General features: G+C 44.9%; 5 protein-coding genes across 6 annotated transcripts in view; 1 reads left to right on the top strand and 4 right to left on the bottom strand.

Moving 5' to 3' along the window:
* Positions 1-11007, bottom strand: part of pnpla7a (patatin-like phospholipase domain containing 7a) — a 24233-nt gene extending 13226 nt beyond the window's left edge. Inside the window, exons 1-19 of the mRNA XM_070850063.1 lie at positions 10930-11007; positions 10465-10519; positions 10283-10354; positions 9561-9648; positions 9319-9401; positions 8724-8821; positions 8473-8613; positions 8231-8390; positions 7096-7176; positions 6323-6451; positions 6107-6187; positions 5430-5562; positions 5266-5337; positions 5024-5100; positions 4769-4924; positions 4471-4548; positions 2873-3078; positions 2121-2252; positions 1833-1956 (exon numbers count right to left, since the gene is read on the bottom strand). Of these exons, the coding sequence (XP_070706164.1) occupies positions 1833-1956; positions 2121-2252; positions 2873-3078; positions 4471-4548; positions 4769-4924; positions 5024-5100; positions 5266-5337; positions 5430-5562; positions 6107-6187; positions 6323-6451; positions 7096-7176; positions 8231-8390; positions 8473-8613; positions 8724-8821; positions 9319-9401; positions 9561-9648; positions 10283-10354; positions 10465-10518 (1965 nt within the window). The 5' untranslated portion in view covers position 10519; positions 10930-11007. The remainder of the gene's footprint in view (positions 1-1832; positions 1957-2120; positions 2253-2872; positions 3079-4470; positions 4549-4768; positions 4925-5023; positions 5101-5265; positions 5338-5429; positions 5563-6106; positions 6188-6322; positions 6452-7095; positions 7177-8230; positions 8391-8472; positions 8614-8723; positions 8822-9318; positions 9402-9560; positions 9649-10282; positions 10355-10464; positions 10520-10929) is intronic.
* A 789-nt stretch (positions 11008-11796) lies between these two features.
* clic3 (chloride intracellular channel 3) lies at positions 11797-14957 on the bottom strand. The gene is made up of 6 exons (XM_070850064.1): positions 14858-14957; positions 13891-14000; positions 13265-13390; positions 13046-13152; positions 12761-12936; positions 11797-12673 (listed from the first exon to the last, which is right to left on the bottom strand). The coding sequence occupies exons 1-6, from the start codon at positions 14891-14893 to the stop codon at positions 12509-12511; spliced, it is 720 nt and encodes a 239-aa protein (XP_070706165.1). The 5' UTR covers positions 14894-14957; the 3' UTR covers positions 11797-12508.
* Positions 14958-28100: 13143 nt separating this feature from the next.
* Positions 28101-41450, top strand: fut7 (fucosyltransferase 7 (alpha (1,3) fucosyltransferase)). Its single transcript, XM_070850709.1, has 3 exons — positions 28101-28140; positions 29280-29354; positions 40046-41450. The coding sequence occupies exons 2-3, from the start codon at positions 29352-29354 to the stop codon at positions 41138-41140; spliced, it is 1098 nt and encodes a 365-aa protein (XP_070706810.1). The 5' UTR covers positions 28101-28140; positions 29280-29351; the 3' UTR covers positions 41141-41450.
* Positions 41451-44038: 2588 nt separating this feature from the next.
* On the bottom strand, positions 44039-46386 carry pou5f3 (POU domain, class 5, transcription factor 3). The gene is made up of 5 exons (XM_070850695.1): positions 45625-46386; positions 45341-45452; positions 44962-45092; positions 44524-44688; positions 44039-44434 (listed from the first exon to the last, which is right to left on the bottom strand). The coding sequence occupies exons 1-5, from the start codon at positions 46384-46386 to the stop codon at positions 44177-44179; spliced, it is 1428 nt and encodes a 475-aa protein (XP_070706796.1). The 3' UTR covers positions 44039-44176.
* A 6331-nt stretch (positions 46387-52717) lies between these two features.
* On the bottom strand, positions 52718-69919 carry npdc1a (neural proliferation, differentiation and control, 1a). 2 transcript variants are annotated; one of them, XM_070850564.1, is made up of 9 exons: positions 69581-69919; positions 60518-60667; positions 54571-54684; positions 54202-54450; positions 53989-54055; positions 53442-53532; positions 53248-53327; positions 53022-53121; positions 52718-52887 (listed from the first exon to the last, which is right to left on the bottom strand). In XM_070850564.1, exons 1-9 carry the CDS (start codon positions 69696-69698, stop codon positions 52816-52818), a joined length of 1041 nt encoding a protein of 346 aa, XP_070706665.1. In that variant the 5' UTR covers positions 69699-69919; the 3' UTR covers positions 52718-52815. The 2 variants fall into 2 exon arrangements, with proteins under 2 accessions (XP_070706665.1, XP_070706666.1); XM_070850565.1 differs by having other exon boundaries at positions 54202-54435.
* Between the last annotated feature and the right edge of the window lie 371 nt (positions 69920-70290).

Genomic DNA, 70290 nt, shown 5'->3' with positions numbered 1-70290 from the left:
AACCCACGAGGGACAACAGTGGGAAACGTATGTTAACACATTTTATATTTTCGGTACATGTGCTGATATGCTGGATAGTTTAACAGGCACTGGTCTGATTTAATCTGAGAAAGAATACGTTTATATTCAAACAGGATGAGCGACTAAAATAGCACAGTGTGCTCGCTGGACACTTCATTATGGAATAATGAGGGACACCTTGCCAGCACCCCCGTGTCTGAGAGGACACAAATCAAGCCGGGAGCCTGGGAGCCCCCCCCCCCTCACATGAGACTGAGCATCAGACACTTAACTTCCTGCATTCTGGTGAATTTTTAATGCATTAGTCCGCTGCTACTGTGGACATGAATGTAAAGGAAATAAAGAGTCCATAAGAGGGAAGCACAGCTGCATCAGTTATGTTAAGGATTCCAACATCAGATCATAGACGTGGGGCCAGTTTTATGGGTCTAGTTCAGGGGTAGTTTGGTCTGTCAAACAATATTTGGTATATTTGGGAGAAGCAAGAGCCCATTAATAAACTCTGGAACAGCAAATAACGGCTTTGGTCGATGGCTGAACAATACACTGATTTATGGAAATAAATTCCATGTGACCAACGACTCTCCTGAATGTAGGAAGTGAAATAAAGATCAACCTGCTCCAGAGGAAGGGAAACTAAATTATATATATAAGTCCACATAAGCATAACCTAGATAAACGATCAATTATTTAACCTTCAGTCCAGCACCTTTCAGGAAGGATGGGACAGCATTTCCACCAAGTGGGTTATTGGTTGAATTTCTGTCCCTCCCTTTCCCTCTCTCTCTCACACACACACACACACACACTGTACAATCTCCTTGTCCCCATTCCCACTCAGGACCGACCCACTCCTGGTCCGTCTGTCACTCACATCTTTTCATGGGCGGACTTCTGAAGGTATTCGCTAAAAACTGATGACACTGAACGACACACAACTTGCCTGTTGCTCTGATTTAAAATGTCACCACAGTGTCTCATGAAACTCTTTTGGTTTTATGCTTTTTCACGTCAGTCCTAGCATTTGGGAACACAATGCATGCATTAGAGTTTGGTGTGCACAGAAATATTGATTCAGTGAGAGACCGTGTGTTTTACTTTTCATTTTATAGGACAGGTGGCAGCCCAAGCACACACACACACACACTTAAAACAGGCAGACCTGCCAGTCACACTAGTGCACTGAGTGTTCTTTACATGAATTTAAGTCTGTGCAAACTGTAACAATTAAGGTTAAATGAATAGATTTAATTGTCTGAGTGCGAGCTTGTTATCACCTTTTATTTTCCACTTAGACACAAGTACAGTAAGGATAAAAAAGATGAAGTGTTATCTTGATTATTTCTGTTTACATTCAGATTCAGCTGGCTTGCAGCTACAGTGTAGTTAGTTTAGAGTACTGCAGTTAGATCCCCCCTAATTATTCATAAGATGTGTTTGGCCTCAAATTATTCATAGGATATACTTGGTTGAGTTTTTATTTACCAACAGTGATAGCATTCCTCTGGTGATGCTTTTAAAGAGCATATTAGCGGCCCCTGCTTTATGTACCAGCAGTAAATATGCTATGAATGTGATGATTAATTACTGTTAAAAACAAATTAGTTTCCTCATGTTCATTTAAATTTTGCAAATGTTTTGACAGACTTTGAAGAAAAACTGAGAACTGTTGATCCTGACATACAGTCATTAATATTTATGAGGACACTCGAAGTGAGAAGAATCTTAATATGGTGCACACATGGCAGATAGCAGCTGCAACACCATGAATATCTACTATCCGTCTTCCCCCACACCATCGTGGTCCTTACCACTCCTATCAGGTCGCCTCGTCCGTACTCTCCTATCAGCTCCTTCTTGCCATCGTCCTTCATGATTACAGAACGCAGTCGACCACTCAGCACTATGAAAGTACTGTCCGATTTCTCTCCCTGCCTGAAAAGTATACAGATAACTTTAATTCACTGCAAACAAGCTTGTGAATCAAAACACAATGTGAGAATGTAGTTGCCTCTATTGTGGACATGAATGCAATAACGTCAACACAGTTGACCTTGATTTTTTTGACGACCATCTTTCAAAGGTTATCAGCAGAATACCTGTAGACAGCCCTGCCAGCCTCCACAGCCATCCAGTCAAGAGCGAAGTCAATCTGTCTGACAAACGATGACATCCTCCTCACCACCGTGTGAGCAACGTTCAGCACGACCTTTGGCTCCACTCGCATTATCCTGAGGAATAGACAGAAACCAACAGAAAAAAAGAAGTGAAATAAAACAAAAATGCGTATAACAGCAATGAGAATGGTTTAAATTTAAGTAACTACATATTTGGTCAAAATCTGACTTTCTGAAGTCTTTCTTTACCATAAAAAAACAATATACCATAGAAATGTGTCATTTGTGTTTTAAAATCAAGTTTGATCCTATAGCATCTTAGTTAAATGTATTTCTTAGACCACATAAATGAGCATCGCTAAATAAAATGATATGGGATTAAAAGCTAACCAGCCTAGTTTAGCAGAGTAGACTCTTTCATGTGGTTGACGTATATTTAAATAACATATTTTTAATGCATTTGACCGATGATTCATTTATTAAACTAGCCCCTTATTACGGACAAAGACAGTCCCCACAGACTGCAGATTATCCAGATGTTGGATTTTATGTTGGGTCTGTGCCAGTTACTAATAATCACCATAGAAAGGCATCAAATTAAGGTTTTACTATAACCTGTGTATCTGTCATTCAGTCCTTCAAGCCTCGCTGTATCCGTAGCTACAGCTCTTTAAGACTGCACATCTTAACTACACATTTCTGCATGGATGAGTGTGTGCGTCCACGTGACTGACTCATAGAAGTGGGTTTTGGAGATGGAGAGGAAGCTGCAGTCCCGCTGGGCTCGAACGGTAAATATGAGGGGCTCTCCGGTCAGGACAGCGAGCTGACCGACGAGCTCTCCGGGGTGCGTCACAAACAGGCGCGTCTCCTCTTCACGGTCAATCATCCGCTGGTAAACATGGAGGAGGCCAGAGATCACGAACTGGATGCTCACCTCCTGGAGCAGAGAAGAGCACAAAGTCTGATGGTGAATGTCGAGATTCAGGTGTGTTAATGGGACCGTTTATCTCTTGTCAAATCAAAAAAATCATCACCATGAATTGTACTTGTGCATTTAAAACAATCTGGTGACGAGATAACCTCCTGTTTATCTGGAGTTAAATAGGTGTGTGTGCATTTTTACATTTTCTTAGATATTCAGTGTTTAACTTTTAACTTTTGTGCTATTTTTCAATTAAAAACTTGAAACATCACAGTGGAATTATATGAATACGAAAAATTATCATTTGAGCATGAAAGTCAGGATGACAATCATTTTTGAGGCAACAGTTTTAAATGTCTGCAAATGTCACAAAGTCTTGCATGACTTTACAAGTTAAGCTAAAATTGAGAGCAGCTGAACGAACAAAACTTAAAATTTATAGAAAATGCTGCCATAAAAGTATAAAAAAAGGTGAAGGACAGGAGCTGCACTCCAACAAAACTTATATTTTTAAAATAGTGTGCTGAAAAACATAAATTAATGAAATTAAAAGTTCCTTATTGATGGAAGCCTCCACAGTCGAACTATAGTGGATAGTAATAAAAAAACGGACTCTACTTTTACAGTGTTGGAATGTATCTGTGTACAATCCTGAGTTACTTGTACTTTGAGTATTTCCACTGCATGATACTTTATACTTCTACTCTTCAATATTATACTTTTCACTAAACCACATTTTATGACAGCTTTAGTTACTTCAGCTTCAGCTAATCGTTAATACAAATTATAAATCACCTAATAAATGATGAGGCTTTACGACAGATTCCAGACACCCAGCAGTATGTGAAGTCATGAGAAAGAGCTCCATCTTATCAAGATGCACATCAGTCACAATGATGCACAGTGGCCCATATCAGAATCATATATATGATGCTGTTGGATTATGAGCACTTTTACTTTTGGTACTTAAAATATATTGTGAACACTTTTGTACTTTTACTTGTAACAAAATGTTTTTGCACAGTGGTGTTACCATTTTTACTTACAAAAGTAAAAACCAAGTGATGCCTCTTGCAACTAATAAACAAGCTCAACTAAGCTCCACCAACAGTCCTCTCCATCATCTGGCTCCCAAGGATGGACGGGAAGTTTGCTGCTGAATTTACAGAGTGGATGATGAAGTTGTTGGAGGGCAAATCTACAAGAAAGTGATTTTTTGGCTCATTGCCAGTGGCTGGTGAGCTAACAGCTAACAGACTGGCTTCTTCCTCCCTCCACGCAAAATGGTGATGTATGTCCCTGTGTGACCGCGGGAGGCTGATTAGTCAGTCAAGAGTCCACATTAAATCCTCAGCGTCAGCAAAAAGACATGAAGTTGTAACTGTGTTTGTGGGTTGTTGATCTAACCTGGTCTCCCTGACGAGCCACCACAGAGCCAGCTTTGACTTGGTGAAGGGTCACTCTGCCCTCCAGTAGATTGGGATCCTGAGACAGGAAAAAAAAGAAATGTTCAAAATAGCGTCTTATCCATATCATCACAGATGACGCTCCAAACAAATCGGCCCTGCCACCTTAATCGACCCAGAAACAGGGATCACAGCTTTCCCATAAAATGAGTCACACTGCACAAAATGCACGGAAAATTTGTATTAGTTTTGAAAAACGATCAGCCCTAAACTATTTACACAATTTTCTGTAATCTCACCTGCAGCTGGATGATCCCCAGCAGATCCCTCTTAGCAGCCTGGAAGATTGTGTTGCTCTTACTGAGGTGGACGGCATCAGAGTGCCCCCCACAGTCTGTGTAGTGAAATACTTCAGAGGGTGTGTGCTGCATTGTCACACTCTTCTTCAGACTGGACTACAAAGACAAGCAGTGGCAGAAGACACAGTGGATGCTGGGATACGATGCTGCATCTACACAGTCAAACTCTGCTTCAACATGGGAAGAGAGTCTTACTTTGTGAGTGACGGGACTGGACGGAGCCTCATCTATAGTGACCCGAGCTCGTTCACAAGCCATGTTCAGGTCATTACCTGCAAATCAGGACCCAGGAGGACGATTATTGCTTTAGATACGTCTGTGTCTGTCTGGATGTGTGTGTCCTTGCTTTCAGATCAGTGGCTGTGATAACTCTGTGCAGGGAATAAGTACAGACATATGCTATTTGGTGACTGCTTACGTTTGAGACAGTGACCTACCTGTGCAGTCGGTGGGCATCGGGATGGGTCGCTGCTTCCTGTTGCTGTTTGAAGGGCTGTCCTTTACACCATCTGTTTATTGTAAAGTGAAGCGCCAGCACCGGATCAGTCTCAGCACAACACAGAGCACAATTGTGTGTGTTTATGATTCATGTGTGCGTGACCTGTCTCTGTAGGGATCTCCGTGGTCCCAGCGGGTAACTCGTCCTGGAAGTGCAAACGACGAGTTGTCTTCAAAGAGTTCACCTCTCCCATCATCACGCTGTTTATGTTGGACAAGGGCACCGCCTGGCTGTCCTGGTAAAAAAAACATTTTAAAAATACTAATAAGGGATGATAGTAACGTAAAATGTCCGCAAAAAATTAAAAACTGACAATATAGACATTTGATTTGAGCCATTTGGTGATCAGTTTCTTTTTGATATTCAATACTGCTTTTATGCGGGGATGTTTGGAGACTCACGACTACAAAAAAAATAAATAAATCAATAAAAATATGTTTTTAATCACCTTAAGGAATTAGCAAGTAGTATTAGTTTGATATAAAGTTGGAGGCAGGCCAGGTTTAAAGGTCCCTGCCCTCCCTGTTTTACTGTGGAGGGGTTATAATCACTTTCTATTATTTTCACTGAGCTTTATGAAGGACTGAGTTATGATACGGTGCTTAATGTTGTGTGAAATTAGCTTGCATGTGTGTGACTGGGAGTGTACGAGCCTTTCTGTGCTAGTTTATGTGTAAATTCATAACCAGTGGTGCTTAGGCACTCATCGTGAGCCTCTCTGCATGACTGCGTGTGTCTACAGTGGAATATGTGTGTGCCCTAATTAATTTCCCTCCTACCGGATTGAAGAGCTCAGTTGTTAGGCCCAGATAGTTATGCAACGCCAAGAAGGTGACTCTTTGGAGGCGCACCATGATTATCTGCAACACAGAATCAAACACGGAGGTAAACACACCAGAGCATATTCTACACCCAAATTAGATCACAAGGATTGTGTTTTATTTCATAATGAGCCGTTCCAGAGGGAGGAAAGTTTGTGTTATATTTACTGTTACCTGAATGACACGAACAAGTGTCTCTGGGTATTTCTTAAACACAGACTCAAAGGCTGATGCAGGTAAACGTAAGATGGTGGAGCGAGTTGCAGCACGTGCCAGTACAGTCTTATATGGAGCTGGATAACCCTGGCAAAGGCAGGACAAAACAGTTTAAGCAAAGGATTAAGCAAAGACAGAGGGGACGGTCACTAAAACCTCATAGACGTCTTTCACTTCATGGTTGATAGCCACAGAATCCAAGCTTATTGGACCAAGAGCATTTATCATCTCTAAATTTAGTATATTAATGTCTACTTAAAAGCTGTAAACATAAATTTAAAAGTATCATACAGCCTTAAAACGTTTGGTAATAGTGGTAAAAGTCACAAGTTTCCATTTCTGACTTTAATGTTAATTAGTTAGTGTTAATTACAATCTGTTCTGAACACGAGTGTCTCAAAAAGATTCAAATCTGGACTAATCAAATACACAGTCACACCTAAAAGATGCTTTAAGCTTTAAGTAAAGAGGCTTCACCTGAATGGATGAACAAAACAGAGCATGACAACAAAACAGAAGCATGCCACGGGCCAAAATACTTAAAATACTTACTTGGGGGGGGTAATGGATAAACAAGTTGAGTTGAGGAGAAAGTACAAAGAAAGTTGTTTCCATATGAGAGAAGTACGAGTGGAAATGTGAACAATGGAGAGGAGACACAAATAAGTGAGAGGGAAAGGAGGGGCAGAAACAAAGGAGTTGGTCTGATGGAGGAGAAACAAGGAGCTCACAGTGATGATGTCCAGAATACTGAGAAGGCTGTGGACGCTGTCTCCTGGGTGCACGTCCTTCACCACAGGTTCTGTCCCATCCTAACAACAGGAAAACACAAATACAAGAAATGACACAAACAACAAAGTCAAAGTTGCACCTTTAAAACGAGGAGGTAAGTAACTACACCACAGAATGGGGTTTTTACATGTTGACAAGAGCCAGCAGCAGGAAGGAAAACACATTTAAATACAGACAGAGGTGTGCCGCACTGATAGTTTTCTCTACTTCCTGTGTTTCATTACTGTCCTCTGATGTTAATATGATATCATGATCTATGCACATGGGTACTAGAGGGTAGAGGAGCTCTCATTACACAACCAAAAGTGTGCATATGCCCTCATGTTGCCTTTAGTTTATCCAGAAACAGCCGTTATTGTGTGACTTGGATGATTTAAAAGGGTAGTTGCTGATATAACAAAATCTTAGTGTTACACACAATAACACCAATAAACTAACCAATCAAGCCAGCAGTAGACCAGCCACTCCTGTGCTCCGCAAGGTAAAATTAATGCTTATGTCAATGGAGTCTGGTTTGTGGATCTGAATAGCACGATTCAACTGTTGTTTCTCTGTAGGGATCCTTTCCATAATGTTGTCAGACACTTAGAACAACAATCTGAGACCATCAGTGACTAAAACAAGCACTTTTAGCAGATGTATTTAGATCTAGCACTCCTGCCCCAAAGGATTACCTTACAGTCATTAATGTCTGTTTGTTGTCCATTGTTGACTGCCGGTGGAGGTGATCGACTGGACCAAAACCAAAAGTTTTTGTACCTACAAGTCTTTTTGTGGTAAGTAAAAATAGGGCCCAGGTTTAAAAATACCAGAGTTTAGCCTTCAACGATTACAGACACCACTGCTGCTCACTTGTCCCAGGTGTCCCATGTTTATTACATCTCCTACATTTCAGTTGATTTGTCATTCTTCAGATACATTTTTAAAGCATCTGTATTTGATATTTCTGTATATTAACAGTGGATCAAATGGCTGTGAGTAACATGATAAGTGAAAATGTGAATATGCACAGGAACTACTACATGACAAATAGAGAAAAGAGTTTAAGTGAACATCAAAATTCTATCTACGTACATTATCCTGGATGCAGAGCTCGAGTCGTCCATCCTGGACCACGTAGATGCTATCGTCATCGTCTCCTGGCTTGAACAGACCTTCACCCTCCTGCAGCTCGATAAACACCATGTGGCGACACAGTTCTAGGAACAGGGGCTTCTCAAAATGACCCAGGACCCTACAACAGGTTGCAGCACACCCACATTATGAGAACAGATAGGAGAGCTTAAATCTGTAAGTGAAGTTGTATATTTGTATACCTGACATTCTTCAGCATATACAGGACCTCTGAGGGCAGGTTTGAGCTCTGCACATCAAACTCTGTGAGGTCAGCCTCCAGCAGGGAGGGAGGAGGCTCCTTGGGCTGCAGGGTGGGAGGATCTTTACGGATTCTCAGGATTCTGGTGACAGTCAAAAAACAATTATGTAATTAGCTCCAATAATCAGTCTGCTCAACAAGGCTCAGAATAGATCTGAGGAATAAAAAAGAAAGTGTATTAATGGGGCATACTTGCGAGCTATGCTCAGAACTTTGGTTCTTTTCCGTATGCGCTGTGGTTGCTTTGATACTGAGGTAGAGGTGGGAGGAATGGAAGACAGCGTCTGGACCTATTTGAGATTTAAAAGGTTGTTCATGTTTACTGCAGAGAAAAAGAAATCATCTGTTTTGTGCATAGACACATGTGTGGACCTAATTAATAGATAGAGGTGGAGAAATAATTTAAAAATTGCTTGATTAAATGTAGGGAGTTACTATTATCACGAGAACCTGTAGACATTACTCAGCTAAATGCATGGAAGTAATTTTCAGTCTCACTATATCGGAGTGCATTATGGTAATAAGTGGCTGGAACCTCAGAGGATATATTGCCAGTGGAGTAGGTTTCATACAGTGGTGCAACGAGATTAAAACACCCAGTCTTCAGGAAAAGGATTACATTTAGTTTGATGCAGGGAAAATGTAAAAATTACAAATGTACACAGTATAGATTTGCCCTAAATACTTAAAAAAAAAAGCCTATTTAACTCATTAATAGTGTTGAGTTGAATCTACCCAACAGTAAATGTTTGTGTACGAGTGTGAGACAGAAACAGAAAGAGAAAACCTTTCGCATTATCTTCCTCCCATAGAAGAGCACTTTATCTCGTTTTCTGAAGCGATACTGAGGCACACCAGGCTTCTGTTCACCTTCAAATCCAGAAATAAAAAGCAAATAAAGCCATGTTAAGACCACATTCTGCAGGATGAAAAATGAAGAGCCTTACTGTTAGGAGGCACAACATATAAAACATGGATATCATAGCATCACAATAAGGATCCAGGTCAGAAAGAGGTTGGACGACTCACGAGCAAGCTTGAATCTCCTGTAAAGGAAGAGCACCACAATCCCAATCAGCGAGATGGCGAATGCAGCCCCAATCAGAACACCTGTGAGCTAGAAGACACACAAGAGCATTACAATGGAAGTACCTTCACCCAAAGCACATTTTAGCTGCTGGCTAATAAACATTATCTATGGCTGTGTCCCAGGTAAACACCACATGGCAATTCTACGCAGGTTTTAAATATGAAGTGTGTTCACACTGGAGAAGAGACTAAATAAAATCACAGTGTGCATACTAAGCACATTAAATTTGAGTTTGTTGTTAATGTACAATATTGTCCCATAATGGAATACCCTACAGGATTTAAGGTGCTGGACATAACTGTGGATGGTGAAATATTTTGCACAAGTTCCTTGGTGTACTGACAAATGCAAACACAGCAGTGTTGCCAGATTTAACTCAGTTAAAAGTCTTCACTTATATGAACAGACGTGAGCATTTACAAGTATTCCATCTCACATTTATGACAGACTAATCATCTGAATTGGAGGGGAAAGCTTAAACATAAATGTAATAATTGGAGGATATGATTATTTTCATTGATGGAAACAAACAAAATGGTACAAAAAGTAGCTCAAACGTTCACAACCCACCCAACATTACTTTCTCCTTCCTAATCTAATAAAAAAGTAGCCCAGAAAACAAAATCTTGACCCGGACAGTCCTTGAAGTGTCATTTCATACCATGGTGGTCTGCATCCTCTCCTCCACAAACTGTTGCACTCGTGCTCTGATGTCATTTTTGTTTGTCAGCACCTGAGAGCAGAAAAGTTAGCAGAGTTTCTTTAACCCATTGTAATAGTAAATAGTAAATGCAGCAGTAACAGATATCAGCTTGAGGTATGGTTTAAAACAGTGGTGCTTACTAAACTGGCCCACTTGCACAGGTCTCCATCATAGTCATCTCCATGGCACTCCATGCTGCAGAGAGCACAATGCTTTTAATCACAAACCAAGTGGTGAAACTTGTGTGCACCGCAAAGAGGCAGGATGGGTTTAATGTGAGGAGGTGGGGAGTCACGAGTTGTTGGGGGAGAAAAGGGGAAACGGTGTCGAGAGGAATGCAGGTTTATGAATCAGCTGCAAGCAACCCATCATCTGTTTTCGTGTTGACACTACAAGCTAACTCGAGCTAGCACAATTAGCCAGCAAGTAGCGGCTAATTTATTTCAATCTCGACGTTAGCAATAGCTTGACGTTAGCTAAAATAGCATTAGCTAGCAGCTGGCTGTCTGAGGTTTACCCGTCTTGCCAGTATTTATAAAAAACAAAGTCAACTTCACATCGAAGCGTTATGAAATTCTCAGCCGATATAAAAGCACTATGCTTACTTTCTGGGGATTTCTTTTTGAGGAGCGGTGCTTCAGGCCGGAGACATTTCCAAACTGACGATGGAGCAAAGTTAGCAAGAAGCTAACAAAGTTTTCTGAAAGCTGTCACTTGCTTAGCCCCGCCCATATTCTACGTCCACCAATCGCGTGTTTTGATGTCCGCTGTTGCCTTGGTACCGCTCAGAGCTTTTGTCCAATCAGGAGCGAACCTGGCACTTCCTGGTCTTCCTGTTTACAACATTAAAGGAAGATGTCTCCTGCATCTCTGCCTGTTCACACACACACACACACACACACACACAGTTTTAACCGAAGGAGTAACGCCTTAATCTGTCATATTATATCATTACAATCAAATGTCATGAGAATTATCATCTGGCATACTGTAAATACACCCACATACCTTGTTTTAGACTTTGATTTATTATTTATTTATCTTTATCTTATACATATATATACATATATATACACACACACACATACACATATATATATATATATATATATATTTCTATTTTATTTGCTTCAGTCTGGAACAGGCACTAAGAAAAGTTCACTGCACATTATACTGTGTATAACTGTATATGTGACAAATAAAGAATTTGAATCTTGAAATATATAATGGTACAATTACTCAAGTCCATTTTATTCTACTTTTTACCTCGACTCCATCACATTTCAGGAAAATATTATATATATATATACCCATATAATATATAATATACCCATGATGTATTGCTATACAGTCAGATTAGATACCTTAGAGTATATAAGGAAGATAAAATGAACGACCAGTTACATTTGAATGCTGCTCACATGTTAATGATACTCGTCATCGCTCAGCCAATATTCATACAGTCAACACCGTTTCAACTTTTTCACAACATCTTTAATATCAATCATATCTGTTAAATTACATTTATGTTAAAGTGAAACAGAAGTGAGTCACTACAGAGATACAAGAAGTAATTCACAAAAACAAAAAATCATTAAGAGGACGAACCGTTAGACGTGACGTAAGATGGTATTTACTATTAATTTCATTAACAGAAATTAGTTTAAAGATTTACTATTAAAAGAGACTTTAATAGCAGAGAACAGCTTTGCAGTCTGCCTTATGTACAGCCAACGGCATTTGTTTTTTAATGTGTACACCAGTTCTCTGAACATGTAAAATCATGTTTGATTTAAAGTTGCATGTGATTTCATGTCAAAATCTAATTACTTAATTGCAATCAACAATTATACATATGCTCAGACACAATAGATGCACGCACAGTGAGACAGGACAGAAATATTCTGTGGGATTTACAGTGCAGTACAGTACAGGGAAGTCTGGGCATCTCTGCTAGGCTGAAAATGGATGGATGGATGGATGGATGGATTTACAGTGCTTTCTCTCTATTAGAAATCCACAACAGCAGCTGGAGCGTGCAGTAATACATACAGTAAATACAACTACATCATTCAAGCAACTTTGACAGTTTGCAATTTCAAAAATCTTGGAACCCAATTCATGAAAGCATCAATCAATCTATTCTTTGTTCTCACTTCTACTGCTTTGTCTCTCCCTCTTGATCTATCTGTTCAGGTATTTTGCCACAGAGTAGTAGGCACCAAGGATCTCTGAATCATTTGGGCAGGTGTAACGAAACTCATCTTGTTTGTAGGAATTTTCCAGGTAACGTGTCAAACCTTTCAGCTCTCTGGGGATATCAAAGTCGCGGTACTTCTTACACACCACCTGGAGGACGAGGGGTTTTAAGGTTGTATTATTTGCCAAAAAAAAAGAGATAGATGCAGTATAGGAGTTCTGCTGAGCTCTGCCCACCTTGACAATGTTGAGTTTGGGAAGCAAGTTGCAGTCTGCCAAGCTGAGGGTGTCACCGTCCAGGTAGAGGCGCGAGGACTCAGTGGCATCGGGGTTCTGGTCCAGCTCATGAGTGAGCGGTGTCTCTAGGTACATGTTCAGCTTCACCAGAGTGGAAAGAAACTGCTTCTCTAGCACTGCAAGACAGAAAGAGGCTTCATCTTATGGCTATACATATATACATATATATACATATATACATATATATATATATGAAGCAGAAATGAAATGTAAATTCCCACTCACTGTCATTTAATCCAGGATTGGGGTTCTTTATATATGCTGAGAATTTTCTGAAGATGTCCTCTCCAGCACCGTTGGACTCTTTGTATCGACAGCACAATTTTGGATACCTGCCATTGGTAGAATAAAGATGATGCTGCGAGTGTGTTCATCTCTCAGGTGCAGTAAAAACAAGATGTTCAATGCAAAGAAGTGGACATATATTTGACAAAGTTTACTCACTGAGGTGGGGCTAAGGTCTCCTCCAGGAACTCCTCGATCTTGTTAGTGTCCGTTCTGACCTCATCGTTGTAGAGGAGGAAGGGAGGCTGAGAGCCTGGAGCCAAAGCCTTCAGCACATCTGGCGCCCTGCAACACAGCGGCATAAAGCTTTTGGCTTTTATCACTGCTTTAAAACTTTCCTATTTAGAACCAAACAAAAACAAATGAGCAAGAAAGGGATGAGGTTCATTTTCGTTGCAGTTTCCTTTAATCTATTGAAGATATGTTTCCTGGTAAGTGTGTAGATATTCAGAACAAAAGGTTCTGATGATCTTTGGAGTTTCTTCCTCTTATGCCTTCAAACCATGTTTTCCTCCTAAACCTAACAACCCCCCCCCCCAAAAAAACATGTATGTAGTTTGAATGTGTTTGCCCTGTATGTGTTATTATTGTGCCTCTATTGCCCTTTTCCTGCAGCCGTCTGAAATCCTTCCTGAATGGATGAAAGAGCAAGAAATCCTAAAGAAACATCAGGTTTTTCCCTCCATCATTAACACCTTTATAATAAAAGGCCCATGCCGATTGTCCTGTGAGTTTCAGGGGGGTAGGAACGTTAAGTTAGAAAAGAACATAAAACGTGCTCTCACCTCTTCATGTCCACAGTAGTGAGGATGAAGTTGGCTCCTTTTAACCACAGAATCATGAAGAGTCTCTGGCAGAAGGGACAGTTCCCCACACTCTCAGCGTCAGCACTGGCCTGACAGGCACACACACACACACACGTTACGGTAGAAACACACACTCTTCATTGTTTGCAAACACTAAAACAATATGAGCAACTGTGTGTATTTGAAATGGGACACCGGTGAGTTGGTTCCTGCATCAGTGCTGTAATGAATCTGACCAAACAGTGAATACCTGCACAGGTATTCTTGTCGAGCCTGCTCCGCTCTGACAGTCTAAACCAACTGCTGAGGAATTTCAAATGGAGGGTTGAAGCTGCTTTACATCCGCATTCAACCACCTGGCATTTAAATTGTGTCTGATTTATCACATAAATTCTACTACAGATATCATTGAGTCACTCGCATGTGTATCTTTGAAAGGGCAGGACACAGGTTTCCAAACTGGACTGACTTCTTTTCAGTTTCTACTGATACTGTGACTCAATGCCAAGAGATAGACAAAGTGAGATTAGCCTTCCTTCATCAGTGACAACAGTCTAACAGACGAAATGCAGCATTTCAACTATACGTATATTATAATATTAGAGTCTTACACACTTGCATTTTGTTACAAAGTCATTTTGACAAGTATGTTTTAGAAAGGGTAGCAAACAATACTGAAACAGACGCTCTGACGCCTGACTGAAATACATCAAGTATTTCGTCTGGTTTTATCAGCTTTCTGTGAGATTCAGTGCCGCTGGAGAGGCTGCTGTTAAAATCAGTGCAAGTTTACTGAATGTTAAATAAGTTTGCTCATAAAAAGAATAATGAATATCAAGACATATAGGAATGATTACACCTAAATAATGTAGTATTCCATTTTATAGCACTGCATTTACACTGTTTCTGTAGTGTTGTATTTAAGCACAATTATTACAGGTGTTACCTTAACGAAGAGTTCAATCTTCGGGCCCTCGGCCATCTTTCTGCCTCCCTCTGCGCCTCTTTCTCTCTGTCTCTTAATGTCTCTGTCCTTCTCTTCTCTGCGTCTGTTTCTGGTTTTTTTTTTTCTCGTCCCTCACCACACCTGTCATGCTCGGAGCAGCAGGCTACACCCCCCCTGGCCTTACTAGTCTGACCAGCATATCTGGATCTGTGTCTTGCCTGCTCCTGTTTGCTCTCTTCCTCTGTCTCTCTACCAAACCAAGTCAGTTCAGTGCAGTCACAGAGGCTGCCATATCACAGGGTGGTGAAGTGAATTTGTTTGTGTAGTTTGTTTAAGGGAAATCCAGATTTGGAAGCTGAAACAGTTCATGTTACACAACGATCCTCTAAAAGACAAATAAATCCACATAATATGCACAGCACAGTTGGTTTTGATTAGAGTTTTAAGGATTAGTGCAGCTACAATAAGTAGCCGATGTGGACACCTGAAATTTACAAACATATGCAAGTGCTGAGCATCTCATATTAAAACTATGCCCATTAATAAGCTGCTACAACAGCTTCCACTCCTCTGATTTCAGGCTTTGTGTGAGATTTTTGCACTGTCGCTGCAGAGATTTGCTCCCTGTCAGCCCCCAGAGCCTTCATGGTGTTGGGTCCTGAGGTGTCGCCTCCTCCCAGAGGAGCTGGATGGGGCTGAGGTCAGGGCTTCTGTGCAGGCTGGTGAGTTTCCCCCACAAGGAAATCTGAAAAACAGACCTGGATTTGTCACACTGAGACAGAGGAACAGGCCTTCTCCAAACTTGTGACACAAAGCTGTAATCACACTGTTAAGTAGCCAGACAGTGTCGCTGTCTGTCTATCCTGTCAATAGTGTTTGTGTAGTTCAGTGTCTCCTGCCTGTTCCCTGTCCTCCTCTCAGTTTGATGTGTTGGTTTTACGTTTGTCCCTCAGCCAACTCTCACTTGTTGATCAGCATTCACAGCTCAAAGAAAATGCTGTCATGTAGCAGGTATTCGCTGAGGATTGAGGTTTCTGTGGGTGCGGTGGAAGGAGAAACACCCTCAAGCTAGTTAAGACAAACACAAACAACAACAAACAAACAAAGGGGAGTTTTTTCTTGCCACTGTTGCTCAATATAATATAATATAATATCTGATGCTGCTCATGTGGGAATTCTTGAATCCTTAATTTTGAATTCATGAATCGTTGGGACTCTCTCTCTAATTAAAGAGTTTGGTCTAGACCTGCTCTTCATGTAAAGCGTCTTGAGATAATGCTGTTGTGAATTGGCGCTATATAAATAAATGCCAAAATCAGGCCCATCATATTCAATTCAATTCAATTCAAATTTATTTGTATAGCCCAATATCACAACAGAGTGTCTCATAGTGCTTTACAAAGTTCACTGAAATAAACAAGTGTAAGCGAACAAACAATCTAATAAAGAGTCCAGCAGTCGATGAGGCCAATGGATCAGTCCGATGGATCAGTCCGAGGCATCACCTGCCCTTTATGACCCTCCTTCTTCGGGAAGGAAAAACTCAAAAAACCCAGTGGGAAAAGAGAAACCTCCGGGAGCACCACAGTGAAGGAGAGATCCAGCTCCCAAGGACGGACAGGCTGGAGCCTTGGACAGACGCACATCCATTGGCTGGTGGAGAACCACATCAGCGGGGCCAGGACCAGGATCCATAGGAACCAGAGAACCACATCAGCAGAACCAGGACCAGGATCCACAGGAACCAGAGAACCACATCAGCGGGACCGGGACCAGGACCCACAGGAACCAGAGAACCACATCAGCAGGGCCAGGGCCAGGACCAGGATCCACAGGATCCACAGGAACCTGAGAGATGAGAAAGCACAGAAAGGCTCCGGGGAAGACAGCAAGTTAGAGGCAGACATTTGACTGACATGAGACATAACGATGGAGAGGAAGAGGAGGAGAGAGAATAGAGGAGCTCAGTGCACCATAGGAGTCCCCCGGCAGTCTGAGCCTATAGCAGCATAACTAGGGGCTGGTCTAAGGCCTGAGCCAGCCCTTAAATATATGCTTTGTCAAAAAGGAAGGTTTTTAGTCTACTCTTAAATGTAGAGAGGGTGTCTGCCCCCCGAACCCAAACTGGAAGGAGGTTCCACAGGAGAGGAGCCTGATAGCTGAAAGCTCTGCCTCCTGAACTACTTTTGGAGACTTTAGGAACCACCAGTAGACCTGCAGTCTGGGAGCGCAGTGCTCTAGTGGAGTAGTACGGTACTATAAGATCTTTAAGATATGATGGGGCCTGAACATTAAGAGCCTTGTAGGTGAGGAGAAGGATTTTAAACTCTATTCTAGATTTTACTGGAAGCCAATGGAGAGAAGCCAGTACAGGAGAAATGTGGTCTCTTCTCTTAGTTCTAGTCAGAACACGAGCAGCAGCGTTCTGGACCAACTGGAGAGTCTTTAACGACTTATTGGGGCAGCCTGATAATAATGAGTTACAATAGTCCAACCTAGAAGTGACAAATGCATGGACCAATTTTCCTGCATCATCAGTGGATATGATGGGCCTGATTTTGGCAATATTACGTAGATGGAAAAAGGCAGTTCTAGAAATCTGTTTAATGTGGGAGTTAAAGGACAAATCCTGATCAAATAAGACTCCCAGATTCCTCACAGTGGAGCTGGAGGCCAGATTAATGCTGTCCAGAGCAGTTAAGGTAGTGGAAAAGCTGTCTCTGAGGTGTCTGGGGCCAAGCAAAATAACTTCAGTTTTATCTGAATTTAGCAGCAGAAAGTTGCTGCTCATCCAGGACTTTATGTCTTTAAGGCAGATTTGAAGTTTAACCAACTGATTGTGTTCATCTGGCTTTATTGATATATATAATTGTGTATCATCTGCATAACAGTGGAAATGAATGGAGTGCTTCCTGATAATATTACCAAGAGGAAGCATATATAAGATAAAGAGTATTGGTCCAAGCACTGAACCTTGTGGAACTCCATGTCTAACCTTAGTGTGGACAGAGGATTCGTTATTAATATGTACAAACTGAAATCGATCTAATAAATAGGACTTAAACCAGCTTAATGCAGTTCCTTTTATACCAATGAACTGTTCCAGTCTCTGTAACAGGATGTGATGGTCGATGGTGTCGAAAGCGGCACTCAGGTCTAACAAGACCAGGACAGAGAGAAGTCCTCTGTCTGATGCCATAAGGAGGTCGTTTGTAACCTTCACCAGTGTCTCTGTGCTGTGGTTCGCTCTAAAACCTGACTGAAAATCCTCAAATAGACTATTAGAGTTTAGAAAATTACACAGCTGATTAGCTACAACTTTCTCCAGGATCTTGGAGAGAAAGGGAAGGTTGGATATAGGTCTATAGTTAGCTAACACACCTGAATCAAGAGTAGGCTTTTTCAGGAGAGGTTTAATTACTGCTACTTTAAAGGACTGCGGTACATAGCCTGTTAGTAAAGACTCCATCCATCCATCCATTTTCAACCGCTTATCCGGGGTCGGGTCGCGGGGGCAGCAGTTTTAGCAGAGATGCCCAAACTTCCCGGGCCCCAGACACCTCCTCCAGCTCATCCGGTGGGACCCCGAGGCGTTCCCAGGCCAGCCGAGAGACGTAGTCCCTCCAGCGTGTCCTGGGTCTTCCCCGGGGCCTCCTTCCGGTGGGACATGCCCGGAAAACCTCCCCAGGGAGGCGTCCAGGAGGCATCCGAAACAGATGCCCGAGCCACCTCAGCTGGCTCCTCTCGATGTGGAGGAGCAGCGGCTCTACTCCGAGCCCCTCCCGGATGGTCGAACTCCTCACCCTATCTCTAAGGGTGAGTCCGGCCACCCTGCGGAGGAAACTCATTTCGGCCGCTTGTATCCGAGATCTTGTTCTTTCGGTCATGACCCAAAGTTCATGACCATAGGTGAGGGTAGGAACGTAGATCAACCGGTAAATCGAGAGCTTTGCCTTTTGGCTCAGCTCCCTCTTCACCACGACGGACCGATACAGCGACCGCATTACTGCAGACGCTGCACCGATCCGCCTGTCGATCTCACGCTCCATCCTTCCCCCACTCGTGAACAAGACCCCAAGATACTTGAACTCCTCCACTTGAGGCAAGGACTCTCCACCGACCCGGAGATGGCAAACCACCTTTTTCCGGTCGAGAACCATGGCCTCGGACTTGGAGGTGCTGATTCTCATCCCAGCCGTTTCGCACTCGGCTGCAAACCGCCCCAGTGCACATTGGAGGTCCCGGCCTGACGAAGCCAACATGACAACATCATCCGCAAAAAGCAGAGATGCTATCATGCGGTCCCCAAACCGGACCCCCTCCGGCCCCTGGCTGCGCCTAGAAATTCTGTCCATAAAAATAATGAACAGAACCGGTGACAAAGGGCAGCCCTGCCGGAGTCCAACATGCACCGGGAACAGGTCTGACTTACTGCCGGCAATGCGAACCAGACTCCTACTCCGGTCGTACAGGGACCGGACAGCCCTTAGCAAAGGGCCCCGGACCCCATACTCCCGAAGCACCCCCCACAAGATGCCACGAGGGACACGGTCGAATGCCTTCTCCAAGTCCACAAAGCACATGTGGACAGGTTGGGCAAACTCCCATGAACCCTCGAGCACCCGATGGAGAGTGTGGAGCTGGTCCAGTGTTCCGCGACCAGGACGGAACCCGCATTGTTCCTCCTGAATCCGAGGTTCGACTATCGATAGTTAGTAAAGACTGATTTGTCATATCCAGTAAGGACGTGTTAATTAGGGGCAGGACCTCTTTAAGGAGTCCAGTAGGAATGGGGTCTAGGAGACATGTTGACGATCTAGATGAGGAGATTATTGAGGTCAATTCAGCAAGATCAATTGGAGAAAAACAGTCCAAGTACACATCAGGTGTAACAGCTGTTTCTATGGTTCCTAGGTTTGAGGTTGGACCAGACCCTGTTAAGGGCAGGAGGTGCTGAATTTTGTCCCTAATAGTTAGGATTTTATCATTAAAGAAGCTCATGAAGTCGTTACTGCTGAGCTCTAAGGGAACACAAGGATCAATAGAGTTCTGGCTCCTTGTCAGCCTGGCTATTGTGCTAAAAAGGAATCTAGGGTTGCTTTTATTTTCTTCTATTAATGAGGAGTAGTAGGCGGCTCTGGCATTACAGAGGGCCTTTCTATAGGTTTTAAGACTATCTTGCCAGATTAAACGGGATTCTTCCACTTTGGTGGCCCGCCATGTCCTTTCTAGCCTTTGTGAGTGTTGCTTAAGCTCACGTGTCTGGGAGTTATACCAGGGAGCTTGTCTCTTTTCTTTAATTCTCTTCTTTTTTAGAGGGGCAATAGAGTCTAGTGCCATTCGCAGTGAACCTGCAGCACTATCGACCAGATAATCAATTTGGGAGGGGCTAAGATTAGCATGGGGGTCATCCACAGCACAGGGACACACTGGCTGAAATACTGAAGGAATCACCTCCTTAAATTTGGCAACAGCACTATCAGATAAGGATCTAGTGAGGACCTTTCTGTCATATAGAGCATAGTCCTGTAGCAAGAAATCAAATGTTATCAGGTAATGGTCTGATTATGTGGAAAGACTGTTAACTGTTCAATTTCAACACCATCAGCCAAAACAAGGTCAAGAGTGTGGTTAAAACAGTGAGTTGGTTCATTTACACTCTGGGAGAAGCCAATTGAGTCCAGTAGTGAGACAAAGGCAGTGCTAAGACTATCATTATCATTATCAACATGAATATTAAAGTCACCTACTATAATCACATCATATCCACTTATGATGCAGAAAAATTGGTCCATGCATTTGTCACTTCTAGGTTGGACTATTGTAACTCATTATTATCAGGCTGCCCCAATAAGTCCTTAAAGACTCTCCAGCTGGTCCAGAACGCTGCTGCTCCTGTTCTGACTAGAACTAAGAGAAGAGACCACATTTCTCCTGTACTGGCTTCTCTTCACTGGCTTCCAGTAAAATCTAGAATAGAGTTTAAAATCCTTCTCCTCACCTACAAGGCTCTTAATGTTCAGGCTCCATCATATCTTAAAGAGCTTATAGTACCGTACTACCCCACTAGAGCACTGTGCTCCCAGAATGCAGGTCTACTGGTGGTTCCTAAAGTCCTCTAAAGTAGTGATGGAGCCAGAGCTTTCAGCTATCAGGCTCCTCTCCTGTGGAACCTCCTTCCAGTTTGGGTTCAGGGGGGCAGACACCCTCTCTACATTTAAGAGTAGACTAAAAACCTTCCTTTTTGATAAGGCTTATATTTAAGGGCTGGCTCAGGCCTTAGACCAGCCCCTAGTTATGCTGCTCCAGGCTCAGACTGCCGGGGGACTCCTATGGTGCACTGAGCTCCTCTATTCTCTCTCCTCCTCTTCCTCTCCATCATTATGTCTCATGTCAGTCAAATGTCTGCCTCTAACTTGCTATCTTCCCCGGAGCCTTTCTGTGCTTTCTCATCTCTCAGGTTCCTGTGGATCCTGTGGATCCTGGTCCTGGTTCCGCTGATGTGGTTCTCTGGTTCCTGTGGGTCCTGGTCCCGGTCCCGCTGATGTGGTTCTCTGGTTCCTGTGGATCCTGGTCACTGTGGATCCTGGTCACTGTGGTGCTCCCGGAGGTTTCTCTTTTCCCACTGGGTTTTTTGAGTTTTTCCTTCCCGAAGAAGGAGGGTCATAAAGGTCAGGTGATGCCTCGGACTGATCCATCGGACTGATCCATTGGCCTCATCGACTGCTGGACTCTTTATTAGATTGTTTGTTCGCTTACACTTGTTTATTTCAGTGAACTTTGTAAAGCACTATGAGACACTCTGTTGTGATATTGGGCTATACAAATAAATTGAATTGAACTGTAAATTGAATAGTGTTTGTGTAGTTCAGTGTCTCCTGCCTGTTCCCTGTCCTCCTCTCAATTTGATGTGTTGGTTTTACGTTTGTCCCTCAGCCAACTCTCACTTGTTGATCAGCATTCACAGCTCAAAGAAAATGCTGTCATGTAGCAGGTATTCGCTGAGGTATCAGGGAGGTTTCTGTGGGTGCGGTGTTCATGTATTCATGTATCGTTGGGTCTCTCTCTCTAATTAAAGAGTTTGGTCTAGACCTGCTCTTCATGTAAAGCGTCTTGAGATAATGCTGTTGTGAATTGGCGCTATATAAATAAATGCCAAAATCAGGCCCATCATATTCAATTCAATTCAATTCAATTTTATTTGTATAGCCCAATATCACAACAGAGTGTCTCATAGTGCTTTACAAAGTTCACTGAAATAAACAAGTGTAAGCGAACAAACAATCTAATAAAGAGTCCAGCAGTCGATGAGGCCAATGGATCAGTCCGGTGGATCAGTCCGAGGCATCACCTGCCCTTTATGACCCTCCTTCTTCGGGAAGGAAAAACTCAAAAAACCCAGCGGGAAAAGAGAAGCCTCCGGGAGCACCACAGTGAAGGAGAGATCCAGCTCCCAAGGACGGACAGGCTGTAGCCTTGGACAGACGCACATCCATTGGCTGGTGGAGAACCACATCAGCGGGGCCAGGACCAGGATCCATAGGAACCAGAGAACCACATCAGCAGAACCAGGACCAGGATCCACAGGAACCAGAGAACCACATCAGCGGGACCGGGACCAGGACCCACAGGAACCAGAGAACCACATCAGCAGGGCCAGGACCAGGATCCACAGGATCCACAGGAACCTGAGAGATGAGAAAGCACAGAAACGCTCCGGGGAAGATAGCAAGTTAGAGGCAGACATTTGACTGACATGAGACATAACGATGGAGAGGAAGAGGAGGAGAGAGAATAGAGGAGCTCAGTGCACCATAGGAGTCCCCCGGCAGTCTGAGCCTGGAGCAGCATAACTAGGGGCTGGTCTAAGGCCTGAGCCAGCCCTTAAATATAAGCCTTATCAAAAAGGAAGGTTTTTAGTCTACTCTTAAATGTAGAGAGGGTGTCTGCCCCCCTGAACCCAAACTGGAAGGAGGTTCCACAGGAGAGGAGCCTGATAGCTGAAAGCTCTGCCTCCTGAACTACTTTTGGCGACTTTAGGAACCACCAGTAGACCTGCATTCTGGGAGCGCAGTGCTCTAGTGGGGTAGTACGGTACTATGAGCTCTAGAAGATATGATGGGGCCTGACCCTTAAGAGCCTTGTAGGTGAGGAGAAGGATTTTAAACTCTATTCTAGATTTTACTGGAAGCCAATGGAAAGAAGCCAGTACAGGAGAAATGTGGTCTCTTCTTTTAGTTCTCGTCAGAACACGAGCAGCAGCGTTCTGGACCAACTGGAGAGTCTTTAACGACTTATTGGGGCAGCCTGATAATAATGAGTTACAATAGTCCAACCTAGAAGTGACAAATGCATGGACCAATTTTCCTGCATCATCAGTGGATATGATGGGCCTGATTTTGGCAATATTACGTAGATGGAAAAAGGCAGTTCTAGAAATCTGTTTAATGTGGGAGTTAAAGGACAAATCCTGATCAAATAAGACTCCCAGATTCCTCACAGTGGAGCTGGAGGCCAGATTAATGCCGTCCAGAGCAGTTAAGGTAGTGGAAAAGCTGTCTCTGAGGTGTCTGGGGCCAAGCAAAATAACTTCAGTTTTATCTGAATTTAGCAGCAGAAAGTTGCTGCTCATCCAGGACTTTATGTCCTTAAGGCAGATTTGAAGTTTAACCAACTGATTGTGTTCATCTGGCTTTATTGATAAATATAATTGTGTATCATCTGCATAACAGTGGAAATGAATGGAGTGCTTCCTGATAATATTACCAAGAGGAAGCATATATAAGATAAAGAGTATTGGTCCAAGCACTGAGCCTTGTGGAACTCCATGTCTAACCTTAGTGTGGACAGAGGATTCGTTATTAATATGTACAAACTGAAATCGATCTAATAAATAGGACTTAAACCAGCTTAATGCAGTTCCTTTTATACCAATGAACTGTTCCAGTCTCTGTAACAGGATGTGATGGTCGATGGTGTCGAAAGCGGCACTCAGGTCTAACAAGACCAGGACAGAGAGAAGTCCTCTGTCTGATGCCATAAGGAGGTCGTTTGTAACCTTCACCAGTGCTGTCTCTGTGCTGTGGTTCGCTCTAAAACCTGACTGAAAATCCTCAAATAGACTATTAGAGTTTAGAAAATTACACAGCTGATTAGCTACAACTTTCTCCAGGATCTTGGAGAGAAAGGGAAGGTTGGATATAGGTCTATAGTTAGCTAACACACCTGAATCAAGAATAGGCTTTTTCAGGAGAGGTTTAATTACTGCTACTTTAAAGGACTGCGGTACATAGCCTGTTAGTAGAGACTGATTTGTCATATCCAGTAAGGACGTGTTAATTAGGGGCAGGACCTCTTTAAGGAGTCCAGTAGGAATGGGGTCTAGGAGACATGTTGACGATCTAGATGAGGAGATTATTGAGGTCAATTCAGCAAGATCAATTGGAGAAAAACAGTCCAAGTACACATCAGGTGTAACAGCTGTTTCTATGGTTCCTAGGTTTGAGGTTGGACCAGACCCTGTTGAGGGCAGGAGGTGCTGAATTTTGTCCCTAATAGTTAGGATTTTATCATTAAAGAAGCTCATGAAGTCGTTACTGCTGAGCTCTAAGGGAACACAAGGATCAATAGAGTTCTGGCTCCTTGTCAGCCTGGCTATTGTGCTAAAAAGGAATCTAGGGTTGCTTTTATTTTCTTCTATTAATGAGGAGTAGTAGGCGGCTCTGGCATTACAGAGGGCCTTTCTATAGGTTTTAAGACTATCTTGCCAGATTAAACGGGATTCTTCCACTTTGGTGGCCCGCCATGTCCTTTCTAGCCTTCGTGAGTGTTGCTTAAGCTCACGTGTCTGGGAGTTATACCAGGGAGCTTGTCTCTTTTCTTTAATTCTCTTCTTTTTTAGGGGGGCAATAGAGTCTAGTGCCATTCGCAGTGAACCTGCAGCACTATCGACCAGATAATCAATTTGGGAGGGGCTAAGATTAGCATGGGGGTCATCCACAGCACAGGGACACACTGGCTGAAATACTGAAGGAATCACCTCCTTAAATTTGGCAACAGCACTATCAGATAAGGATCTAGTGAGGACCTCTCTGTCATATAGAGCATAGTCCTGTAGCAAGAAATCAAATGTTATCAGGTAATGGTCTGATAAAATAGAGTTATGTGGAAAGACTGTTAACTGTTCAATTTCAACACCATCAGCCAAAACAAGGTCAAGAGTGTGGTTAAAACAGTGAGTTGGTTCATTTACACTCTGGGAGAAGCCAATTGAGTCCAGTAGTGAGACAAAGGCAGTGCTAAGACTATCATTATCATTATCCACATGAATATTAAAGTCACCTACTATAATCACATCATATCCACTTATGATGCAGAAAAATTGGTCCATGCATTTGTCACTTCTAGGTTGGACTATTGTAACTCATTATTATCAGGCTGCCCCAATAAGTCCTTAAAGACTCTCCAGCTGGTCCAGAACGCTGCTGCTCGTGTTCTGACTAGAACTAAGAGAAGAGACCACATTTCTCCTGTACTGGCTTCTCTTCACTGGCTTCCAGTAAAATCTAGAATAGAGTTTAAAATCCTTCTCCTCACCTACAAGGCTCTTAATGTTCAGGCTCCATCATATCTTAAAGAGCTTATAGTACCGTACTACTCCACTAGAGCACTGTGCTCCCAGAATGCAGGTCTACTGGTGGTTCCTAAAGTCCTCTAAAGTAGTGATGGAGCCAGAGCTTTCAGCTATCAGGCTCCTCTTCTGTGGAACCTCCTTCCAGTTTGGGTTCAGGGGGGCAGACACCCTCTCTACATTTAAGAGTAGACTAAAAACCTTCCTTTTTGATAAGGCTTATATTTAAGGGCTGGCTCAGGCCTTAGACCAGCCCCTAGTTATGCTGCTATAGGCTCAGACTGCCGGGGGACTCCTATGGTGCACTGAGCTCCTCTATTCTCTATCCTCCTCTTCCTCTCCATCATTATGTCTCATGTCAGTCAAATGTCTGCCTCTAACTTGCTGTCTTCCCCGGAACCTTTCTGTGCTTTCTCATCTCTCAGGTTCCTGTGGATCCTGTGGATCCTGGTCCTGGTTCCGCTGATGTGGTTCTCTGGTTCCTGTGGGTCCTGGTCCCGGTCCCGCTGATGTGGTTCTCTGGTTCCTGTGGATCCTGGTCACTGTGGTGCTCCCGGAGGTTTCTCTTTTCCCACTGGGTTTTTTGAGTTTTTCCTTCCCGAAGAAGGAGGGTCATAAAGGTCAGGTGATGCCTCGGACTGATCCATCGGACTGATCCATTGGCCTCATCGACTGCTGGACTCTTTATTAGATTGTTTGTTCGCTTACACTTGTTTATTTCAGTGAACTTTGTAAAGCACTGTGAGACACTCTGTTGTGATATTGGGCTATACAAATAAATTGAATTGAACTGTAAATTGAATAGTGTTTGTGTAGCTCAGTGTCTCCTGCCTGTTCCCTGCCCTCCTCTCAATTTGATGTGTTGGTTTTACGTTTGTCCCTCAGCCAACTCTCACTTGTTGATCAGCATTCACAGCTCAAAGAAAATGCTGTCATGTAGCAGGTATTCTGTGGGTGCGGTGTTCATGTATTCATGTATCGTTGGGTCTCTCTCTCTAATTAAAGAGTTTGGTCTAGACCTGCTCTTCATGTAAAGCGTCTTGAGATAATGCTGTTGTGAATTGGCGCTATATAAATAAATGCCAAAATCAGGCCCATCATATCCACTTATGATGCAGAAAAATTGGTCCATGCATTTGTCACTTCTAGGTTGGACTATTGTAACTCATTAAAATCCTTCTCCTCACCTACAAGGCTCTTAATGTTCAGGCTCCATCATATCTTAAAGAGCTTATAGTACCGTACTACTCCACTAGAGCACTGTGCTGGGTTCGGGGGGCAGACACCCTCTCTACATTTAAGAGTAGACTAAAAACCTTCCTTTTTGATAAGGCTTATATTTAAGGGCTGGCTCAGGCCTTAGACCAGCCCCTAGTTATGCTGCTCCAGGCTCAGACTGCCGGGGGACTCCTATGGTGCACTGAGCTCCTCTATTCTCTCTCCTCCTCTTCCTCTCCATCATTATGTCTCATGTCAGTCAAATGTCTGCCTCTAACTTGCTGTCTTCCCCGGAGCCTTTCTGTGCTTTCTCATCTCTCAGGTTCCTGTGGATCCTGTGGATCCTGGTCCTGGTTCCGCTGATGTGGTTCTCTGGTTCCTGTGGATCCTGGTCCTGGCCCTGCTGATGTGGTTCTCTGGTTCCTGTGGGTCCTGGTCCCGGTCCCGCTGATGTGGTTCTCCACCAGCCAATGGATGTGCGTCTGTCCAAGGCTACAGCCTGTCCGTCCTTGGGAGCTGGATCTCTCCTTCACTGTGGTGCTCCCGGAGGTTTCTCTTTTCCCACTGGGTTTTTTGAGTTTTTCCTTCCCGAAGAAGGAGGGTCATAAAGGGCAGGTGATGCCTCATGCTCATCGACTGCTGGACTCTTTATTAGATTGTTTGTTCGCTTACACTTGTTTATTTCAGTGAACTTTGTAAAGCACTGTGAGACACTCTGTTGTGATATTGGGCTATACAAATAAATTGAATTGAATTGAATTGAAATAAAGATTGATTGATTGATTGAAACAAGGTTGCAAGCTGAGAGGAGTGAGATAAAGATCCCATAACAGATCAGTGGAGATACAGTGGGGCAAAAAAGTATTTAGTCAGCCACCAATTGTGCAAGTTCTCCCACTTAAAAAGATGAGAGAGGCCTGTAATTTTCATCATAGGTACACTTCAACTATGAGAGACAGAATGGGGGGAAAGAATCCAGAAAATCATATTGTCTGATTTTTAAAGAATTTATTTGCAAATTATGGTGGAAAATAAGTATTTGGTCAATAACAAAAGTACATCTCAATACTTTGTTATATACCTTTTGTTGGCAATGACATCACATTTTTTACAATCCACAACAGCTACACAGATCACTCCCTAATGTGTAATTACCTTTATGCACGCATGCAGCACCTGCAAATACCTTCTGATCATCAGTATCTCTTGCAGTGTTGCCAAAGAGGTAAAGAAGTAGAAGAGCACTGAAGCTGGAAACTGATGTGGAAGGACGGACAGGGTGGGGGCAGGCAGCACAATGACAGCTTCCTTAAAAGGAGCTGCGTTGTTAGTTTTTACAAGCTTTGAACTCATCACCACGTTCCTGCCAGCAGCGTCTCAACATGGTATCGGTGGTGACTGAGGACGGAGAGCAGACCACTCACCTTTTGATCAGGTTAGAGGAGGAAAGTTTCACTTCTTTTTCATGTTTCTCTCAGGTTAGTGTGGTCAGAGTTCTGAAATGTGTTATTCTTTTGTATTCTCTCCATCAGGACAGGGCTGATGGATTGTGTTTATCTCAGTCGGCTGTCAGTGAATAGATTAGCCTACATTCATGGTGAAAGTGAGCTGGTGCTAGTAATGCTCTACAGTGTGCCAACATGCATCTTTCACCACATCCTGTTCAGTTTATCTTGAGGTCTCAATGACAGAGGCCCACTTAAAACTAAATAACTGTAATACAATCCCATCATATCTGGAGCTCCTCATGTCTTAATCTCACACCAACACTGGCAAATATTCTGTTTTATGATATTCTACAAAGACAGTGGGTGCCTCTGCACACCCATGTGTTTTCATGATAAAACAAAAGACCAAATCATGTTCTTTTAAGTGAAGATTTAAGTCTCAAAAGACAGTGGTGAAATAGAGTTACACTGAGCAGTTTGTGTGATGTTATCAGGTGACGGGTGCTTCTGCTAAAAGCTACTTTTACATTTTCTGGTTTTGATGTGGTTTGACCTGTGGCGTTTGTTTCACCCGGTGTGGTTCTGTGCAGTTAAGCGACGCGGTGCTTCTTATTTTTGCTCTCATCTTGTGTTGAGATACTGTGAAGTGTGACAGTGGCAGGTTGTATTTGCTGCACACAAATTACTTCTTGATGCAAAAACTGAAGCTTCAGTTCAATGGAAGTCTTTTTTGGCTTTACTGCTTGCTGCCCTACAATAAACAGTGTTGGTTTTTCTTTGTATGTTAATTTTGGTTTGGCAATACTCTGCAACTCGACATCCTGTGAGAGCCTGTGCTGTTCCTTATTTTCATGTGTACGCTTTCTTTCCTCATTTTACACCCTATAGTTTCAAGACACCCCATAGGGTCAAGACAGTCTGTGATTTGCTGCACAATCCTGTGCTCTTTTATCACAACTGCAAGACACATGTATAATGACATCATCTGAAATAAGTCTATTTGCACTGTAATCCCACTGTGTGCTGACCGACAGGTTCACAAATGTGTGTGTGGTGACTGAGGCATTTCAAAGTGATTTTTCATGACTTCCTGTCAATGCTTTTTGTTTTTCTCGTGGTTGAGCAGACGTGTCGTGGTCTCTTGTCTGAGTGGGCGGTGGTGAGTCGTCTTAATCCTGGGAGTCACAGGCAGGACCTGATGGTGAGTGGTCACTGCAGTCAGGGTCCCCAATAACTTTCCCTTATTTGAATAAAGTCTTTTAGTTAAATCAGGAGTAGGAGGATCATTTGTCTCTGTATCTCATCACCTGGTTATTCAGGGGTGTCTACACAGATATGAGAGCAAAATCTACATGCTTGTGTAGGCAGAGGGTTTTTTTCCCCCCATGATAAATGTTGCAACTGCCACACCACATGGTGTTTTTCCTTTGAGTAGAGTTTTGTATCTATTCAAATTGCAATTTTAAATAGAAAAAGTCTAAGTGAATGGATGATAATGAACATCAAACTTTTGCTTCTTGACGTCAATTAAGCCAAGCATAACAGAAGAACATGCAAAACAACTTCAAGGTAGCATACTGACAATGTGAGTAGATTCTAAATTAACTAAATTAGCCCTGAATAAAATGAACATTGTCCACTGTTTTCATCCCAAAGACAGGAAAAGCATCCCTACACATTCAGGGACAGATATAGCGAATAGTCTTTGTTGTTGCAGGTATGGGTATAATTTGAAGGTTAGAGAAGATATGATTAGTAATTAATCATATTTAAGGAAGCCTTCAGTCTGGGTCAGTGACAAACCTACTGGATGTTCTCAGGATTCAGCTCAATCATGTAATGTGGTCAAATTTATCTTAATCGCAATAAATAATGTTCAGTCAATTCAGTGTAACATTAGCCTGTGCTTCACCAACTATTAATTCTACAAGTTAATGTCAGACTGATTTCACAGAACTGAAAAACAGTGATAATTGCACATAAAGTCAATGAGACTGTGGCGTCACAGAGTGAGTGGCTGGCTAAATAGGGGAATGTAGGGGAGCTTGAGCCTGAGTGGAGGTAAACTCACTCAATTGCCAAGCGGTTGCTGACAACACCACCTTGGGAATTTCACCTAAGGAATTAGTATAACGGACCTGTGTGCCTCTGTGGTATAGAGGTGGAACTAATGAGAGAGAGAGAGAGAGAGAGACACTGTTCTGCACAAGTAACAATATTTTATTTACAATAATTGCAAGTAAATCACTCTAAAACATTCAGACACCTAACACAGGGGTAAAATGAAATAAATCAGAGCTGGGGCTCACCTACGGTGCGGTGTGTCAACTGGGGCTGTGGATCCCAAAGAAAAAGCGTCACCCCATGTGAATACACAAAAAGAAACGAGTGAAAGGGAAGAGGAAAACCAGGGGTTGATGACACAGCACACTAGGAAGGGAAACTACCACAGAGACACCAATCCCACCACCGCAGGGGCTCAGCTCTGAAACAGAAACAGTTAACAGGGCACACTCAACCAAACATCACACTCAATTTTAAAGTCAGACAGGTGACAGACAGTCACCTAATCTGAACAAAACAAATACCACAAAGTATATACAAATAATAAGTCACCACTGGAACCAACAGCAATGTGGCTTCAAATGAACCCTATACAACAAATAATTTGGAGTGTCAAGTTCCCGTTTGGTATCTGAGTTGGTTTGACAGAAAACTGTCCTTAAACTGCAAACCAATTACAGAACTAAACAAACTGATGCATAATCTGAAACAAATACAAAAGAAATTAAAACCAACTCAGAAAAAAAAAATAAAATAAATAAAAGTGAAACCTTCTGTGCACAGTAAGCCAACTTAAACACTAAAAGCGGGCAGTACATGCAACAGAAAACAGTTCATGCCGCGTCCAGCAACGTAGCAGCCGAGTGGTGAAGCAGAAGCGGCAGCAAAGTCCGACAGCATCAAGCTGCAGTAATCCAGCGGCGAGGCAAGACACTGAAGCAAAGCAGCAGAGGCAAGCGGCAGTAACACTGCAGTGAGGCAAGGCTATTCTGCTACAGTCTACCCCCACTTCTTGTATAGTCACCCTGATGATGAACCAGGCAACCTCCTGCTACCGGAGCTAATTCCAAGGGTGGAAAAGAGTAGTAACTACATTAGACCCAGGTGCTGGAATTTCCCCTGACCCTAATACTACTCCTCCCAAATATGCCAATAATACTGTGTTTGAGCCCCTGGACTCTGGCTTACCAGCTGGGTTCCTTCCTTCTCCTGCTTTAGTCCGGGTGATTAAGGGCACAGTTTATATTCCAATAGTTAATGTAGGCTGATGAACCTCATCCCAGGTGCCAACAATGGTACGGGGATAGAGCAGTACATGTTGTTAGTCTGCCTGCAGGATTTACAGAGGTGCCATCGGGTGGGACAATAAGTGTCCCACTGTGTCTCATGCTGTGCCAGACCACATAGATGCCATTGATCGGTCTTCATTGCCCATAGAGGAGCGGCGTAAGGTAAGGTCTCTGCTAAGGAATTACACCTGTCTTTGCTGCTCACGATGGAGATTTAGGTTGCACTAACTTGATATTCCATGAAATCCCTCTTCTAGAGGTCCCTGTTAGCTAATGCTACAGGAGTATTCCCCATCAGAGTATGAGGTAGTTTAGGAGCATATTAACCTATTGCTGGAGACGCAGGTGATCAGAGAGCAGCAGCCCATATGCCTCCCCATTGTGCTGGTCAGGAAGAAGGATGGCAGTTTACACCTATGCGTAGACTACTGCCAATTAAATGGTAAGACTAGGAAGGATGCTTTCCCCTTCCTCGCATTGAGGAGTCTTTGGATGTGCTTACAGGTGTGTGTTGGTTTTCCCACCATGGACTTTGCCTAAGTGACTGGAACCTGGTTGTACCCACTTGCCGACAGACCCAAGACAGCATTTCGCACACCCTTTGGGCTGTTTGAATGGAATCACATGCCCTTTGGGCTCTATAACGCCCCAGTACCTTTCAGAGGTTGATGCAGCAGATATTTGGTGACCAGCAATGCCAGTCTTTGCTTTTGTACCTTGATGATATTGTGATCTTTTCTTCCTCTGTAGAGCACCATCTGGAGAGGTTGGAGGTGGTGCTGAGGAGACTTCAGCAGGAGGGCCTCAAAGCAGAGCTGACTAAATGTGCATTCTTCCAGCAGCAGCTACATGTTGATTTCATGTGATTTCCAACAAAGGGGTCGCAACCAACCCCAGTAAGGTAGGTGGTTTCCAGGTGGCCGCCTCCCACCACTATTTCTGAGCTGCGGTCCTCTTTTCTTGGATTTGTCAGCTATTACTGTTGTTTTGTACAGAGTTTTGCAAAACTGGCAGCTCCTCTATAAGCTGGTGGCAGAGCTGGAACATTCTAAAACAAAGAAGGTATGGCGAGCTGTCACTGAGAGCTGGACAGAGGTGTGTCATCGCAGCTTTGAGGCCCTGAGGGACAAACTTACCACTGCACCGGTGCTTGCCTATGCAGATTTTCCCTTACCCTTTATCCTGGAGGTGGATGCAAGCCATGGTGGCCTAGGGGCTGCAGGAGCAGGAGGGTAAGGTTAAGCCTATTGCTTATGCTAGTAGAGGTTTGAGGCCCACGGAACTACAATTTCATTGAGCGCAACATGTTGAATTAGAGTTTGGCACTCAAGTGGGCCATGACTGAGAAATTTAGGGAGTACTTGCTGGGCCATAAGTGTTTTGTTTACAGACAATCCGCTCTGTAGCACCCAGCTTAGCAGAGGACAAGTGACTGAGCAGTGTTGGGCAGCACAACTGGCCTCTCTTGATTTTGACATCAAGTATTGTTCTGGGAGAAGCAAAAACGCTGATGCTTTATCCCGTCAGCACCCACCAGGAGTTCAGGACCTGGAAGTCATGCTCCCTTGTACATCTCTTCCAAAATCCTCCCAGCAAGCTTTGCGGCTGAAATGGGCAGAGGTAAATCAGAAGGTGCATACTGAGGCAAAGCTACAACAACCAGCCTAATATCTACGCTTTCCAACAGGCTGATCCTGTGAGTCAGGAGGTTTTGGAGACAGGGCAGCATCCAAGCCACGAGCGGCGGAAGCAGATGTCACGGCCCGCATTGACATTACTGCAACAGTGGGACCGACTGATTGAGAGGAGTGCCATTCTCTACAGACAAGTCCTTTGTTCCGATGGTACTGAAGTGGTGTTGCAATTGTTGCTGCCTGCTGTTTTAAAAGAGGGGTTGCTGAACCAGGTGCACCAGCAGCATAGCCATCAAGGTGTAGAGGACACTGGAGCTACTACAGGCTCAGTGTTATTGGCCAAGTATGTCCTCAGAGGTGGCACAGTGGATTCAGGCATGCGAGAGGTGCCAGGTTGCCAAGGATAACCAGCCCGCTGCCCATAGCTTTATGGGCCATATGTTAGCTTCCCAGCCAAATGAGATTCTGGCCATTGACTATACCATGTTGGAGCCTTCCCAGAATGGGCTCTAGAATGTCCTCGTTATGACTGACCGTTTTAGCAAGTACATGCTGGCGGATCCCACCCGTGACCAACAGGCCTCCACTGTGGCCCAGGTTTTGGTAGCAGAATGGTTCTCAAAGTTTGGGGTCCCTGCTCTTATCCATACGGACCAGGGTAGCAACTTTGAGAGCTCTCATTAAACAGCTTTGTGTCTTGTATGGCATTGAGAAGTCTCGTATGACCCCATACCATCCAGCTGGCAATGGTCAATGTGAGCGTTTCAACCAGACTCTCCATAACTTGTTGCACACCTTGCCAGTGTCTCGTAAGAGAGACTGGAATTCCTGCCTGCCACAGGTACTCTAGTCATACAACTCTACTCACCATCAAGCAACTGTGAGTCTCCATTTTTCTTGATGTTTGGCCAGGAACCTAGACTACCAGTTGATTTCTTGTTGGGTAGAGTCCAGGACCCTGTAGGTGGTGAGATCCATGAATGGATTAAGGAGCACCAGACCCACTTGCAGATAGCCTTTGAGGGTGCCAGAGTGTGGTTGAAAGTTGCTGCAGAGCACTGAAAGCGCAGTTATGAGCAGCATGTTTAAGATGCACCATTGGAAGAGGGCCAGTTAGTGTGGCTGTGTAATTTCACCAACAGAGGGCGGCATAAGATTAAGGATCTGTATGGCCCAGGGGTATACAGAGTCTTAAACGCTCCAAAAGAAGGAGGGTCAGTGTATACCATTGCACCTGTACATGACCTGGTGAAAGCCAGGCAAGTAAATAGGGCACTTTTGAAGGCTGTGGTTGGAGTAGATTCCACTGGGAGGGCCTCTCCCCCTCATCCACCTCACCATGATGAGCGACATTCAGAGGATGAAATGGCATATGATTTTGTAGTCCTGACTCTGGGGCCCTTGAGTTACTACAACTGTTGCAGAAGGAGCCACTGGCGGAGCCTCCTGTCATTGCCTTTAAAGTCTGTCCTCAATCCTGTTTTGCCAGGTCCTTCAGTGGTGCCCACCACTGTTGCAGTGGGCAGACCATCTGCCCTGTTAGCTGCGTCACCAACGGCTTATCCAAACACCACAGAAGCAGTAGTTTGGCGGACTGCACAGTCTAATGCTGGCAGCCATCCGAACTGCCGCTTCAGTGGTGAAGGACTGAAGGACCTGGCACAACAGGATTGGGGAAAGACTGTACAGGCAATGACTGGGGCCTTTGAGTTACTACAACTGTTTCAGTAGGAGCCACTGGCGGAGCCTCCTGAATCAGAACTACAAAATCATGCCATCTCATCCTCTGAATGTCACTGCATCACCAACCGCTTATCCAAACACTCCTGAAGCAGCAATTCGGCAGATTGCACGGTCTAATGCTGGCCGGCAGCCGAACTGCCGCTTCAGTGGTGAAGGACCTGGCACAACAGGATTCAGGACAGTCTGTCCTGAATCCTGTTGTGCCAGGTCCTTCAGTGGTGCCCACCACTGTTGCAGTGGGCAGACCATAAGATTAAGGATCCGCCCTGTTGACACAGCCAACAGGGCGGATCCTAAATCTTATGGTGCCCTCTGGTGGTGAAATCGAGTAGCCACACTAACTGGCCCTCTTCCAATGGTGCATCTTGAACATGCTGATCATGATTGTGCTTTTGGTGCTCTGCAGCAACTTTCAACCACTCTCTGGCACCCTCAAAGGCTATCTGCAAGTGGGTCTGGTGCTCCTGAATCCATTCATGGATCTCACCACCTACAGGGTCCTGGACTCTACCCAACAAGAAATCGACTGGCAGTCTAAGTTCCTGGCCAAACCTCAAGAAAAACGGAGACTCACCAGTTGCTTGATAGGAGTAGAGTTGTATGAATAGAGTACCTGTGGCAGGCAGGAATTCCAGTCTCTCTTACAAGACACTGGCAAGGTGTGCAACAAGTTATGGAGAGTCCGGTTGAAACGCTCACATTGACCATCGCCAGCTGGATGGTATGGGGTCATACGAGACTTCTCAATGCCATACAAGACACAAAGCTGTTTAAGGAGAGAGCTCTCAAAGTTGCTACCCTGGTCTGTGTGGATATGAGCAGGGACCCCAAACTTTGAGAACCATTCTGCTACCAAAACCTGGGCCACCGTGGAGGCCTGTTGGTCACAGGTGGGATCCGCCAGCATGTACTTGCCAAAAACGTCAGTCATAACGAGGACATTCAAGCCCATTCCGGGAAAGCTCCAACATGGTATAATCAATGGCCAGAATCTCATTTGGCTGGGAAGCTAACATATGGCCCATAAAGCTATGGAAACCCAGCTGGTTATCCTTGGCAACCTGGCACCTTTCACATGCCTGAATCCACTGTGCCACCTCCAAGGACATACTTTGCCATTAACACTGAGCCTGTAGTAGCTCCAGTGTCCTCTACACCTTGATGGCTATGCTACTGGTGCACCTGGTTCAGCAACCCCTCTTTTAAAACAGCAGGCAGCAACAATTGCAACACCACTTCAGCACCATCGGAACAAAGGACTTGTCTGTACAAAATGCCACTACTGCAACAGTGGGACCGACTGACTGAGAGGAATGTCAATGCGGGCCGTGACATCTGCTTCCGCTGCTCGTGGCTGGGATGCTGCCCTGTTTCCAAAACACCAAAACCTCCTGAATCACAGGATCAGCCTGTTTAAATGTGCTGATATTAGAAGCATACTGAGGAAAAGCTATAACAACCACCTGAGTTATCTCAGCCCCTTCTGGCTGCAAAGCTTGCTGGAGGGGTTTTGGAAGAGTTGTACCAGGGAGCATGACTTCCAGGTCCTGAACTCCTGGTGGGTGCTGATGGGATAAAGCATCAGCGTTATTGCTTCTCCCAGAATGGTACTTAATGTTAAAATCAAGAGAGGCCAGTTGTGCGGCCCAACACTGAGCTTAGCCACCCAGCTTAGCGACTAAGCAGATTGTCATCTGTGTAAACACACTTATGGCCCAAGCAAATGCTCCCTAAATTTCTCAGACATGGCCCTCTTGAGTGCCAAAAACTCCAATTTCATGGAACTATAATTCAACGGGCTTCAAACCTCTACTAGCATAAGCGATAGGCTTAACCTTACACTCCTGCGACAGCACGGCCCCTAGGCTACCATGGCTTGCATCCACCTCCAGGATAAAGGGTAAGGAAAATCTGCATAGGCAAGCACCAGTGCAATGGTAAGTTTGTCCTTCAGGGCCTCAAAGCAGCGATGACACACCTCTGTCCAGCTCTCAGTGACAGCTCGCCGTACCTTCTTTGTTTTAGAATCTTCCAGCTCTGCCACCAGCTTATAGAGGAGCTGCCAGTTTTGCAAAACCCTCTACAAAACGACAGTAATAGCTGACAAACCCAAGAAAGGATCGCAACTCAGAAATAGTGGTGGGAGGCGGCCACCTGGAAACCACCTACCTTACTGGGGTTGGTTGCGACCCCTTTGTCGGAAATCACATGGCCCAGGTAATGTAGCTGCTGCTGGAAGAATGCACATTTAGTCAGCTTTGCTTTGAGGCCCTCCTGCTGAAATCACCTCAGCACCACCTCTAACCTCTCCAGATGGTGCTCTATATTGGAAGAAAAGATCACAATATCAAGGTACAAAAGCAAAGACTGGCATTGCTGGTCACCAAATATCTGCTGCATCAACCTCTGAAAGGTACTGGGGCGTTACAGAGCCCAAAGGGCATGTGATTCCATTCAGACAGCCCAAAGGGTGTGCGAAATGCTGTCTTGGGTTGGTCTGCCTCAGTGACTGGAACCTGGTTGTACCCACTTGCCAAGTCCATGGTGGAAAACCAACGCACACCTGTAAGCACATCCAAAGACTCCTCAATGCGAGGAAGGGGGAAAGCATCCTTCCTAGTCTTACCATTTAATTGGCAGTAGTCTATGCATAGGTGTAAACTGCCATCCTTCTTCCTGACCAGCACAATGGGGAGGCATATGGGCTGCTGCTCTCTCTGATCACCTGTGTCTCTAGCAGTAGGTTAATATGCTCCTAAATTACCTCATACTCTGATGGGGAATATGCCTGTAGCGTTGCCTAACAGGGACATCTAGAAGAGGGATGTCATGGAATATCAAGTTAGTGCAACCTAAATCTCCATCGTGAGCAGCAAAGACAGGTGTAATTCCTTAGCAGAGAACTTACCTCACGCTGCTCCTCTATGGGCAATGAAGACAGATCAATGGCATCTATGTGGTCTGGCACAGCATGAGACACAGTGGGAGGCTGTTATTGTCACACCCGATGGCACCTCAGGCTGCCTGCAGGAGTTACAAACATGAACCTCATCCGAGGTGCCAACAATGGTACAGGGATAGAGCAGCACATCAGTTAAGCCTACATTACCTATTGGAATATAAGCTGTGCCCCCAATCACCTGGACTAAAGCAAAACTGAACAATTTTAACCCTTACCAGGACTTGCTACAGGTACTTGGAAGATCTGCTGCTGCTTTGCCTCAAAAACACAATTGTTAGCCTCTAGACATACACAATAGTGCCTTGCTCAGATAACAAAAAAAAAAAAAAACCCCTATAGACACATACACAGAACACACGTCTCTCCTTCAAAGCATATCCTGCAGACAACACCAGATTGGGGCATCGTGGAGTGCGTGGGCAGCTAAACAGGGGAATGTATGGGAGCTTGAGCCTGAGTGGGGGTAAACTCACTCAACTGCCAAGTGGTTGCTGACAACACCACCTTGGGAATTTCACCTAAGGAATTAGTTCCACCTCTATACCAGAGGCACACAGGTCTGTTATACTAATGAGTGAGAGGCGTGGTTCCACACAACAATAATTGCAGGTAAATCACTCTAAAACATTCAGACACCTAAAACAGGGGTAAAATGAAATAAATCAGAGCTGGGGCTCACCTATGGTGCGGTGTGTCAACTGGGGCCGTGGATCCCAAAGAAAAAGCATCACCCTATCTGAATACACAAAAAGAAACACGTGAAAAGGAAGAGGAAAACCAGGGGTTGACGACACAGCACACTAGGAAGGGAAACCACCACCCAGACACCAATCCCACCACCGCAGGGGCTCAGCTCTGAAACAGAAACAGTTAACAGGGCACACTCAACCAAACAATTTTAAAGTCAGATAGATGACAGACGGTCACCTAATCTGGACAAAACAAATACCACAAAGAATATACAAACAATAAGTCACCACTGGAACCAACAGCAGTGTGGCTTCAAATTAACCCTTTACAACAAATAAACCAACTCAAATACCAAATGGGAACTTGACACTCCAAATTAACAGAAACTGTCCTTAAACTGCAAACCAATTACAGAACTAAACAAACTGATGCATAATCTGAAAGAAATCGAACCAAATACAAAAGAAATTAACAAAACCAACTCAGAAAAAAAAAAAGTGAAACCTTCTGTGCACAGTAAGCCAACTTAAACACTAAAAGCGGGCAGTACATGCAACAGAAAACAGTTCATGCCACGTGCAGCAACGTAGCAGCCGAGTGGTGAAGCAGAAGCGGCAGCAAAGTCCGACAGTATCAAGCTGCAGTAATCCAGCAGTGAGGCACAGCTGCTGAGGCAAGACACTGAAGCAAAGCAGCAGAGGCAAGAGGCAGTAACTCCGCAGCGAGGCAAAACAGCAGCGAAGAACCGCAGCGGCAAGTAGCACCCACGGTTCTTCCGTCTCACACCTGGAGGGAGCGCGTCGGATGCCGCTAGCCGCGTAGCTTCCTACAAAATCACAACGTTGAGTTACCATTCATGCAATGTCATCACCTGGATCAACTACCATATGTACAGGGACAAATAAGTGAATCGGCAGCTGCCACTGCTCCTACCTGGCAATGTTTGGAGGTACCTGTGAACCGGAAGCAAACCAGGGAGGGGCGTGCACTCGGCCTCAGAGGAAGAGAGAGCGCCCCAAAGGCCCACCACCCCCCATTATATAGGAGGCCAGCGTGCCGTGATTGGCTTATCACCCTGAGGTACCCAAAACAAAAGCAGCCCATTTGCACCAGGCAAGACTGTTCTGCTACAAAATGAAATAGGAGAAATAAGCCAACATGTTGATGTTTATCAGTATTAATTGTTAAATTATCATTCCAGCTGTGTTTGTAATAGTGTGCAAGGTGAAAATCAATTAACAGTGTCAACCCAGACTGCACTGCAGTACCTCACAGCAATGATTCTTGTATCAAATGGAAAAGAATGAATGCAACTGTAAGAAACATGCATTCAAATTTCTCAAACGCAGCAGCAGTGTACAGTATGTGTGGTAAGTATTTGTCTAATAAATGGGCTAAACTGTGCAAAAATCATTTGAATGGTTATTTGGCATCTGCAAGACAAAAGGTAAAGCCCCAAAAACCTCATCGCTGCTTCATAATCCTTCTTCCTCTTTCCCTTTCATGGCAGGCGTCTGATAACACTAAAAAGGCCGTGCTGAGCTCAGTGAAGAAGGGCTTCCTGCTGCTCTCCGTCATCTGTGTTTTATCGCTGGGTCTTCTCAGCGGATGGCTGGGAGGACTCCAGGCCCTGACGGCCATAAATTCCTCCACCCTCTGTAAATGCAGCAGCAGCAGGAATCTGACCATCCTGTTGTGGCACCGGCCCTTCGGCACGTCGTTCAGCCTGAGGGGGGACGTGTGCTGGGACCTGTACCGCGTCCCTGGCTGCAGACTGGTGGACCAGCGCTCTTTGTTCCCCTCAGCTGACGTGGTGGTGTTCCACAACAGAGAGCTGGTGGAAGGCCGCCAAAAGCTGCCCTTTGACCTCCCACGGCCGCAGGGCCAGAGGTGGGCCTGGATGTCCCTGGAGTCGTTTGTTCACAATGGCAACCTGAAGCAGTTTGCAAACATCTTCAACATGACCATAACCTACAGGAGGGACGCTGATGTCACCATCCCCTACGGAGAGCTGCTACCAAAGGAGGCTGAGCGACAGCCGGGGGAAGACGTCCCCGTGAACAAGACCTCTCTGGTCTGTTGGGTGGTCAGCAACTACAAGACACAGCACAAGAGAAGCCAAGTGTACAATGAGCTGCGCGCCACAGTTCCTGTGGAGGTTTACGGCCGTGGGACAAAGCCACTCCCCTCCAGAGCCCTCTTACCTACAATCTCCCGCTGCTACTTCTACTTGGCCTTTGAGAACTCAGTGGGCAAAGATTACATCACAGAGAAGCTGTGGAAGAACGCGTACCAAGGCGGGGCAGTTCCTGTCGTCCTGGGACCGCCGGTAGGGGATTACAAAGCTGTGGCTCCACCTAATTCCTTCATCCATGTTGATGAGTTTGCATCGATGAAAGATTTAGGAGAGTTCCTACAGCAGCTTGCACACAACAAGAGCCGCTACAGTGCATATTTCTCCTGGAAACGTGAGTGGAAAGTGAAGCTGAACACAGACTGGAGGGAGAGGCTGTGTAAGATCTGCTCACAGCACAACTGTTTACCTCAGCACAAAGTTTACTCCGACCTCGAGGCCTGGGTCAATGCTACCAACACTTCAGCCTAAAGAGCTGTGGTTGGAGCAGATTTTACTACATTTTTGACAACCTTGCTGACATCATGACCTCACTTTTTCATCAGGACTTATTTATAACCCTTGTCCTTCTGTTACTTGTGATTCATCTTTTCAGAGCGTGTTCAGTTTTTGTTATTTGCTGTGATGCAGGAAATGGTAGAAAATGAGAGGGAATTTGAATATTGCTGACAAAAAATGACGTCCTTAAGTTTTAGGAGAACTTGTAACAAGGACATTGTGAAAATCATGTGTGTGTTTGCACATTATCACCATGACTAACGTGATTTATTTGAGATGTACAGGGAAACCCGTTTCTGCACTGTACACATGATAATAAACGCTTTGAATCTCTTGGAGTTTAACTGATTAAAATACAATGTCCAAGTAAGTTCAGTCTGTAGCACTTTATACCAAACATCTGACCTCTCTTGGGTTTAAAAGATCAGTTTGACATTTTGGGAAATGCACTCCCTCATGCTTCTCGCTCTCTTGCCGAGCATCAGATGAGAGGATGGATGCTACAGAGTGGCATCCATCTTGTCGTCAAACACAGGCCACCCCACACCCCCCCAGGCTGAAGCACATGTACTGTAACTGTTAAGATATGCACTATAGGAGGAATTAACTAAATATGCACTAATTTGCAGACATTTCCAAAACGGAAATCTAATGATTGGATAAAGCCAGTTTAAAACTGTCAGAGTCAACAGGTTTTTTCAGATCTTTTTTCACTCCAGTAATCAGGTAATAGTGCCAACAATCACAATAAAAGCTGTTAATCGCGCTGTGAAGGATACATGAACAAGCCCCTCCGTAAAACCCTTCAGAATACAGGGAGGAACAAACCAGGAGAGTTGGGTGTCTAAGTGCTGCTGAAGTGGAGATATGAGGCTCTGAGTGTGAAGAATAGTCTTAAAACAGACACGGTGAAGTAAAATGTGTATTTGTATTTTTCCCCCTTTAGTCTGAAAGACACAGACGCAAAATAGCCTCAAATTTGACCAGTGCATGAAAACATGCATGCACTTTTTGCTTTCTGTGTAGTGTTTGGAAGGTCAGCCTCCTCGAAACAAAAGAATAAAAAAAGAAATACATGAAATCATTTGACCAATGAAAGTTAAATTTGTTTAAATGTTCTCTTCTACCAAGAGGAGACACCCTGGGTGCTTGATGGGAGCGTCAGCGCTGAATGTGATGAAGCAATGGCTGATTAGATTTGAATCTGATGTCATTTTATCTGCACTTTAGCTTTTAAAACTATCCTCTCATACGGAGGTTCGGTTGAACTTCTGTTTTCTCTTCTCTTGCAAAGAAAAACTATGGTTTGTAACTCATGACAGTCTCATTGCGCCTTTCATTACCTGGGACCTAAACACAGCTCCGCTTCCCCAAACGTATGTAAAACAGGAGGGATTTCTGTTCTGGTACTGATGCAGCAGGTTGAGACGCCTCATTATGACCAAACCATCATATTTCAGTTCCTCGCACCATAAATCCTACAGCAGACGAGGACATGTTGGACGGATAGAGAGGCTCGTTATTTAAACACAAGAAGTTACTGTTTTTTGGTGAGACATGCAAAAGTTTTACTGTTAAAAACAAATGGGTCAGTGTGCACAGATAAAACACATGGACAGTTTCAACATAGTCAGTTTTACTTAGTTACTGGATGCAGAGATGCCTTTAAAGGTTTAGGGTGTTTGGACTGAACACATCTCAGTGTGGCAAACATACAATAAATTATAATTTAAATCAATTTACAATCTGTTGTTTATGTCACATTAAAAGCTCCTTGTTATAGAACAGTTACGATTGCACTCACATTGGTAAATAGTTCAGTAAAATTAATCATTGAGCAGGATTTGTACAATAATACTGAAGTAACTGAGTGTTTCACTGGTAACTCTTGAAGTTTGATCTTGCTAATAAATTCATTGTTTATTGTATGAGGTGTAGCCGAGAAGCAACTGAGCAACATTTCATATCTTTAAAAAATAAAGTGATCTGAGTAAAAAACTGCAATGAGAACCCAAACTTGACTTTTAGTATCCAGTGTTATTCAACATTTCATAAAACCCTTTTACAATCAAAACAAAATGGAGGTATTGAAAACAGTTTTGGCTGTTGGAGCGACAGCACGACTGATCCGAGTCCAGACAGACTTGATGTCGCAGCCGTTCACCTGAGACAGAAAATACAGACGTGTGCGTTTGGCAGAAGTAGCAGCCAAGACACTTAAATAGTTCAGTAATCAGTCACACTCCCTTAAAAAGGTCACTTTGAATCTCACCAGCCCCTTTTGATGCTTAAAAAAAAAAAAAAGGTCAAAGACGATCAACGACAGGAAAACAATCTGGGTTCTGTACACAAAACGGGACATTTTAAAAAAATATTCAACATTACAAAAGCAATTCTGTGCAAAAACCAATGAAAACAAAAACGCACCCTGAATAAGAATTTGCATTTTCCATTTCAAATACTGTAGCTGCTCTATTCTGATGGAACGCAGAAGTATTGCACAAACTCTGACCAAAGATTGATTCTGTTTCAAAAAAAAAAAAAAAAAAAAAGGAGGCCTCCCTCATGTCGTGATACTTTAAACCAGCTCTTTTCCTCATCTGCACCACAGAAGATTGACCCAGGATGGAAGGAATACCTCGGCTCCTTCACAGCCTCATCCTCGCGCCACACAAGCTGCAGCACCACAGACCTGAAATGACTTACACTTTATCCAACAAACACAGAGCGCACATTGTGAAATGACCTCTTGGTTTTAGTTTGCAGTCTGAGGGGTTTGGTGTCGAGTTGCAGGTCATGATGAGACGATGTGGTTCACGGCAGGTCGGTCGGTCTCACCATCAAAACAGGAACAACATGGATCCATCTCCAGTCAGCAGAAGAGCCACCACACTTTGAATGTTTCTATCCCACAATCCAACGAGCCCGAGCTGGGGTTGGACGGGGAGGTGGTGGTGGTGGGTGGGGTAATTGGGAAGGCATTCTGTGGTTCTGGCTACCTGAGCATGTTTATCCAGTCAGGTGAGTGATCAGTCCGGGGTGGAGGGTTTGTTTCAGGACGTCGGGCCGGTGAAGCGGGGCCATGTAGAGTGTGGGGGGAGGCGGGGCGATGGAGTAGCTGGAGGCAGGGTAGCCCTGGCTGGGATTGGGGGAGGGGGCCATGTTTAGTGGGGAAGGACTCTGCTCGTAGTACTCGCACTCCTCGTCCAGTGGCAAGGCCAGGCGCTTTCCTTTCTGTCTGCGGTTGCAGAACCAAACGCGTACTACCTGCCGAGGACAGCACTCGTCTTTTAAAGATGTAACCAACAGGAGACGCCCTCATTCAACAAACACAATCACTCTGAGTTCGTACTTACGTCTCTCTCCAGACCCAGGTCGTCTGAGATGTGCGTGATCTCCTGCGTGTTGGGCTTGGGGCACTTGATGAAGTAGGACTCCAGAGCAGATCGCACAGCTCCCTCCAGACTAGTCCTCCTCTTCCTCTTCCTGGTGTCGACAAACACTCGCTCTATCTTGTACATCTGAGGGATCAGAAACATGTTCAGTGTTACTCGTGAAGATGAGTGTGAGATGAAGTAAACGGAGTGTGATGCAAGACGGTCAAGCTTCAAATGAGGTTTCTTGTGATAGCGAAAGAGCTAAATTGTGGCCACTAGGTGGCGTCTCTCTTCACTGGACTACAGGGCTGTGGTCCAGGTCTGCTCAGCAGGAAGTTAGCAAGGCCTGAAACCAATCCCTTGAAGCTTGGCGCTCATCTGTTGTCTTGTAAAGTAGTCGGCAGATGTCAGACTCACGTCCTGGGGATTCTCAGAGGTCTCTGCCTCATTCAGCCACCTCTGGAGGAGCGGCTTCAGCTTGCACATGTTCTTGAAGCTCAGCTGCAGAGCCTCAAAGCGGCAAATAGTCGTCTGGCTGAACATCTTTCCTGCATGCACGGAAACACAAAAGTCAAATATCACATGGAAATAAACAAAGGACCCTCCGCTTAAAGTGACTAAAGTTTCTCTCCCAGATAACTGGACTCAGTTAAGATCTCCATGTAGTATCATGAGCCACCAAAGCAGTTTTTATGCATCTTCTCATCCTGCTTAAACTTCTGGGTTTCACAACTGAGAGCTAAACACATTGGTAAGACTGTACAAACCAGAGTAGCCATGTGGGAGCCAAACCTACCATAAAGGTTCCCCAGGGCAAGGCCAACATCAGCCTGAGTGAACCCCAAGGTAATGCGTTTGTGTTTCAGTTCTTTGGCAAACTGCTCTAGTTCTTCAGTGGAGAGATTCTCCTGTAGAGCAGGGGGGAAAAAATAAATAGTAAAGAATTGAAACATTTGATAGAAAACTTTAGAAGATCTTTGGGTAGCATTTAAATAATCCATTGGACACTAGTTGCATTGGTCTTCCCCACAGAAAACGGTGCTCTTTTGGTTAAAACCTGGGTTCACTGACTCCTCTTACCTCCTCGGAGTCGCTGCAGCCGCCACTGGAGGAGCCGCTGCTCCGGGTGGACGAGGCCGGGTTCTGCGTCTGGGGCCCGGGGGCCGCCTGGGCCGAGTTGACGCTGAAAAACGCGTTCCCTGGGAGCCCGTTGCTCGGGGGTGAGGGGGACATGGATGGCGAAGATGCAGAGGATGTTGAGGGGTTTTGATTGCTGCTGCCGGGCGGTGTGATGTGGGTGATGCCGGGCCAGAAGGACGGGTTCCAGGCCGGGGAGTAGAAGACTCCGTGGGGCATGGCGGCGGAGGCAGGAGACGTGAGGTACTGCTGAACCTTCACCTCCGATGAGAAGGAGTCATCGCCGGCGTCCTTCTCAGTCTTTATTTCGGGCAGTTTGATCTGCTCCCGGGTCTCGGCTATGGGGGGACTCAGGTTGATGGGCTGGGTGGCTGCTGTTACGCCGGGTACCTGGCCGGTGTACTCGGGCGCAGCGAAGGGATACCAGTGCTTGGGTTGCCCAAACTCTCCAACCTGCGGGTCGGACCCCCTGTAGTCACTGGAGACGGGTGGGAAAGGGAAGAAGGTCTGCGCGGACGCCGGTGTGATGCCACCATAGGCGGACTTGTTGTAGAGGAGGCTCGGGTCTGGCAGGACGCCGGGAGGAAGCTGGAAAGACGCAGCGCTGCCCAAACTCTCCTGGCCCAAGATCTGGGTGCAAGGGTTGGTCCGGCTGAAGTCATAGGGTCGGATCTGGCACTCCGGACTCTGCGATCTTTCAGACATCTTCCAAACGGCGAGGGAGCCTCTTAACGAGCGTGGGTCCAGAAAGTTAAAGTTAAAATAAAATGCTAGAGGCGACTGATTTTAAACCTGCTCATCCGTTTCAAGTTTACGCACAAACCAAAGAGGGATATGAGGAAGCTCTCCAGAAATGACCCAACACCTGTCCGAGAAAAGTCCGTTTTTGGGGGGGAAAGTGCGCAAAAATGAAATCCTGAGCAGACGCAGTTTTGGTGCAACATAAACACCAAGACGGCTCCGGCCTACTCCATGAAGTCCTGTCACCTCCTCCACTCACCTCACCTTCAAGCTCAAATGCTGCGCTCCGGCCTCGGCTCCGCAGCTTTTCCTAATCACAGCTGAGGCTGCTGGAGATCACCTCTTCTCTGCGCCCATTGGCTGGCGCACACAATTGCGCACAGCTGATGGTGAAGTTGTGAATGACCTTGATTCTTCCCAAAGTAGTGGGTGTGTTTTCACTGAAACTTTGGGCCGTTTCTGCTGCAGAACAACTATGTTTTTTTGTTTTTTGCCTTTTTTTTAGTGAACTTAAAACTCATTACGCAAAATCAGGAAAATATCAATAATTCAACAGTTTAAAGTCACATTAAAAATCATTTCCATTGCTAAATAGGCACGGGCCGCTGCTCCTGTACATACATATTGTAACACTCATGCATGAATTATAATGCTCAGTTTGTTTAAATTATTCCCCTCTAAAGAGATGGCTTTGATATTAAAATCCCTGTCATTGAGGCTTCAGTCAGACTCGAATTAATTTTATTCACTAACATTTTAACTAAATCAACTAAACTCACGTTGCAATCCTGAATAGGTCCATTAGAATAAAGCAACTCTGCCAACAGATAAGAACTCATTTATGTTTTAAAGGATAGTTTTGCTGCTCAGAAGCAACAGAGACACAAAGAAAATGTTTTATGGCTACTTGAAATGACCTGGAAGTGTAATCATTAGAAAGCATTAGATAGGCAGGATGGAAATGACACCCAGGAAAGTTGGCAGATAAAGAGGTGTTGTTGGGCTTGTTTGTGGTGAAGTGGGGGGGGAAATTACGCACAATGGAACAAACAGAAGCCTCAATCTTAGTTTTTATTTCTATCTATTTTATTTTTCTGCTCATTGAATGTTTGGGTTTGTTCAATCTTATTAACTGTACTGGAAACAGGGATCAGTCCGAGATACACATATAGATAAATCACATGTTTGCTCCTTTTTTAAAACAATATCTATCATCATGGTATCGATCATGGTGTGATGGATCGAACTGTTGGCTGCTGTTGATTCCGAATTTCTGGTCAGACTAGAAATGGAGAAAGAACTGGGGGTCAGATCCTAAAATGACCAACAGCTCTCAGGTGAACTTCTCCCATTCAGCCCTGATCGGTGCAGATGCGCTCCCCCAGCGCGAGTCGTTGGCCGCAGATTGCGGCAGGAAGACACACTGCGGGAAGGGAGAGGGGGTGCCATTGTGCGGCCTGTCCCCGGGGCACCCCGTGGATTTCAGATCCCGAGTTGCGATGGTCGACCATTAGCTCCTTTTCAGATTGGAACAATAAGTCTCAACCCTTTGATTCCGCCCCACACCCACACCCCCAGCCTCCCCCTCCCGTCCCCTCAAACAAACACCAGACTGGAGTTTCACTCTGCAGGTCCGGGGGCTTCACTGAGGCCTTCACATACCTCCACATCTACTCTGATGTGGCCTAAAGGTCCAAAACTGGTCTGAGGACCGACGTGTTGTCTGCAGGTGCAATAACCAGGATCCTGTGTGAGCTGAGCCTCAGATTCATCCTTTCAGTGGCCTGTAGAGCTACATTTCTTCTTCTTTTGCCTTAAAATCAAGTGAAACCTGACTGGTGAGCAATGTGATGACATAATAAGCAGATATCAATCAGAGGAGGTTTGGAGGTCTGCAAATATGCTTCTCACCAAAAGATAATGTGCAATGGAAAAACACCAGAAAACGGTGCCAATAATGAAGTCTAGCAGAGATACGTGGCTGTGATACACCACAGACTGTCATGGCTGTTGGATATCCTCCTGAGACCCTGAAGAAAGAAGGTTTTTTTTTTTTAGATAATCTAAGTATTGTGGTCGAAAGAAACATGTTCCAGCAAATTCTTTTTCCAAAATGTTGTTTATTTAATTTTTATCATCTGTCCCTTGTAGTGGACGTCTCCACCTCATCTTCTGACAGCTCTAAGTCTGACCTCCTTCCACAATTCTGTGTAAAATCCTTTCTGCCTCACTCGGCCCTCTGCTTCCTGGAGTATGGACACTGATTAAACACAGAGGGAGTTAGTCCTGCTGTCCACTACAAAGGACACTGAATAAAAGTTGTGTTTTCAAAGGGTTAAAATGACTGTACATGTGTGAAGTCTTACTAAATTGAGGATAAGACTCTTATATTGAAGAATCAATTTGATTATTAGCAAGAGAAACATGATATCTGCAAAAATTTTATCGTTTACCTCCCTTGATGCCATAAAATGTGGACGGTGAGATTCTAGTCATTTTGAAAAGAAAGTTCATGTGCTCTGACGGCCACACCCCCACAAGTTTGACATCACCCAGGATGTCCTCTTGACAGTACAGTAGGATTTTAACTGACTGCATAAATGGTGCTTAATTTAGATGGCTAAAATGCATGTCCCGTACACAGGACAAAATGAATTGCCGGGTCTCAGGAGGATATGGACAGGGTTTCCTCCTGTGAGCCTGAAAAACCAGCTCCTCTCTGCTCTCCCAGACACAAAGGTATGCAGGTCCAGGACCAGGAAACCTCTGGGAGACCACGAGAGCCTGCTCAATGGCTTAAAAGACATCAAACCCCAACCACACAAGCATTGTCCTGGGCCATGGACTTGGGAGAATAATTGTCATGCAAAAGACAGACAGCGAGAGAGATTGTAGACTCGAGGCAGGGCTTCAGAGAGAAAGGGACAGTGGAGCAGAGCTCTCAGGGAGTCCACAGGAGGGAGGGGAGGGGAGCAGGGGGGTCGGCGTTGAATAGCTCGGTACAGTGAGGAGGAGATGTGTGAGGGGAGTATCTGGGGATTTAGTTGAACCCCCCCTCCCAGATGTCTCAGATCTTGTCTTTAGTTCTTTTTAAGTGGCCTCTTGAAGACACCTCAGAGATGTGCTCGCTGCTCGCCGGGCCCGTCCAGCCAAACAAAAGGAGGCCTGCTGATGCGGCGGCGGCGGCGTGAATGAGCTGCACATCTTGACCAGACAAAACCACCTCAACGCTGAGCAGCACAAACCTCCAGAGTAGTCAGTAGTCAGTCTGTAGTGGTAGTAGTATCGCTGCACACTCAAGAGAAAGCCACAAAAGAATGAAAATAGACAAAAAGTCCCCTCATGTGGTTGACGGTTGGTTCAGCTACCACCACCTTCCATTTCAGGACGTTTGGGTCTAAACGTGTGAAACTCGTACGTTGATCTGTAGCTGCACTTGTCACCCCGAGAGGAGACGGTCTGTTTCGTTTCATTGTGGTTACTATATATGCACTGCAGAGAAGAAGAAGAAGAAGAAGACTGTGAGGAATTAAAAGTTACAAAGAATCAGCCCCCAATCTGATCCGAAACACAACTAAAAGCTCCTTTCACTGTTTAACCATCTGTGTAATGGTAAATCTCAGTCACTGCAATTAAAGTGACTGGTTTGATAAAGTAATAACGCTGGAATCTAAACACTGCCCGTCCTGTTGAGCAGCACCATCGTCTCCCACAAACAAGTCTGATGGCTTTTTGATTTTCTTCCTAACGGCCTTGCCTTTGATACCCACCTTCACAGACCCTCCACCCACCCAGGTTTTTTTCCGAGGGCCAATGGCTGCGTCGGCCCTCCATCCAACGGCACAAAGGCCTTTTAATGGCTCAGTGGGGACAGGAGACTGAGCCGCCCCCTCCCCAACACACGCACATACAACCACATACACAAAACCCACATGGAGGCACATGCAGGCCTTCTCTCTGCCCTACCCCCAACACACACACACACACACACACACACACTTTCTGGGTGTAGTCGTTTGTGTCCTGAAGGTAAAACAAGGTCAAACAGGATCATGACAACTCAGTCAGAAAGTCAGGGCAGCTAGAGGCTGACAGGCAGCACGTCATGTGTCACAGGTGTGAGTTCATCAGAGAGGAATTATTATCAAGGCTCTGCTAAATGTGCACTTAAATCTGCTCATTTTGACAAAAAAATAGAGAAAAGAGGTCTCAGAGTTTATATAATATTTTACAGGTTTCCCCAAAACGTATTTTAACCTAAAGTCTGTTTTAAGACCATGAGACTTCTCTCTGTAACACCTTAACATCAAGTTTCCTTTTAATTTCTCCTTCAAGCTTTAAGGTCTGACAGGGTCACACACATGTTCTGCATCAGCTTGTTTCCTGTCGCTGATGCTCCAAGAATTAATTCATTTGTTTTTCACCTGAACGCAGAGAGCTCTGGTTTATTGTTCTCCATGGTGCTCTACTGATTACAGTTTATCAGGTACGATCTCGTGCATTCTGTTTCTTGTGTGTCCACCTGTGTGTGTGTGAGCTACCAGAGCTTCCTCCTTCTCTTATAAAATATCACATCTATGTTCTGGATCCACTAGTTTCAGCTCTTAAGCAAAATGAGACTCTGTGTGTTTATGGCAGCAGTATTTAATCAAACAGAACATTTCTACAAATGTCTTCATGCTTCATTTTATACCCAGAGGTCAGTCTGAAACATTTGGTACATTTGGGATCTTCACTAGAATTTAAAACAAAGTTTTGTGGGTTTAAACAATGTTTGGCTGCACAGATGTCCTTGAAGACCTTCGCTGCACCTTCACCAGCACAGGTATTAAATGTCAAAAACATGAACACCACGAAAGGAAAAGGCCGAACAAAGTCGTCTTCACGTGTGGTAAAAAGTTTTAATTCCAATCCTTGGTCTGCATGTACAAATATCTATAAAAAGTGAACACTTTCACTCTTTCTATGTACATTTTGCAGCACGGGGTTGACTCAGGACGGACGAGAGGACAGAGAGGAAAGAGTGACAATACAAGATAGCAGATATTCACCATGTTCACGTCCATCACTGAAGCCCATCTCCTTCAGTTTCAATCAAGTGCTCAGAAGTCACTCTACTGTACGTTTCTCCTCCAGCACACAAACAGGAGGCACGGCGATCCGCCAAAGCATCGCCATGATTCAAACACGGTACAGTCAAACCATGCAAACACACATCATCAAGTACTTCATCTATAATCTTAAAATCTTTATGTGCAGCTCAAAAATAAAATTAACAACACCAGCGGCAACATTTTCAATGCTGAACCTTGTTTGTGTTGTGTGAGGGAGTTGCAGACGCATCACAGAGATCTGACTTAAAGTGTTTCCTGGGTATCTGTGAGGAATGTGGTTTAACCACTAGCTATGCATGACAAAACAAGGGAGGGCACCTGTTTCTCAGCCCATGTGTGTAAGTATGTGTGTGTGAGTGTCACACACACACACGTGTCTGTTATTGTGTCACATTCTTTGGAAATAGCTGCAGAAATAAAGGAAAATAACAAGGAGAGGAGAGAAAATCTTAAATTAGAGTTTAACATTTGAACAGGACAAAACACCCACAGGGACACATACAGGAGGAGTCGTGTTAAAAGACGGGAATGTTTCAAAACAGTGACAGAAATAAATTAACAAGGAACCCAACATACACTATTAAAAGCTGCACTCAGGGCAGATTTAGTAAAGGGCCAATAGTCTCCTCCTCCTCTGCCAGGAGCCCCCGTTTGTATGCATGCAGTGTCAGGTCAAGAGAAATGGCTTGTATGCATGTGTGTGTGTGTGTGTGTGTGAGTGTGTGTGTGTGTGTGTGAGTGTGTGTGAGTGTGTGTGTGTGTGTGTGTGTGTGTGTGAGTGTGAGTGTGTGAGTATGTGTGAGTGTGTGTGTGAGAGTGTGTGTGTGTGTGAGTGTGTGTGTGTGTGTGTGTGTGTGTGAGTGTGAGTGTGTGTGTGTGTGTGTGTGTGTGTGTGTGAGTGTGAGTGTGTGAGTATGTGTGAGTGTGTGTGTGAGAGTGTGTGTGTGTGTGAGTGTGTGTGTGTGTGTGTGTGTGTGTGTGTGTGTGTGTGTGTGTGTGAGTGTGTGTGTGTGTGTGTGAGTGTGTGTGAGTGTGTGTGTGTGTGTGTGAGTGTGTGTGAGTGTGTGTGAGTGTGTGTGAGTGTGTGTGTGTGTGTGTGTGTGTGAGTGTGAGTGTGTGAGTATGTGTGAGTGTGTGTGTGAGAGTGTGTGTGTGTGTGAGTGTGTGTGTGTGTGTGTGTGTGTGTGTGTGTGTGTGTGTGTGAGTGTGAGTGAGTGTGTGTGTGTGTGTGAGTGTGAGTGAGTGTGAGTGTGAGTGTGTGTGTGTGTGTGTTCAGCATTCACTTCTGATTCTCCTGATAATGTACAGTTGAGTCATCAAATAGTGGGTTCTTCACTTCCATCTCTCCAGTCTGTGAAGGAGGGGAGAAAAATAAATGAATCTTCAGCCATAAAACATCAGAAATGATCAGTTTTATATGAGAGTGTGTGTGTGTGTGTGTGTGTGTGTGTGTGTGTGTGTGTGTGTGTGTGTGTGTGTACCCACCGGTGCAAGTCCGGGGCACTCATACACTGTGAAATCTCCTCCCACTTCTTCTTCGTCTGACGTGACCTCGGTGTCAGGGACTTTCTGTTCAGGTTTGTGACTGCAGCGGAAGAGAAAAAAGTAAAGGCAAAGAGGTGACAAGGTCAGAGGATGTGGTTGAACATCTTAAATCATGAGCCACAGACGGAAAAAAGGGAAAGCGAGGGAGTGGCGTGTAGAAACATACTTTCCCACTGAGAGCATTTGCTGCTTCTGATGTTGGTAGTGGTACATTTGAGCACTGTGGGCCAGAGTCTTATCTCCCACCTGAGGACAGAGCAGAAGAAGGACGTGTGGGCGACACATACGGAAACGCCTTGTGGTAACTGCAGAAGAAGAAGTGAGAAATGGAAACTAAACAAGCGGCAGCGGTTAGGTTACCGAGGTCCCGTTGGCGGTGGCAGGTTGGACGTCCGCTCCTCCATAAGCAGGGTAGTCGACCTTCTCAGCAAGACGAGATTTTCTCTGCAACCTGTCGGGGGGCACCACGAGTCTCATGAGTCCTGTTTTCCAGCCTTAAACTTCCTTTAAATGCACTGAGCTCACAGCAGGGACGGCAAATAGGAGTGAGCTTTGGTTTTAAGGGTCACGTGAGTGTAATAAAGACGAATAAATTATTTAAATTGTGAGTTTTAAAAGGTGAAACTGAATGAGAAACCCACCGGCAGTCCACCAGATCACCACTGGTCGTAATGTCTTTATCATCATTCATCTCTTATAATAATAGGTAATAATGTGTCTTCCAGCATCATAAAACATTCAACTTTACAAACTCTGAATGTACATTTCTGAGAAAAACCTCCACTGACTGACTTCATGTGCTTTCTTATGTGATTAAAAACTGGTTTCTGTGTTGTGTTTTAAAACACTGATGTTTCCTCTGGGGTCAAATGTAGCTTCACTCCTGACTTTGTGTGTCCAGACTTACTTGACGAAGCAGACAGTAGCCAGGATCACGGCCACAGAGCCCACCACCACGCACAGCGAGATTATAACTGCAGGAAACGACAGGGGGGGGGGTAAATACTGAGTGGGACATTTATCATGGGGGATAAATATAATCACATCTAAAATCATCTTAAAAACAGCGAACAGGCAGAGAAACACGCCGACAGGCCTGGAGAAATGAAATCACACTCACTGACGATGATGCTGTCATTCCCAGGTGCCGGAACAGCTACCGGACCTGCTCGGCCCCCAGCCGCGGTGGCCCTGGGCTGGGGGGTCGGTGTGTTAGGGAGGGCAGAAGCTGTAGGGAGCTGGGGAGCTGGAGTGGTAGCATGACGGGCCTCATCTGGGCTCATCTGGCTCTTCTGTTTGTGTCTGGAGGCGTCTGTCTTGCTCTTCTTAACGTCCGCCTGGGAGGCAGCGGCAGCTGGAGGGAGAGAGGCTGAGATTGTTAATTAGAGGACATGTAGGGAGAAGATCACGTCTCAATCTATATTCCTCAGGCCAAAACAGGAAGCGTTTGGTACTTCTAAAGCTATAATGGCTGCTCTCAGGTTCTTACCAGGGTGTTTACGTTGCTTCTTCTGCTGTTTGCTCTCCGACTCTTCCTGCTTTTCGATGACAGAGTGGAGGTAATCGATCTCTTCATCCAGGTCATGGTAGACTTTCACTTTGCCTGAAGAACAAACGAGAGATGAGATTCTAATTAAACCGACTCCAGTTTGAGCATCTTTAAGTGCGAGAAAGTCCTCACAGCCGAGACACCGACCTTCTGTCAGTCCACTAATCGATCTGATTGATCAGCTCTACTTTTCTTTGATGAGCCCACAGGAGCTTGACTTTGGAGCTGCAGGTGAAGTGTGCTTATTGTGTGTAAGCAAGGCAGAGACAGAGGGCACACGAGCATGATTCAGCCTGGTATACACGCCTGCCCCCGGCCTCTGCAGGGGGTTTTCAGGGGTTCTGTGCCCTCTGCAGTGGCGGACAGGGAGCGTGTCCATGTGTGCCGTTTGTTTGTGGACGGATAAAAAAGGAGACGACACTAAACTGTTGTTAACAGCCCTCACGACCAGACAGAGGGCCGCATTCCTGTAGTGCTGCCGACGTCTCCAGGACGACCACGGACGATGGTGTGTGTGTGTGTGTGTGTGTGTGTGGCCGGGGGAGGAAGCACCGCGGGGGGCAGGAGCAATCACCCAAACCTCAGCTTCACTGGGCTTCAGCTGCTACATGCACAATAGATCCCATAGCTTGCCGCTAATGGAGGTGATCAAAGTGCTGTTTCAGTACAAATATCAGATCAGAGGTGTTTGCCCCCAAAGCTGGAACGACAGCAACACGTCGGGGCCAAGTTGAGAGTATGAAAAACACAAAACAGCAACAGGTGCTCACATAAAAAGCGAATTAAGCAGAATGGTCCAATCAGCATCCAGGAGCAAACACACAAACAGCTGATTTGATTTAAATTGAAATAAATGCCCCGTGTGGGTAAATCGACATGTTTTTACAGCCACCCACGTTACATTAATGATTACAGTGTCACTCTCGCCCCAGAAGGCCGGCCATCTGGCTCAGCTGAAGACTATGATATGACACGCCAGCACTTTCACTGCCTGCTTTGTTTTTTTCTTACCCCCCTCCACTAATGGCCATTTAGTGCACTCCATAGCAGGTGTCTGTGGAGGCGGGGTGCACCATCTGTACTTTGCAGGTGGCTGAGGGCTCCAACCATGCTGATGCAGGTTTAACAGGAGGCTCAGAAAAGATGAGAGATTTATTTGTGGTATTTCTGCAGTGCTGATTGGTTTAAAGTTTGCAGGGGGGGAGGGGGTTAAAATGGATGGGCGGTGTTTATTTATAGGGAAATCCCCAGGACTGAGGCTGACTGTGTATGTGTGTGGTTTGTCACACGCTGACTAAGCACGCACACCTCTCCCTGTGTAGGAGAGTTTTGTCACCGGCTTGATAATGACCCATAACCTCTTGAGAGGCACCCAGGGGGCGGGAGGGCGGGAGGGGGGGGTACAACAAACAAACACTAAACAGCTCAACAGGAGCGGAGGGGCACACACACACATCTGTGCTGATCCACTTTCCCACTTAAAAACCATTCACCATTTCTTTCCCCTTCCCCAAACCACCACACACACACACACACACACACACACACACACACTCGATACCCCTTTTTAAAAACTTCTAAAAGCCCACTAGTGATCAGTTCCTTCTTTTCTCAAGTTCCTGTTTCATAAATTGTATTCTAAATGCAGTCATCTCCTTATCTATTATTGTGTATTTTAGTATTAACTGTATTTCAGTCATGCTGTTTGGAAAAATATCATCATTAAAAACTAGTACACTTGTGCAAACGTCTCAATGCAACAAGACAATTTAAATTGACACTAGATTAAATCAAAAAACAAAAATAAAACCCTCTGAAGAACCTAAAGCTCTCTGATGAGAAACACCATACAAACCAGGCTAAAACATCAGCCAGCGGTTTACAACATCTGGCTTTACATTACATCCAACTATATATTTCAGATTATTGTGAAATCAGTTATTTGTTACTTGAACAGCAAATAAATAACAAATTAACTGAGAAATAAGCAACCTGAATGTCTAATATTGTGTCAGTCAGCTGTTAATGTGTTGGAGCTGATGCAGAGTGTGTGTCCTCAGTGTGTCCTGCTGCCCTCTAGTGGGGCAAATAAAACATGGGGTGAGTAAAAGGAGGCGTGAGAGACTTCAGCTGACATGATCCTAAGAGGGCCGGTCTCAGGTGTTCCTCATTAAAGTGCTCTGTCCTCACTGTTTGGAGGGAGGCGTCCAGAAAGGTCACCGTTTAAACAAACCCGTATCTGCTTTATTAGTTAGTCTGAGAATGAAGGAGTGGATCTCAGTTAAAATGTCATTTTGAAATGAGAAGTCAGTGAGTTGGTGAACCTTTTAACGGCGGCAGTGAGTCACCCTCCCACCTGTCTGCTGTAAAAAGTTAGTCACAGCTGACTGCAGAGCACCGAGCCAATGTAGGAAATGTCCCTCAAACCTTCAATAAACCGTTAACCGTTAACCGTGAAACAATCTACAGTGTGCAATAAACCACCGAGGGTGAGTCAGTCTTCTTTTCTTCAGCGTTGGAAATATAACAACACTGTTGTTTTTCCAAAGTGAAGTGAAAAAGCTGAATATCCAAGAGAAAATACACAATTCATTCAATACAACTCACATAATTCATCATAAAACGTACTCACAGTTTTAATAACTAAAACTGTCACTGATCACAGATGTTAACATCATCAGTCTCTCAAAACTTCTGCTGACAGTTTTAAAAAACAGCTCGAGATTGAGGCTTTTAATCAGATTTACCTTTTTAATATTGTTTTATCTATTTCATTGTATGATGGTCATAAGAAACAGTTTAGGAATTATTTTCATGATCTTGCTTTTAAATTCTTTTCCTTTTTAACATTGTTTTTATCTATTTTGTTGTTTTATCATTATTTATTGGTACATTTCACTTCGTATGTCTTGTTTTTTATAAAATTAATGTTATTTTGCACTTTGAGCTACGTTTAATGTGCAAAAGGTGCTGTTTAATAAAGTTTATTATCATTATTATTGAATCTAAACCACAGAAACAGCCTCTTTCCTCACCCCTGCTGTTACTCATCCTGCTCACAGGTGGCGTACGTTGACGCTGGAGAGAGGAGGACCAGAAGTGAAGGAGACTGTCTGTCTGTCTGGATTAGTGGTACAAAGGGGAATAATAGCTAGTAACATAATAACTTTGACGTGAGACCGTAGTGATCTCAGCTGAGTGCCTTGTTAGAGAACTGGCTCCATCGCTGAAGGGCTATAAAACAATGTTTGTTTCTCTGCTCTCTCTCTCTATGGGTCGGTTTGATGATCTGAACTCGGTGTCACCAACTCAAACGGCTGCAGGATATTTGTTCATGCTGCATGTCGTCGCTGAGCCTCCGACAGCTGGTGGCTACAGCTTGTTGAGTGCTCCGTCGAACTCTACATGATGTAAAAACTATAAACACGTCCAGTTTGTGTTTGTCTTCACGTGTGGATGTGAGAGAGCTGCAGGAGAGACAGAAAGCATCAGGCTACATGGAGACATAAAGAACACATAGCATCCACAGTGTGTGCGTCTGAACAAAGGACACAGCTTACAGGCAGAGCCGGCTGCATGTTTACCAATGGCAGTGCACGCCTTCATGTCAAACACAAGCAGGTCCTACTTCCAATAAAAAGTGCTGCCTCACCTGTTCTCCTGCTGTGCACTCTCATCCTGAGAGCATGAAGCACTAGACCTTCCCATACAGACTCTTTTCAGCCTTGAAATTTACATGCAATCAAGCTTTGAACAAACCGACCAGTGCAAGGCCACAGAAGTATAATGATGTATGACAGAGAATATAATTAATCTCTATACTTATGATGGACCACTGAGCCTAATGTCTGTTACAGCAGCCTCACACAACATGTCCAGGCCTCTGAAGGTGATGTGACTCGCTGCAGGCAGCCAGAGGAGGCTGACCAGGTGAAATCCTGGCTGGTGTTTCATGTTTCATCACCTTGCTTTACTCTGAGGACATGGCTGCATCCTGCACACATCGAGCCACTTCCTTCTCCACATGAACACGAGTCCCTGTTGTGTCTCCAGACCACCAAACTATGAGAAGAGACCGTCCTCTCACCCTTTCTCTCCTTTTCCTCACCAGTAACACAAACACGTGTTTCTGTTCTTCTAAAACGTGTGTTTTGATCATTAAACTGTGCAAACCTGCTCTAGTAGGACCTCCAAATACAAGTACAAGCTTGAAAACAGCAGCAGAACGTGGGACCTATGAAACACGTACATTTCCTCACTGTGATTATTCTATAAAACAGCAGAAGCCACGCTGCCGAGCCAGTGAGTCAGCATGATGATGATGATGATGATGATGATGATGATATGTGACTTTTCAGAACTGCGGTTGGAAATTGAATTAGAGGAACAAATGGAGATATTTCCTCACTCAAACTTGCTGAAAACAAGAGAGAAAGAACGGATTTATTCTGAGCAAATCACACATTCAGGTTTGAAAATGTGTATTTTGTCACTACGGTGTTATAAAATCTGTTTAGTCCAGAAAACCGACCACGTCTCCCCAGAAGTGAGTGGATTCAGAGGTGTAATCTGCTGCCAAACCACGGCAGCAGCTGAATCGCAGCTCTTTATTGTGTTTTGATGCGGTGAGGCCCCCCCGACAAACCAAATACACCAAATGTGGTGGATTAAGGAGAGCGAGACTGTAGGCAGTTCATTGGTCCGTTTTGAGTGTGACAGAGAGAGACAGAGTCGGCCTCCCGTGCAGATCACTGTGTTCTGTGGCGTCTCGGGAGTTTATGTAACCACTTTAGGGGGCTTATCCGAGGCCGAGGGATGTGCTGGACTCACAGAACCACAAACACACGACAGCCTCGCACATGTTGACTCTTCATATGGAAAAATGCACACGATCAGAGCCGGGAAGATGCTCCACAGAACAAACACTAATGAAAACCCTCTCCTCTGCTGCACGACGTGACCTTTTCTCTCCCTCTCCGTCCTCACACTCTTGTCTCTCCTCCCTCTCATGTTTACTCCTCTCTCTGATGCTGCCGCCAATAATTTGAGCCAAGTTTGCACCGTATCCTCTCCTGCCGCAGACCCATCTAAATTATTAATCCTGCAGAGAACACACACATGCCCACCAACAGGCGTAGATACACACTCTCTCTCTCTCTCTCTCACACACACACACACACATTTGTGCAGAGCCAGTGTGCTCCAACAGACACGAGACGTTTCCATCTCTCTCTCTAATTTCTGCAGCGGCGTCTTGAAACATGGTGTACGTGCCAGCAGTGAGCCGCCGCGACGTGGAAACGAGGAAAATAAGATTTCTTTTCACAGCTTGGCTCTTTCATAGAACGACATTACATTCAGTGATGGAGATGAAGGGCAACAGAGAGAGAGAGAGAGAGATGCATGTCATCTAAGTGATTAAAGCCGCCAGTGTGGATGTGTGTGTGTGTGTGTGTGTGTGTGTGTGTGTGTGTGTGTGTGTGTGCTGCAGACACAGCAGGGGTGGATTAAAAACACAGAGGATCAGACTGTAGTTGTCAGATATACAGAGGGGGGAAAGAACTGGAGGAGACACTGACAGGGTGAAGGAATAAAGAGATCAAACTAAGACTCAGACATGGGAGGTGACGGGGAGGGGAGGGAGGGGGGGGCACAGAATCAATAGGTAATATTAAGGAGGAGGAGAGAGATGGAGGCAGCAGAGATACAGAGAGCAGCTGGACAGAGAAGATGTGAAGGAGGAGACTGAGTGAGTCAGTACAACTACAGAACTACCACTGGAGTTCAGGATGTACTCAGAATAACCGTGTTTCTCCATGAATCGCTTTGTGCAGAACTGAGCCTGTGTGTGTGTGTGTGTGTGTGTGTGTGTGATATTTTTCCATACCGTGCTGATGGTGCCTCCTCTTCGCCATGCAGCGTCCTTCCTCGTTCTCCTCCAGTGGCGTGAGGCAGGGGCCACAGTGGGAGGAGCCAGGCTTGCAGAAGTGGCGTCCCTCATTGGCACAGTCTATATGGAGAGGGCACTTACTGCCAGCTGGGTCAGAGAGACAGAGAGAGACAGAGAGAGACAGAGAGAGAGACGGGTTCATTAGAGGCAGCTGAAAGAAACGCTCTCAGTAGGAGATGCTTCAACTTTACAGCTGACGTGTCGGCTCTTCGGCCCCATTCAGAGACGAGACGTGTGCCCTGGAACAGAGAGCCTGCCGGGTCAGAGTTATATCACAGCTTCACTCAGGTCTGCACAGCAGCGTTTGGCTGAAGCCTCACCGTGGCTCCCACAGGGGCGAGCTGCGTCAGAGGCCTGGACAGTAACAAAGGTGCATTTCTAATCATTTTCTGCATTACACAATGAGGCCAGCTCCACCTGTTTGGCAGAGCGAGTCAGGTTCAACCAAAGTAAAGAGTGCTCTCTCACGGAGCAGGTTAGATAATCAGCTGACCTGATTTCACTGCTTTAACACAAAAACACACACACTCAGCCTGACATACAAACAAAGCAGGAAGTGGGTCACAGAACCAGCAGGTGTGTTTGGTAGCGGAGGGCAGGTGGAGCTCTGAGAGCGGATAATGAGCCCAGCAGAGCCGCACAGCTTGAACGGCACAGCGGGGGTCGATGGCGGTAATAACAGACAGGAGGGGATGAAAGGAGGAAGAGAGCGGATGAACCTGGTGTTTTCTCAGAGGTCAGGGCTGCTCATGTGTGCAGCTGACAGGTTTTAAAGACCTTAAAGAGATATTAAACAGGCCTTTATTCATTAATGACTTCTTTGTTTTTCTGTTTCCTCATTCCTCAACCACTGTTTTCCAATCGCTCCATAAGATGAGAGACTCCCTGACCTCTACGGCAGCTCAGCCTGTAACACCAGGGACGAGGGGCAGCAGGGGGCCGCCACTGCCCTCTGTGCCTGTGTGCATGCTTAGTGTGTTATTATCATCCACACATACATCATCTACACTTCTGCTGCTGCTGCTGCTGCTGCTCTGTCTGACTTATGTGTGATAATTTAATCATCACTTTTAATCTAAATCTGTGCATTTATTCTGCACTCGTGTGTTGTTTTATAGGTTACTTCATGACGCACCAAAAACGTCATGTTGAGCACGGTTTTTAATTCTTTAATGAGAATCAGTTAATCTGTTGATCAGTTTCTCAATTAATCGATTGGTTGTTTGGTTCAGAAAATGGTCAAATAAAAAATGTCAATCAGTGTTTTGTAAAGTCCAAGCTGACGTCGTTAATGTGTTAATGTTTTGTCCACAACTCAAAGATCATCAAGGAGGAAAGAGAGCAGAAAATATTCATATTTAAGAAGCTGGAATCAGAGAAATGAAACCAACAAAATAGATTTTGACGATTACAGCTGCAGGAGGCAGTTCTCTGGAAAAGGCAAAACAAGCCAGAAGCTCCCCCCCCTCCGTCCTAAGCCCCTTCCTGCACAAACCATAGACTGTAAGAGGAGGTGGACGAGGCCTCTGGGTCTGCAGGGCTGCAAAAAGGCCTCTGGTTGTATGTAAGTCTATAAGAGAAAGAGGAGACTTCTCTCCTGGTTTATCAGCTCAGTGAACAGTTTCTGCTCTCAGTCTCTAGTTTACAGTCTTCTTCAGCACAGCAGGATGTTCATGTAGTCAATTATGGTCCCATTTACAGGAAAAGATTTTTGATGAATAGATAGGAAGACAAATACACACCCATGTGTTGTCTACACATCAGGAGGCGGGCACACACACACACACACACACACACACACACACGGTCGGCCTCGGGGAGTGACGCAGGTGTAATCTGAGACGCCGTGTTTTCCTGTTTGTGTCACAGATACAATGAAGAGCAGCTCATGAGTATTTCTGATAATTCTCATGGTTTATTTGCTGTTTTTACGGGTAGAAAAGGCTTTAATTCGTGCCATCAATCCATTTCCCCACAATACTGACGTGCAGGTAGACACTTTGATGGCTGGTTGATGTTTAAAGTCACGTTCCTGCGGCCTAGCGACCGTCGCCGCCACGTTTAATTGCCTCCTCATCTTCTCGGCCACGTTGCCAAGTTATTCCACATCCCAGTGAGTGTACAATGCTCATGTGCTCTCATTCCTGATCCCATCCAACATTGATCACTCTCTTCATTACTGTCTCTCCTCTTCCTCCCTCAGTCGCCGTGGCTTCTATTTTTACCTGCCACGTGTCTTCCTTTTCATTTCCCTCCAGGTATCAAACCGTCTCTCTGATCTTTCCACGTGTTCTTATTGATTTCAGTCACATGACCTCAGCCTGGAGAGGGACTCGTTCTTCGTGCACGTGTACACGCCACATATAAGACTGTGCAAGACTCCATGCAAAAAAACACTGATTTACTCAAAATAAGACTGAATCAGTGTTTTTCCTCCTGTAAACTACTTCAGTGTGACTTTATCCATCCATCCACAGTGAAACTATTACAGATATCTTGTTTATATCTCTGTTGGAAGTCGCCCAAGAAGAGGAGGTTCTTGAATAGAAGTTTAAATCAGAGCATGATTATTCATTATTATTATTATTATTATCATTAGTACCATCATGGGCAGCACCAGACCCCACTGACAATAACAGTAATTCTGCACAGCATTTTCCAGTCTACCACTGTTTTTTATTTTTGTGTTATGGTATCACTATACTACATAATATTTCTGTAACAAGCAATAACACAAACACACTAACCGATCGAGGCAGCAGCAGACCAGCAGCTCCTGTGTTCTGCATGGTAAAATCCCTGTTTTAGTGAATGTAGTCTGGTGTGTGTGCTGTTTGTGGTTAAACCAAAAGGATGTTCCAGGTCTCTCTCTGTAGGGATCCTTTCCATAATGCTGTCACACACCATTCTCAGCTGCTGGACCAGCTTTTTTTAACCTACCAGTCATTTCAAACCCAAAATCTGTAAAGAGAATAGATTTAAAAATACTGGAGTTATCCTTTAAAGTACAATATCTGAAGACCAAAGTGGCTCTCTGTCAGGGGCCTTGTGAGACAGATTCTTTCATTACATCTATTCACTGCATTATGAAGAGCTGTCAGTTTCACTCACATTTTTGGACAAACGAGTTGAACGAAAGCTTTCTAACACACAACAATGTGTTCACGGGTGCCGTCATTTTAATGTCAGACAAACAGCTCTGCAGTGGAGATACATCTACGCTCTGATCTGTCCCGACCCGACGTGTCACCCAACACAAAAAAGACAACTTGCAAACCCTGCCGCATACACATGACTCACTGGTGTCTAAGAAACAAGGGAAGAGGCATTTAATCCCCGGTGTGACGGTGAGAAAAAGAAATGTGCTCTGTGTGTTTTCCACCTGGCCGGCACTTTATCGGTTATTCATTACGTGGGAAGTTAATATGGTGGAACCAATTGCAGTCGCATGAAAGCAGATAATTATTCTCCTCACACACACACGAGTGCCTGAATAAACCCAAAGACACACAATCAGACGCAAACCTGGTGCTTCATTATGGGTGTGTGAGGGAGGCCAGTGGTGAGAAAAAGAGGGTGAGAAAAAGCAAAGCAGGTGTGAAAATCTGACACATCAAAATCTGCTTTCATTACGATTCCCCAACAGACGACCCTTCTGTTTTAACTACACTGCTGCAGGATGCTTTTGGTGAACCAGCAGATGAAAAGGACACTTAGATTTAATCATTATTATTATTTTACCAAACTCACACTTCCATAATGTCACTTTTTCTGAACACAGCTGAACCAATAAAGATGCTCATCGTGATAATAATACAGCAAAGACGCTCAAATCTAGTTCACAGCAAAACAAAGGAGCTGCAGAAGTGAATGTCAAGCCGCCATAGGAGGTGGCCTCGCATCAACATCCCTCCCACACAGCGCATGCCGCTAATTAGAGAGCGCAATCAAGGAGACGGGGGGAGAAATACAAAACAGGAGAAACGGGAGCGGAGCCCACGTTCCTGCAGCACATCAGGTCACTCGGTAGTGAAGACGGTGGAGGTGTGAAAAAACATTATGCAATTCAGAAACTAGTCCTTGGAACGAGTGAAAAGTGACTTTCCCAACCATCTGCTGCTGCTGTTGTCAGGCGGTGTGTTCAGCAGCAGCTCTGCCAGGACGAACCGGGAGGCAAACAGAGGCATTCTCACACACACCTACACTCTCTCTCTCACACACACACACACACACACACACACACACACACACACACTTACAAAGCAAGCAAGCGCACACTTTCATGTCTCTGTCAACTTGTGCTCCTTCAAGCTGTTCTACAGATTCAATACAACAAATGTCACCCAGGCTGTAACTCTGTGTGTGTGTGTGTGTGTGTGGGATTTAGGCAGGATGTAGGAAAATGGGGAGGTCAGGAGGGTCACACACTCCTATTGTGTGTGTTTCCTGACGCTCTGATAGCTGACAGGAAGTGAGCCAAACACTCCAAATCAAGTGGAAACGCTAAAGAGCTCTGCTTGGTGCTCCTCACTGGACATGGATGAAGGGTGTGTGTGTGTGTGTGTGTGTGTGTGTGTGTGTGTGTGCGTGTGTGTGTGTGTGTGTGTGTGTGCTCCTCACTCTCAATGACACAAAAACAAATGCATGTTTCTGGTGCTCTGTTTTCATGGGCACCAACTGGGACGAGCTCTGCTCTCTGCACACACACCAGACTACATTCACTAAAACAGGGATTTTACCATGCAGAACACAGGAGCTGCTGGTCTGCTGGTCTGCCTCCATCGGTTAGTGTGTCTGTGTTATTGTGTAGTATCCGAACGAACCCTTTGAAACATCAAAGTGATACCATAACACAAAAATAAAAAAACTGATCACAACAGCGGTAGACTGGGAAAGGCCATGTAAAATTTCTGTTTTTGTCAATGGGGTCTGGTGGCTTTGAAGAGAGCGATATTGTGGCCGTTGAACAAAGAGGATCTTCCAGGTCTATCTCTGTGAGGATCCTTTCAACAATGTTATCAGACACTTAGAACAGCAGTCTGTCAGTGGCTAAAACAAGCACTTATCATTTAAGTGGGCACAGCACCCCATGGGATGCTCAGTAAGATCAACGAGCAGAAAAAAGCTGCCACATAAACGTAGATTCAATTCTGAGAAACCAGTGTCAGAACGCCCCGAGTCTGAATTCGATGACTAAATGTGTGGAAAGCGTCTGCATCATCAGTTTCAGTGTATGCTCCCTGTGGTCTAGCTGGTAGTTTCCCACCACCACCTGATGCAGTGACTCCTAAATGTAAAATTTTCTGCCACACTTGGTGGAAAATGGGTCATGACCTAGCACCTGTTTAACACACACACACACACACGAGCAGACGCTTTGTAATGCTGAGGCAGGAAATACACTGGTGTTTGAGCAAGTGTGGAGAGATGAAGGTAAAAAGGAAGTGAATTAAAAAATGTCATTCTCGGTAGGTTTTAAGTTAGTGGAAGAGCGAGGCGGGTGGTGCCTCCTCTGCCTTATCTCTCCCTGCGTCATTTGTCTTCTGTGTTGCAGTAAATTCTGTCATGTCAGACAATGACGAGTCCCATTACACAGGGGATAATCAGTGTTTGATCATCGCTAGAGTGGAGCAGAGCAGCACACCCTGCAGCAAACAGGACAGAGGTTAAACACATTTAGACAGTGGCAGCAAGTATGCGGTAAGAAAAAAAAAACCCCTACCTGATTTACTTTTTTCATTTCCTTTTCCATTCGCCGTGTGTTTATCAAGCTTTGGCTGCAACACTTCAATTGTTTTTAGAGCTAATTCATTTACTGAGTGTTTCTTTGGCTCAGAATTACCTTAAAATCAGGTTTCTTTTTTTTCTTTCTTTAACCTGAGTCATGTTATCAAAAGCACCTGCTGTGATAGATTAATTTTTTTTAAAAAAAAAGGTCAAATTTCTCTGATTCCAGCTTCTTAAATGTGACTATTTCCTGGTTTCTTTAATCCGCTATGAAAGTAAACGGATTATTTTTGGATTATGGATAAAAGTAGACATTTGAGGACGTCATCATGGGAAATATTTTCACCATTTTCTGGACAGAGTGACTGACCAATGTTAACCAGTGATGGTTAGTTGTGGCACTTGTCTTATCTAAAGCAGACGGATCACCGGTGCTTCCGTTTAAACCAGGTTTCACAGATACCGTCATTCTTGGTAAGGATGTGGCTACGCACTGATGCAAACGTGTGCATGCAGAACCGCTGATGTATTAAAGTTCCATCACAAGATTCAATAAAAGAGAGTTAATAAAAGGCACGACAGCTCGGTTTGAGCTCGGTACTAAAACTGCAGGAGCACAGCGTGATTTATTCCAGCCGAAGTGTGCTGACTCCGGCTCGGTCTAATGTCTGTAAGCGTTCTGTAAGTTGATTAATTGTTGGCCTCTCATTTCCTGGAGAGGTCTGGAAGCAACAGCACACTCTCAAATCAAGGAGCCGCCGAAGAAAGAAAGAAAGAAAGAAAGAAAGAGGGAAGATCTCCACATTGAGACAACACGGCCCACAATGGGCCCGATCAATAATATCGATAAGTCTTTCCTGGCTGCTGTGTCATTTCAGAACAATGGTTTCCACGGTATAACTGCTGATTTCCCCTCTCTGTCCCGGATGAACGCCACACAAGCCACCACAGGGATCCATTTAAAACCAGAGCGAGCGCCTGTTGGCTTCAAACTGCATCTTCTAAATGACTTCCTGGAGTTCACATGCAATACATGAAACTAAGGGCAGAAAAATACACGACAGATTTAGTGATTTCCCATCAGAACCTTTCAGAGGTGGAGGACGTGGCCCACTCCAATCAGCTCTCAGATTAAAGGCCAGACTCACTCTCCAACCCAAAGGAAGAGAAAAAGCCCCAGCTGCTCCTTTAATTTCATACATAAATACACTTAATGTCCGAACCCGTGGGGGTACGAATCATTACCATCGACTCGGTGGTCTTTATGTCTGCTGGCAGAGGGAATGTGTCCTTCCCCCTGACTGTTCTCTGCTCCAACACAATACACATGACGGGTTTTGCTGCAGGGCACAAAAAAAGGTGATTGAAAAAGCTGAGACCTGTGTGTGTGTGTGTGTGTGTGTGTGTGTGTGTGTGAGAGAGAGACAGTGAGGATGTAAAATGTTAAATCTTAATCCTGGTGGCAGAAAAGGCCGGAGGAGGTGGCGGCGGCCCTCTGAATAGTAATCGCTCCGGTCCCGTGTGGGTTTGGTGAATGACAAACCTGACATTTGAAAAGGTGGCAGCAGAACAATGACCCACAGAGAAAAGCTAAAATTAGAGCTGCGAGAACATGCAAACAAAACATCTGAGTGAAAACAGTGTCGTCGTGGCGTGCCGAGCTCAAATTAAACAACAAATTCTGCCCGTTGAGGTAATAATGATAATAAGTAGAGGGAGGTGTTGGACTCCTTCTGTTCTGTGAGAACATCCTGGCATATTTGCACATGATGGTGTGTCGATGTTTGCTGAATCAACCACCTGATTACTATGCACTTCATGCTGTTGTCACACTCCGGCAGGATCACCCTGAAACTCGCTGTGGACACTGAATGTGCTTTGTGAGCTTCTGGAGATGCCTCCAACGAGTTTTAATGATCTTTGGTTAAGTGCCATTTGCTTAAAAAGTGCCTGTGGAGTGGCTATGATCAATAAAATCCCTCCGCAGGTGGTTTATGCAGCGATGACTTATGTCACACTGGAGTGAAGAAAATGTCTTGAATCTCCTCGACTTGTTATTTAAACACAACACATGGGAACAATAGCCCACACACTGACACACACACACTGACACACACACACACACACTGTGAAAAACAAGCTGCATTCAAGTGTAACAGGTGTCAAAAGCATCACGCATCACACTACGACTGCTCATGTTGTTGAGTTCTGAGCTTGTGTCTGGTGACACTATGAGCTCCATGACTTCATACTGAAGCTGGAAAAACTCCTCCACGTCTCCAAACATTAGCTTTTTTCCCCACAGTTTAGCTTTTCAGCACTCTTGGGAGGAAAACAGCGAGGTTTGCATCGGTGAAATTCAGATTTGTGACGAGATGCAAAGTGGAAAATCACTGGAAACAGCTGCGTCACATCCTCTCCGTCCTCCATCCTGCCACATGGCCTCCTGATTTCATTAAATTCACACAGGTCTGCGTCCAGGACAAGGCAGTGTGTGTGTGTGTGTGTGTGTGTGTGTGTGTGTGTGTGTGTGTGTGTGTGTGTGTGTGTGTGTGTGTGTGTGTGTGTGTGTCTCAGATGAAGGCTACAGATTGCATGTGAGCGTCCAGCTGTTGGTTCTCCCACAGGGTCTCTGTGGTAAAAGCTGAGAAGCAGATTATCTCCACTGCACACAGCAATCATCACACACACACACACACACACACACACACACACACACACACACACACACACACACACACTAAGGCATAAGACTGCACTCAAATATGCTCCAGTTACTAACCTGACTAAAAAAATACAGAGATTCAAACATGAAGTTCAAACAGCAGATTAAAGAAGCGCTGCTGTTGTCAGTGACTCTCTGCACTTTTATTTCTGAGATATCTTATGAGAATATTCTTATTTCCATCATTACTCATGAAATCTGACCTGCTGCTCAGGTCATTAGTTCACAAAATAAAAGTCTTTGAGCCTGAGGAGGAAGGGAGTTTGTGTAATTTCCACCTTCGCCTTTTCCCCGTGCTCTACCTGTTTAACCTGTCCAGACCATGTCCCAGCCTCAGCCTCAGCCTCAGCCTCAGCCTCAGCCAAACTGACCCAGCAGCAACAAGAGCAGAGAATAAAACACCGCACAAAAGTCCTCCTCAGATTAAATTAGAGTTATAATAAAGCTCCTGTCAGGTAGGGACCACCAGGTACTGACCCACACAGTCCCGGGATATCAGGAAATGAGTTTACCTGTGGAGGCAATCGGTGTGTGTGTGAGTTCATTACCTGGCAGGCTGGCACCGACAGGGACGGCGCACAGCAGCACCGCGGCCACCAGCAGCACAGAGGCCCGGCGCCGGCGTCCGCTCGGCGGGCAGGAGAGCAGCAGCGGCGGCGGTGGCATCCTGGGGGTCTAGTCGGGGACGGAGAACCGCAGACGGGGACGCAGGTTGTTGTCATTCCCCCATCACGTCTCCTCTTTTCTGCGGTTGTAGTTGTGGTTGTTTTCAGACCGACGGGGAGCCTCAGCGGTAAGTACGCACAGCGATAAGCCGAGCAGGTCGCACCAAGCTCAGCCTGACCGCTCACTGCGCACCGTAATCCGGAGAGCAGGGCTAAAGATAGCGGAGCCTCAGCACCGAGGGAGGGGTGTGTGTGTGTGTGTGTGTGTGTGTGTGTGTGTGTGTGTGTGTGTGTGTGTGTGCTGCCTTCAGGGACTCCTCGTAAACCCTCAAACACAAATCAACACTTGAGGACTTGAGTTTCCCACATTATCTTCTATCTAAATAAATATGATTATTATTATATGATTATTATTTTCATCCATGTGACAGAAACATAAAGTGTGTTTGTTCCGCCTGTAAATAGACAGTATCCTACTCTATGCATTTTATATTATTCACAACCATATATTTATATTTATATTTGCTATTTTTGTCTTTTCTATTGCTTTGTTTTCTTCACTCTCCCTGTTTATATTGTTGCTGCTGTAACAA

This window comes from Pempheris klunzingeri, chromosome 19 (genome assembly GCF_042242105.1).
Source record: "Pempheris klunzingeri isolate RE-2024b chromosome 19, fPemKlu1.hap1, whole genome shotgun sequence".
Classification (NCBI taxonomy): Eukaryota; Metazoa; Chordata; class Actinopteri; order Acropomatiformes; family Pempheridae; genus Pempheris; species Pempheris klunzingeri.
This window is presented reverse-complemented; position numbering and strand designations above follow the sequence as displayed.

Excerpts from the sequence above, each read along its gene's own strand:
- clic3 (XM_070850064.1), bottom strand. The coding sequence starts at position 14,893 with ATGGCCGAGGGCCCGAAGATTGAACTCTTCGTTAAG. Across the intron at positions 14,001-14,857 it reads AGATTGAACTCTTCGTTAAG|GCCAGTGCTGACGCTGAGAG; the intron begins GTAACACCTGTA and ends TGTGCCTGTCAG. Across the intron at positions 12,937-13,045 it reads CAATCCTGGATTAAATGACA|TGCTAGAGAAGCAGTTTCTT; the intron begins GTGAGTGGGAAT and ends TCTGTCTTGCAG.
- pou5f3 (XM_070850695.1), bottom strand. The coding sequence starts at position 46,386 with ATGTCTGAAAGATCGCAGAGTCCGGAGTGCCAGATCCGACCCTATGAC. Across the intron at positions 44,689-44,961 it reads CCTCTGAGAATCCCCAGGAC|ATGTACAAGATAGAGCGAGT; the intron begins GTGAGTCTGACA and ends CTGATCCCTCAG. Across the intron at positions 44,435-44,523 it reads ACCTGGGTCTGGAGAGAGAC|GTAGTACGCGTTTGGTTCTG; the intron begins GTAAGTACGAAC and ends TGTCCTCGGCAG.
- npdc1a (XM_070850564.1), bottom strand. The coding sequence starts at position 69,698 with ATGCCACCGCCGCCGCTGCTGCTCTCCTGCCCGCCGAGCGGACGCCGG. Across the intron at positions 54,056-54,201 it reads GAATGACAGCATCATCGTCA|TTATAATCTCGCTGTGCGTG; the intron begins GTGAGTGTGATT and ends CGTTTCCTGCAG. Across the intron at positions 53,328-53,441 it reads CCACCGCCAACGGGACCTCG|GTGGGAGATAAGACTCTGGC; the intron begins GTAACCTAACCG and ends CTCTGTCCTCAG.